At 45.9% G+C, this 71,421-nt stretch overlaps 2 protein-coding genes and 1 long non-coding RNA gene across 7 annotated transcripts in view; 2 read left to right on the top strand and 1 right to left on the bottom strand.

Annotated features, from left to right (window-relative positions):
• LOC112925543 (uncharacterized) overlaps positions 1-4,118 on the top strand; it is a 15,349-nt gene extending 11,231 nt beyond the window's left edge. For 3 of the 4 annotated variants that reach the window (XM_026006361.2, XM_026006360.2, XM_072719417.1), the window contains 3 exons: positions 404-499; positions 951-1,033; positions 1,490-4,118. In XM_026006361.2, coding sequence (XP_025862146.1) covers positions 404-499; positions 951-1,033; positions 1,490-2,737 — 1,427 coding nt within the window. In that variant the 3' untranslated portion in view covers positions 2,738-4,118. The remainder of the gene's footprint in view (positions 1-403; positions 500-950; positions 1,034-1,489) is intronic. The other variant, XM_072719418.1, reaches the window with a different exon arrangement.
• A 9,972-nt stretch (positions 4,119-14,090) lies between these two features.
• LOC140593830 (uncharacterized) lies at positions 14,091-20,423 on the top strand. Its single transcript, XR_011994143.1, has 3 exons — positions 14,091-14,644; positions 18,187-18,241; positions 20,244-20,423. It is a non-coding gene; the product is annotated as an uncharacterized lncRNA (long non-coding RNA).
• Positions 20,424-31,524: 11,101 nt separating this feature from the next.
• On the bottom strand, positions 31,525-53,237 carry LOC112925542 (uncharacterized). Of its 2 annotated transcripts, none has more exons than XM_072719414.1 (7): positions 53,055-53,237; positions 42,760-42,848; positions 41,653-41,818; positions 40,890-41,016; positions 40,129-40,224; positions 39,499-39,593; positions 31,525-33,761 (listed from the first exon to the last, which is right to left on the bottom strand). In XM_072719414.1, the coding sequence occupies exons 3-7, from the start codon at positions 41,764-41,766 to the stop codon at positions 32,424-32,426; spliced, it is 1,770 nt and encodes a 589-aa protein (XP_072575515.1). In that variant the 5' UTR covers positions 41,767-41,818; positions 42,760-42,848; positions 53,055-53,237; the 3' UTR covers positions 31,525-32,423. The 2 variants fall into 2 exon arrangements, with proteins under 2 accessions (XP_072575515.1, XP_072575517.1); XM_072719416.1 differs by having other exon boundaries at positions 31,525-33,758.
• Positions 53,238-71,421: the final 18,184 nt, after the last annotated feature.

The following is a 71,421-nucleotide window of genomic DNA, read 5'->3' as shown; positions in this document are numbered from 1 at the left end:
GTCTCTCATGAATAAATAAATAAAATCTTTGAAAACAAAAACAAAAAACAGATAAATGGTTTTTCATATAAAACCTAGATTTTTCTGATGGAATTGTATTTATTGGGTTCATTTAAGATATAATATTCACACTGTGAATACTTGTGTCATTGTATTAAAATACTGAAGATTGTCTTTGAACTTAGTTAGGCATCAACAATGATAGCTCCTTAATGTCTTTGAGAAAATTTAAGAATTAAAATTCTGTTGGTGAAGGACTATCCATGTTGTTTTCAACATACTCTTCCCTGGAATTAAATTCTGAGGTTACCTTATTCTTTCTCATTAGTTGGCCCTATACTGATAATCATGCACTGTTATGAGCACAAAAGTCAAAATTCAATTATTTCTTTTCTATGAACAGGCAAACAGCTCTACAAATCAGATACAATTTCCCACTTGGAACCAGGAGTGAAACTTTCAAAAGAAGGGATAAGTTTGCTGCAATGCCAGAGTCTAGGTGAGCTACAGGAAGAACTTAGTGAGTAGACCCTAAGAATCATCAAATGAAATTTAGTGACTTTTTAAAAAGACAGTATGATAGGGGAAAACTTCTTCAGATACTGTATTACACTTTACAGGTGACAATTTCTATTCTGTCTTTGGGAAGGTAATAGTTAGGTACTTACTTACTTACTGGAGTTAAAATATACACAGTAGCACTTTTTGGGGTTCTCCTCTATGAAGATTTTCCCTCTTTTCCTCCCCAGCTTGCCATCTCCATCTTATTTTCCTTATATTTCAGTCCTAAAAATGTCAACTCTTGATGTCATGTTTATTCTCATGTTATATTCCTTAATTTGACACTTTCTCATGTTATTATTTGAAACACACTCAAATGACCATTTAGTGTCTTCAACATTTTAATTCCCTCAATGTCACTATGGGAATTATTTCCCCAATCATTTCAGATAAAGAAGATGGTCCTAAAAAACAAGAAATGATATTCATGCAGCATATCTGCAAGAAGGACACAGCATTAATCAGTGCAATGGTAAGCTTTAAGGGTGTGAACCTGTGCTTCCAAATGATCTGGGTATTTAATAAGTAAGGAATTGGGCAAAATTGCCCAATCATAGTTTAAGCTGGAATCCAGGGTTTTCACAGCAGGAAGTTTTGCTTAACTTAATTTTAAGGAAGAAATTAATCTGAAGTCAAAACCATAATCTGAGGTCTTATAAACAGACAGCTGCATGATTATGACTTATTATATACTTAACATTTGAAACATAGTAATGTCTTTCATCAGGTATCTCTACATTTGGGATACTACAAGAAAGAAAATCTCTATGCTTGCCAGAGACGAATACCCCATGTTTATGTAAATACATGCAAACAATTTTGTAGGAGTCTGTCACTGAATGATGACTATAGAATTCATATGCAGGTTAAGGAAGGGAGGAATAAATGTGAGCAAAGTTTTAACAGTCTCTCATTTCCTTTCAAAAAGCAGAGATCGCACACTCAAGAGGATCCTTTTGAATGCAATGATCTGGGAGAAAATTTTACTGAAATACTAACATGGACTCAATATGTGGTACCTAAAATAGGAAAGAATCCCTTTATCAGCAAAGAATGTGGAAAAGACAGCAGTTATTTGACATCTTTTAATATACATAAGCAGAGTCACACTGTAAGTAAATCATATGAATGTCATCAACGTGAGAAAGGCTTTATTCAAAGCTCTGCCCTTAGGCAACCCAGTAATACTCAAAATGGGGAGAAAACATTTGAATGTCATGAATGTGGGAAAGCCTTTGGAAAAAGTTCTAACCTTAGACGACATGAGATGATTCACACTGGAGTGAAACCACATGGTTGTCATCTATGTGGGAAAGCCTTCACTCATTGTTCCGACCTTAGAAAACATGAGAGAATACACACTGGAGAAAAATCATATGGATGTCATCTATGCGGGAAAGCCTTCAGTAAAAGTTATAACCTTAGGCGCCACGAGAGGATTCACACTAGGAAAAAGATGCATGAATGTCATCTATGTGGGAAAGCCTACACTCAATGTTCTGACCTTAACAAACATGAAAGAACTCACTTTGGAGAGAAACCATATGAATGCAATCTATGTGGGAAGACATTCAGTAAAACTTCTTACCTTAGACAACATGAGCGAACTCATAATGGAGAGAAACCATATGAGTGTCATCTCTGTGGGAAGGCATTCACTCACTGTTCTCACCTTAGAAAACATGAGAGAACTCACACTGGAGAGAAACCATACGAATGTCATCTGTGTGGGAAAGCTTTCACTGAATCTTCTGTACTTAGACGACACGAGAGAACCCACACCGGAGAGAAACCGTATGAATGTCCTCTGTGTTGGAAAGCCTTTACTGATTCTTCTGTCCTTAAACGACATGAAAGAACTCACACTGGAGAGAAACCTTATGAATGCCACCTATGTGGGAAAGCTTTCAATCACTCTTCTGTCCTTAGGCGACATGAGAGAACTCACACTGGTGAGAAACCATATGAATGCAATGTATGTGGGAAAGCCTTCAACAGAAGCTATAACTTTAGATTGCATAAGAGAATCCACACTGGAGAGAAACCATATAAATGTTATATATGTGGGAAAGCCTTCAGTAAATATTTTAACCTTAGACAACATGAGAAAACACATATAAAGGTAATAAATGTGGAAAACTCACCACCTATAGCTTCAAACTATAAACACTCTTGAGGGCTCAAATACTCAAGAAATGCTGTTTGTAATCAGTATGGGAGAGCATTTATTCATCCTTATTACTTCACTCAACTTAGATTAATCCAAAGTGGAGAGAATCCATATGTGGTCCATCTATATGATAAAACCTTCAAATAATGTACATGAAAGAATGTAAATGAAGTGAATGTGGAAGAATTTCCATACATAGTTCTCTTTTAAAAAAATGAAGTCACATGTCAGAGAAAATCTATGTAATCATTGTAGAAATACCTTCATTTATCCTTTAAATAAATTGTGCAGGAGAGATTCTAGATCTGTAATCACTGTGCACTCATTCAATTTAGCAACACATCTGGCATGCAGAAGAAATGTGCTAAAGCGATAAATAAGTGGGAAACAATCATTAGTAGGAAGACAAGAGAATGTTGTGGCCAAAGGGTTGTGTTCAACAAGAACTAGGACATGAAAAAGATTGAAGACGGAGTATCCTATTTCCAGGATGCCTAATATACTTCCACTAATTTCTGCAGTGACAAAACACTGCCTCTAGTAGTGACAACACTATTTGGCAAAACTAAAAGTAGAAGCAAAGACAACCTGACCTTGCCCCATATCCTTGTCACAACAGCTACAAATCCACAATTCACCCAACTGAGGATCCCTAGGAGTCCCAGCTCCTCCACCATGCAAATACAGAAAGCTAGAAGAGCAGTTAACGCTTCTCTTCTGCCAGGACAACAAAAGGCTGAGTTGTTCGTTGGTACTCTTTTGAACATTAATAAGTAATCGTGATTCACAAGTGGCAAAAACAAAGATGCAAATCTTTATTTTATTAAATGTCATGAGGGAATATGCAATGCCTTTTTCAATCCTTGATTTGTACTTTCATTTGAATATATGATTGATGTGTCCTCAAACTGATGTTTTCCATGTGGAACCTCTATTAAAGTCACGCACTAATGTCACTAACAGGATATAGTTTCCCAAACCTTGAACTATTGAAGTTCTCCATCTTCTCATGTTTCTTATAACTTCTTCTATTTTGTATAGTAATATAAGTTTTCCTAACTCCAATCTAAAGATACATGTGGATCTGTTCCTTGTGTCTTTTATCAGCTTTCCTGCTGCTTTGCAAAGATGTTTTTGTATTTTTTAATTTTACACATTGTCTTAAAAAAAAAAAAAAAAGGAAGAGGCTGAGTTGATGTTTTACCCAGACAAGTTTATTATTGTCTTAGTGAGAGGACATCACTTCTTCCATCCAGGAATTAAAATACACTCAGGCTAAATTGCAGCTTTGATTTCATTCATTCATTCATGCCTTTCAGGTCCTTCCTCTATTCCTCTAGATTTATTGAGAACACCTCCCAAAGTACAATAAACTGAGAAGATAAAACACTTTTTTTTCCTCTCTGTCCATCCCCACCTAAAAACTGATGGGGAAAAGGATCCCAGTATTTGAGATCTCTGTATTTCAGTCAGCCTGTGCCAGTCCACAGGTTCATAAACCCATCTACTTATTATTCCCTGGTAGTATACTTTAGCCTATGATTTTCAGTGTCTATACTAAGCAGATTCCCCCAGATGTGGAAATCAGATGGCCTCTTCATGGTTATTACAATCTTCTCTGGTTCCACAAATCTCTGAATTTAATACATTTTTATTTGAATCTTTAATTTTCTGTTGTCTGTCTTACCTCTATTCACACAACTTAACCTGGAAGAAGCCTCAAAATTTGTTTGAACGAATTTCCAACGGATTTTGTTAGGAGTCCAAAAAAGTGGCCTATTTTATCAGGACTGCCCTTTCATGGTGTTCCTTTCCAAATGCTCCAGTAGAAAGTCACTCTGAGTATGATAAGCATGTCATCGAGCTTCCCTTTTCTGATTTTATCAAGTCGTCTCAACACGCTACACTTCAGTTATTTTGAGCAGTTGCTTTGTGTGTATTAGTACAGTTTCATTGCTATCATTGGTCAATTGGTCCAATAAAGCTACTCAGGGCCAAAATGGAAATAATTCACCTGGAGACATTTTAAAGCAAAGAATGATTTATCTCTATTTTTAATACAGATATTTGTCACAATTTTGAATATACTGTTTATATAGGAAAAATTCCTCAGTTTACAACTTGGAATCACATTAAAACTTTCTCATGGGAATGTTTTAATTATCTGCACTTTCCTAATTTAATGTCTTTTTTTTTTTTAAGATTTTATTTATTCATGAGAGATACAGAGAGAGAGAGGCAGGCTCCATGCAGGAAGCCCGATGTGGGAGTTGATCTCGGGACTCTGGAATCATGACCTGAACCAAAGGCACGCTCAACTGCTGAACCACCCAGGCATCCCTACTAACTTAATTTCTTGAGAATGTTATCAAACACCTAAATATCAACACTTTGTCCTCATCTCTTTTAACATACGCCACCATACAGACCAGTTCTGCTGGTTTGTGATGGGAGGTCAGCACACATTTCATCCCTGTACCAAATACCTGGGCCTCCTCAGCCCTGTTGATGTCCAAGGGTGAAATACCCCCATTATCTAGGCAACACAGGCACAGGGTGTGTGTCAGCAGTTGTCTATGGTCAGAGAGGATTTGGTAATTATATGATCTCCACATAGTCCAGTTTCCTTGGTGCTTCTGTGACTTAGAACATCATGGTGTCAGAGTATGTGATCAACGTGGAAAGTGCATACATGATTCTAAGAACATATACATGCTTTAATCATACCTTGTGTGTGCATGCACATGCATATGTTAGGGTTTGTGTATGTTGAGGGTACTGTGTTCAAAGTACGTTAGGGATGCCTGGGTAGCTCAGCAGTTGAGCATCTGCCTTTGGCTCAGGGCATGATCCCGGGATTCAGGATCAAGTCCCACATCGGACCCCTTGCAGGGAGCCTGCTTCTCCCTCTGCCTGTGTCTCTACCTCTCTGTCTCTCATGAATAAATAATTTGTCTTTAAAAAAAAAAAATTAAAGTGAAGATAATTAAACCAGGTTCCCAGGTTCCTATGGCATGAGTGTGTGTGATGACATGCTTCAGAGGGTGCAGCAGGTGGAAAGTAAGGTCTCCCTGGTACCAGTTCACCAGTCAAGGCTCACAGAGCACTCCCATGGGGGAGACTGGGAAAAGTGAAGCCAACATGGTGGAGTCAGGCCTGGGGGACTTGCTGGGTCTCTGGAGAAGGGAAGGCCAGATCCTGACCAGTGGGAAACTATGATCCAGGGTCTGAATGACTCAGAGAAGTGGGAACTGTGGGCACCAGTGATGGGGGCTCTGAGTGGGAGAGCTGTTAAGTTTGGACAGAATGTTGGGGAGTGAGTTACAGAGCTATGTGGTGGAAAGCCTGTAGGTTGGGGGATCAAGGATCCTAAATTCTCCACCAAGGGAAAGGACCAAAGGCAGTTTGAGGCAACTCCAAAATGTGGGGTGATGCACACTGTTGGAGGAAGGAGGGCAGGTGCACAAGCACCTGGGTAGGTGAGGCATAGACTGCTCACACTGGCTACATGTCTCTCAAGGCCCAGCACATCTGAACCAAGCCTCACTGCCCCTGCCCCTTCCCAGGAAAGGCCCCTCTTTGATCACACTCTTCTTTGACCAACACTACATGCTCTATAGTCTGTTGAGCTAGAAGCAAATTTCCTGGAGTAAAGGTACCACCTAAGTGGACCAGGTGCTGCTGTCCTTGAGACTCAAATCCTACATTCATTGGTACCTCCTGCCCCACCCATTCTCCACACCTGCCCATACTGTCAGCAAAGAGACCCTCATCACCCTGAGTGGCTCAGGACACTGGTCATTCTCCTGCCACGTCTAACTTATTTTGTTTCTGGTTGGAAAGCTATCCTTGTCTAGATTTTCTGCCTTTGGGTTCTTCACTGTCTCTTGTCTCAACATCATGACAAATCATAATTAGGGAGTGGATTACTGCCCTTCGCTATCATCAACCAAGTTGGCCCTTAAGACCATCCCCCAGACACCATGCCATTCCTGGTCCTAGCATTCTGCAGACCCCAGGCCTCTCCTGAGACCGTTTCTGTTCTCCTGGGAACTGCACCTACTGTTTCTCATGCTTTTGCTTCCATCTACCTCAGGGAAGTCCTGGGAGGTGGGGTGGAGATGGGTCAACAACCTCTCCTTTTATTCCAAATTTTACCTTCCTTGCTGTGTCTGGCATGGTGTTTACATTCCCAGTGTTTTGCTGGAAAGTCAGCTCTTCCTAGGAGGACAGCACTGTTAGCACATCCATATGGATGTGGATGTTGGATGTGGGCATACAGAGGAAAGAACAATTCAGAGGAAGAAAAAGACAGACGGAATGAATCAGAGAAAGTGAGGTAGAAAGAGTACAATAAAGGATGGGGGTGGGTGGGTCCAATGGGCTCATAAAGACCAAATAGCAGCAAATTACGCGTGATCTAGACAAGATTCAGTGGAATAAATGAAAACAAGTTGGAAAAAAAATGTTGGACCATGAGAGATGAAGGACAGACAGAAGTAGGCCTTAAGAATAGCATGGGGCGGGATCCCTGGGTGGCGCAGCGGTTTAGCGCCTGTCTTTGGCCCAGGGCGCGATCCTGGAGACCCGGGATCAAATCCCACGTCGGGCTCCCGGTGCATGGAGCCTGCTTCTCCCTCTGCCTGTGTCTCTGCCTCTCTCTCTCTCTCTCTGTAACTATCATAAATAAATAAAAAATAATAATAAAAATAAAAATAAAAATAAAATAAAAATAGCATGGGGCATAAAGGAAGGGCAAATGTCATAATTATTACATTTTAAAAATTTTCTAAATTACTTCCCACTCAAAATTTGTCACAAGACCTGAAAATATTCCTCAACCTATGTTAAATAATTTTACATAATTTCAATATGTATTTTTTTAAGACTTTATTTATCTATTCATGAGAGACACAGAGAGGGGGTGGGGCAGAGACACAGGCAGAGGGAGAAGCAGGCTCCATGCAGGGGACCCGATTCGGACTCGATCCTGGGACTCCAGGATCACGCCCTGGGCCGAAGGCAGGCACTCAACCGCTGAGCCACCCAGGGATCCCCCAATATGTACTTTATAAGAATATTAGATTTTTTATATTAATAAAACCTTGTATAACCAGTTAATCTAATATCCAGCAGTATCTCTGCTTTATGTGATTTTCTGACTTATTGAGCAGTGAGCTCAACAAAATTCATAAACTGCATAGAGCCATTTCTAAAGAAGAATATCAGGCAAAAAAAAAAGAAAAAAGAAAGGAAGGAAGGGAAGGAAGGGGAGGGAGGGAGGAAGGGAGGAAGGGAGGAAGGAAAGAAAGAAAGAAAGAAAGAAAGAAAGAAAGAAAGAAAGAAAGAAAGAAAAGAGAGAGAGAAAGAAAGAAAGAAAAGAAAGAGAAAAAGGTCAGGCTTTCCTGTATCTTTTACTCATAATTTTCATGCAGTCAAACATAAAACCTTGCCTTCATGCCCTCTTTTTTGCCCTCCTGTGAAAGGACTCCCTATTTTGTTATTATAAAATATTACTGAGAAAACTGACTTCATCAACATGCCAGTAGGATTTTTTCCTGTCTTCCTCTCTAAGAACACTGATTAGACAATCATCCAGGATGAGAGGGCCTTTGTGGAAATTCAGAAATCCAGCAGAGAAGTTCCAACACACTACTGGAAAAAAAAAAAAAAATCAAAGATTTGGTGCATTAAAAGGGTAAGAGTGACAGCGTGACTTTAACTGTATCACAATTCCCCCACGATGGCACAGCTCTGTGCCAGGAGAGACCATCCTGGCCCATTTTCTCCCATGAGGAAAGGAAGAACATCCAAGTGAGTGGCCTGCTCCTCTAGCTGTGTGAGAGGCTGCCAGAGAAACCCTGTTCTTTCCTGCATGATCTACAACACTAGGGTGTGCTGCGTGATTCGGGGCTGGGAAACACCTGTGAGAAGAGCAGAAGGGTCTTACAGGGCATCAAAGAGACGTGGATCCTACTGGCTCCACTAACACCACTCCATGAGGAAGCCTGTCCACAAGCTGCCAGGAACACCGCACCTCTGAAACCCACCCCAGCTGGCCCACGGGCAGCCCCTCAATGCTCAGTGCACATCACCCACACATCTCTAAACCTTGTGGCCAACTTCCTGCATGCACTCGCAACTGTGTTCAGAGGGAACTCTGGCAGATGGATAGTGAGAATGCCAACAACACTGCCCCAACCTGTAGGACCGTGAGTCAACACAAACCAGGAACATTTAGCAGCACAAGAGGGAATGCAGGACTAAGGCTGTCAGCACCTAACTTTGCAGTAGCAAGAGAAGACATACATGCCCGCACCCAGGAGGAGACAGGAACTGCAGAACAGGACTATACACAGAAAATGTATGGGAAAAGATACAGCAAACACAAGATTTAAAAGAACATAGGGGCACCTGGGTGGCTCAATCAGTTAAGCACCCAACTCTCAATTTTGGCTCAGGTCCTGATCTCAGGGCTGTGAGATCAAGCCCAACACTGGCTCCATGCTTAGCAGACAGTCTGCTTGCAATTCTCTCTCTCTCTCTCTGCCCTTCTCCCACTCATGTTCTCTTTCAAATAAATCAAACTTAAAAAAGAAATGCTGAGGGGAGTTCTCTAAGTTGAAATGAAAGAACAAATAACCAAAAAAAAGCATATAATGTAGTAATATAGCCAAAATCAGAATACTGCAGTCCTACTGTATGGTGATTACTTCCAGCAGAAAGGTCAAAGGAAAAAAGAACAGAGAATAACTACAGCGACCATAATTTTTAAAGGACACACAATATGAAAAGAAATAAATCATGACATCAAAAACATAATGCATGAGGAGAGTAAGGTTAAGTTGCTTATCAGCTCAGACGGTTCTATCTAGATGTTTTACAGAAGTCATACAGTAGCCACAAGCCAACTGTAGATACAGAGAAGATAAAAAGGCAGGAATCAACAAGCATCAATACAAAGGCACAGACATCAGTGAAGGATCAAGACAACTGCAGAACATCCAGAAAAGAACTAATAAGATGGCATTAGTAAGTCCTCGTCTCTAATCATTATTTCAAATGTGAGTAGATTAAATTCTACAATAAAATAGACTGCATAGTGGCTGACTGAATAAAAAACAATACCCAAATATACACCACCAACACAAGATTTGCTTCAGCTTTAAGGACACATATGGACTCAAGTGGTGGGATAGGAAAACATATTCCAGGTCAGTGGAAATCCTAAGAGAGCAGAGGTAGCTCTACTAACATCAGACAAGACAGACTGTAACTCAGAAGCTATAACAAGTAACAAGACCACTATATGGACACAGAGATGAGCTCATCAAGAAGATATAACGTGTTTAAGTGTATTAAACAACGTAATACTCAGACTAAAATGAATAGAGCATTTTATACCGACAGAATAAGGAAGACTTCCAAAATAACACACAAAAGGTAACAGCAGGAAGTAAAGATTTACATTTCACTGTAGAAAAATTAGAACTAAAACAGATCAAAGTACACACATGTATGCGTATATGACTGTGTGTGTGCATGATAAAACTATGTAATATAAAATATATAAAATTACATGAAAAGTGAACCAAGTAGGAAAATTAATGCACATTTCTACAAATACAACTGTGTTAATAACATTTATTCAGTAATCAGTGAATTATAAATTTAAACAATAAGCATTTTTTATAATATACCAAAAAAAGAATGTAACATTAAAAGTCTTGTCTATAGCTGAGTGAAAAGCCCACATTTTGGGGTTGACAATATCACTGCAACTCTAGGCAGGGACTGTCTTGCCAGAATCTACTAAAATGAACGCACGCACCATACTTCAAACCAGCACTCAGACTCCAACTTGCCCAAAGCATAGGAACACACAGACATCTTCAGAGAAGCCACTGTGCTCAGAGGCAACCACTGAGACTCTTTACAAATCCAGTAATGTCAAGGTCTCTTGTATGTGCTGCAAGCTATTTTTAAAATGCTCTTAGTCATTTAGGTTGATCTCATTTTTAAAAAGCAATTGTGGAATAAAACCCACCCTATCACATGGATTAAATGCAACCTTGATCTTCATGATCAATTTCTGCATTCTCCCACTATATTCCAAGTAATGATTTTTATATATATATATTTTTTTCCAAGTAATGATTATTTTGAGGTCAGATCCACACAGGCGCACTTTGCCAAGGTCGGAATGCACTACAAAGTCAGGTAGATCAAATTTTCTATTACCAATCTTCTCTTCCAGGATTTTCCAGAGATTCCTACACACCAATCAACAACTTCCCTGTGCAGTTTCTTTTCTCTTTTTTTTCCCCCTGTTCAGTTTAACTCTTACTCATAGAGAATTGGCAGGACATCCTGATACCCTAGGAAATCCCTGCTACCTTACCCAGTTGAAACCACAGTACTTACCCCCCAGGCTCCAATCCATGTGTTAATATGACATCCTTCCAATGATTCAGCCCCAAATGGAAATACTTCACAACTCTCACATCAGTAGTTCATAGAGAGATGGATCATGGTTCAGGAAACACCATGAGTGACTGTGAACAATGTGTTAGGCAGGATACTTGAGCTGAAGATTAGTAGGCTCTAAAAAGGCATTTCAGGAGGGAGAGGACCTAACAACCAAGAGAATAACTTTTTTTCTAAGAAAAAGGCATTCCTGACTCCTGCTCACCTTCCTTCTTGTCTGAGCTTCCTTACAAGGCAAGATCACTCTTAACTCACTTGTGAGTGCTGAGACTATGCCTTTCAGGGCTGGAAATCAATATACCCCTTCTTGTGTCAAAACCATACACACTGGAAGGAATTCAACATGTGGAGATGAGTCCTCTGCGTTCTACTGAAATAGTGGGACACCTCCCACAGACTCCTACACTGGATAGTATGGATGGAAGTTTCTGTGATGCGTCCTGCATAACCCACCACCCCAACCTGCAGGGACACAGGCAGGCTAAAGCATGTTTGTGTGTAATACTCATGCTGCATGACTGACCTCGGGGGCCCGCTTAGTAGACATTAGCTGGCCTCCTGGTCAGAAGTGGTGCTTCTGGTCTGGACACTCAGGACTGTAGATCTTGTCTCACATCCCCTCCTGCTCCAGGGTGGGTTGGCCCCCCAGAATGCAATGCAGGAGGGGAGGCAAGCACACATGGCCTGGGCTCCTTGAAGATGTGAAGACATGTCAATGTGGAAATGCAGCTCATTCCATACTGCAGGAACACATGTTTAACCTCAGACCCCATCATTGGCCCCATAAATACAGCCCTGGTGGGGATGGTTGAGGGAGAGGTCTCACCTGAGGGGAGGATGTTACGCCTGGGTGTGTGTCCAGGGGGCTTCCCCAGCTGATGAGGTTGGACTCTGTAAGCACTTAATGCAACTATGTCCTATTCTCCTTTACTGCTCACTACTGCCCTCATCTAGGTGCAGATCTCCCTTCTCTTCTTTGTTTCTATTCTATTAGATTTTTGTAAGATCAAGGAAGTGGTTTCTCATCTTTGCAACAGAGTTTGGCTGCTGTGAATCTCTTCTTCAGAAGATACATGGATGATAAACTCCACCATGGACACCCAGAGTTTTGTTTTTCTGCTCATTTCTTCAGAAAGTTTTTGTATCCTAGTTAAAGCCACATGTTACTTGGCAGCAGCGGTAAAGGATCTCCGGGTGAAGATGGGCAGATACTTGTTTTTCCTGTTCTGAGCTTCCCAGGGTCCCACTCCTGATTTGTCACCACTTCACCAAGAGCCCCTGCTCTTGGGAGACACATCTGTGTTCCATCTTGTCCTCTCCTACTGCCTGCAAACCCTGCTCCCATATATTGGGCCAGGCAAGAAGGTCAGTGGAAGCCAGCAGGACGCAGCCACTGGTACCCCTGCAGGGACACTGTGATCTGAATGCCCTAGGGTCAGCCTTTCTCTTCCCTCCCCTATGTCCAAAGATGACAGACCACACTGCAGACTCCTCAGCAAGAGCAACTTATCTGTCATGGTTTTAATCATAATGATCACAAGTATTTCACGCTTCTAAAACATCACAGTGAACTATCAAAAATTAGGAAGAACTCATTACTTGCCCTGGAAATCATGAAGAACCGCCACCTATGAAAACGGCTCCTCCTGACCCACTCCTGAGCAGATAGGTTTGTTACAACACCTCACCCTTCAACCCTGGCTGCGAAGGCATAAAGGGAGCAAGTCCTTAGTGGGAAAGTGTTAGTTCACAGCCCACAACGTTTAAGTATCACCTTAAAAAAAAAAAAAAAATCTAGGGAAGCCCGGGTGGCTCAGCGGTTTAGCGCCACCTTCAGCCCAGGGTGTGATCCTGGAGTCCCAGGATCCAATCCCACGTCCGGCTCCTTGCATGGAGCCTGCTTCTCCCTCTGCCTCTGTCTCTGTCTGTGTTTCTCATGAATAAATAAGTAAAATATTAAAAAATAAATAAAAATTTTAAAAAATTAATCTATTATTAGACAAACCGGTTAAACAAAATTGTGACTGTTAATCCCAAAATAAAAAATAAAGGTCACTATCCTTAACAAATGCACATTGAAACAGTGCAAAATGGAGATCCCTGGGTGGCTCAGCGGTTTGGCGCCTGCCTTTGGCCCAGGGCTCGATCCTGGAGTCCCGGGATCGAGTCCCGCGTCGGGCGCCCTGCATGGAGCCTGCTTCTCCCTCCTCCTCTGCCTCTCTCTATCATAAATAAATATTTAAAAAAAAAAAAAAGAAAAAGAAACAGTGCAAAATGATGAACTTCCAAAGATTTCCTACAATAAGGAGCAGAAAGCTTCATAATCTAAGCACGACACAATAAACACAGAAGATTATAAAAACAAACTATGACGACTCTGATAGCTGCCCTTCGGTCACCGCCCTCCTGCTCCGCTGCGCTCCGGCCTCCGCCTCCGGGGTCTGCGTCCTTCACAGTCGGAGCGTGCTCCCCCACCCCCACCTCCTCCCCACGTGCACACGGCCCGTCACCCCCTCTTCGCCCCTCCCCACGTGCACACGGCCCGTCACCCCCTCTTCGCCCCTCCCCACGTGCACACGGCCCGTCACCCCCTCTTCGCCCCCCCACGTCCACACGGCCCGTCACCCCTTCTTCGCCCCTCCGCACGTGCACACGGCCCGTCACCGCCTCTTCGCCCCCCCCCACGTGCACACGGCCCGTCACCCCCTCTTCGCCCCCCCCACGTGCACACGGCCCGTCACCCCTTCGCCCCTCCCCCGCGTGCACACGGCCCGTCACCCCCTCTTCGCCCCTCCCCCGCGTGCACACGGCCCGTCACCCCCTCTTCGCACGCACACACCCCGACCCTTCCCCGCCCCGCGGCCACCTCCAGGTTCCCACGGACGGAATCCAGATGGTCCCGGAGGAAGTTGCCGGCGGGACCGTAGGCACACCCCGGCAGGGACAGCCAGCCGCATGGCAACCGGGACGGAGGGCAGGAGGCGTCCGGGGAAGCGCCGGTCGTCCCCTCCCAGCGCCGGGCTTATGGGGAGGACCGGGCCGCACCCCCACCGCGAGCCCCGTCCGGCGCTCCAAGACCGAAGCCCGCGCTCACAGACGGGAAGGGCGCTCCCGGAGAGCGCTTCCGGGTCACAGGTCGCGGGGAGGCGGGACCTGAGGAGGGCGGGGCCAGTGTGAGCGGACGCAGCACGTCCTTCCGCCAGGCCGCGACGCTTCCGGTCTGTCCTAGTCCTCGAAGAGTCCGCGCGGGGGGCGGGGCGGCGTGCGTTCTGCGGGTCCTTCGGAGCCTTGCGGGTTACCGCCGAGAGGAACAAGCGTCGTAAGCCCCGAGATGTTTCCTTCCCAGCCTTGGAAAGGGCTTCGGGCACAAAAAGCTTTTTCAGGGGCGCCTGGGAGCTCAGGGTGAAGCGGCTGCCTTCCGCTCAGGTCAGGATCCCGGGGTCCTGGGGTCCTGGGGTCGAGTCAGGTCGGGGTCCTGAGGTCCTGGGGTCCTGGGGTCGAGTCAGGTCGGGGTCCCGGGGTCCTGGGGTCCTGGGGTCGAGTCAGGTCGGGGTCCCGGGGTCCTGGGGTCGAGTCAGGTCGGGGTCCTGGGGTCGAGCCCCACATGGGTGGGGGGGTCCCTTGTTGGCGGGGAGCCTGCTTCTCTCTCTGCCGCCTCCCCCTACACCCCGCCTGGTGGTCACTCTCGCTGGCTCATGCTCTCTCTTAAAAAAACAACTTAAAACATTTTTTTTAAAACTTTTTCTTGGTTTCGGCTTAGGTGGGCGACGACCGCGAGGCCGGGGAGGGCGGTGGGCGCACCAGGGTCGCAGAGGCCGGGGACCAGGGCCTGGCAGTCGCCACACTAGGCCAGGGCGGGGACTCCGCAGAGCCTGACTGGCTTCTGGCCCGCGACTACGCAGGGGTTAGAGACGCCGTCCTGGGCTCTGCACCTATAGTCCTCTTTCCATTTAGTTCATTCCGTTCAGAAGGTGTAGAGATGATTAATGAATTCTGATGTCTTTGGGTTAAATGAGGGTGGCATTCCATAATTACTTTTTCAATATTTCCAGGCATATTTGTTATGGATGTCTATTATTTTACATGAACATTTGAAAAATAATAAAACTCCATTTTCGACTTTCAGAGGCCTCAGTAATACCTTTACCAGGTTTTTTTTGTTTTTTTTTTTTTAAGATTTTATTAAATAGGGCAGCCCGGGTGTCTCAGTGGTTTAGCGCCTCCTTCAGCCCAGGGCCTGATCCTGGAGACTTGGGATGGAGTCCCACATCACGCTCTCTGCATGGAGCCTGCTTCTCCCTCTACTTGTGTCTCTGTCTCTCTCTCTGTGTCTCCCATGAATAAATAAATAAAATCTTTAAAAAAAAAAGATTTTATTAATTATTTGACAGAGCTCTAGCAGCACAGAGAGAGGAGCAAAAAGAGAGGGAGAAGCAGGCTCTCCACTGAGCAGGGAGCCCATCCCAGGACCCCAGGAGCTCACAAAGACAGATGCTTCACCAATTGAGCCACCAGGTCCTCCCCTATTTACTTTAAAAATTCTTAAGTTTTTGCTGCCTGGATTTTGGCAAGATCAAATCCCAGTCATTCATGCTGCTTAATTTTTTTTTTTTTTTTTTTTTTTAAGATTTACTTACTTACTTACTTACTTACTTACTTGAGAGAGTGCAGTTGTGCAGAGGTGGGGGTCCAGAGGGAAGAGGAGGACTCAAACTCCCCACTGAGCACTAGAGCCCCACCTCATGCGCTGAAACCAAGATTGAATGCTTCACTAACTGTTCCACCCAGGTGCCCATCATGCTTCAATTTCATAGAGTGTCTCTAAATCTGAGCAGTATTCTGACATTCCCATAAGTAATATCAGTTTCTCCCAACTTTTGAGTATTTTTTATATTTTTAAATATATTGGATTTAAATTGTAGAAAATAACTCTCTTAAGCAAAGGAACAGAAACTAGTAGGACTGAAAAAGTGGAGGAGAAATCATCTCCACTGCTGCTCCAGGTGTGAGTTCCCTTCTACTCAGACTTGCAGTAAAGTAGGTGCAGATAAAGGAGTGAGTTCTGCGCATTACTTGATGGTCAAGGAATCCAGGTTTCCAAAACCTCCAATTTAAGTTTCCTTCCCACTTTTCATTGGAGTCCAGCGATAAGACTTCTGTCTGTGTAAACTCTCCAGCCTCCAACCACCTTCTCCCTCACATCTCCTGTGTTTGTATTTATACACAGTGTGTGTCTGAGGTAGAAGGGACCTCCCCTTGGCTCTGAGTGTCTGTTTACCTCACTGGAGTTAGAGCCAATAGAAACAGGCCAGTAAAAGGAAATGACAGGGCACTGAAGCATAATTTATTTGCTTTTCTTTGCTGCTATTACAATTTAAAAAGGATTTCCAGGCATTCGTTTGAAGAGCCCCCTGATAAATAAGTATTCCTATTTTCAGGAAAACTTCACCCCTACCTAAGCACAGTAGTGCTCAGATGGCCTCGATGAAGAGGTGGCCTCTCTAAAATGCAATGCAGACACAAAAATGAAAAACAATGCAGTACACAGAAGGGACCCTATGTCCACTTCATTCCCTGAGGGGTAAGAATTCCTCCTTGTTAGGATTCTGGTGTCCTCTCATCTTAGGGAACCTCTCATCTCCAGCTTGAGAGGAGAAATCTGTTGAGAACTTGCTGCACGTCAGTTCATAGGTTTGGTTAGGATGGTACAGAAAGGAAGCTCCCATTCCCCGTCGTGAGGACAGGAGCACATGGCGTAGAAGGCCCTGGGGTAGCACCCATGTTACTTTTCAGTACTAAACTCATCTCTCCAAGCTCTGTCTTGAGCACGTGCACAGGTCCTCCAAAATCACTGCATGGGAAGTGAACAAAACACAACAATCCTCGGTGAGTACGTGAGCAAAATCCATTGGCCAATGGCCCTCACATCTAGACGTAGACACACCCTTAGAGGCCCTGGCCTCACGGGTGACCTCAGTCCTATCTACAGGCAGACCTCCATGCCCCAGGCAGCACAGAGTCACCCCTGAACCCAGACGCTGTGGCTGTGCATGGGGTCCACAGCACAGCACCTGGCACACAGCACATCCTGGCAAACCTGAGAGCACACAGTACATGCCCAAGCAAGCTTGCTCCAATGAATGCACGTGTGTTTCTCAAATACTGCTTTGCTCAGACAATATTGACCTCAGTTTAATGAGAACCAGTGAAAGAGGTAACCACAGGGGGAGTCAAAGGGGATCCCGGTTGTACTGAGAACTGATGGCTGACTGTGAGGCACTAGTGTGTGCTGTGCTCACCCCCATAGAGCATCTGGGGGCGCCCACGTGAGCACCACCAGTGACTTTGAATGTGAACATTCATGGTTCCATCCCAAACAGCTTGAAACAAAATCTCGTGTCAAGCCCTGGATCTCCAAAACATCTGTAAGCGGGGAAAGGTTTAAGAGCAATATTTAGCTAAATGGTTCTCAATACTGATTTCCTACTGGGGTCACCTGGAGCATTGTAAGAAACACAGTTATCCTGGACATCATTTCAAGTGTTTGGAGTGGAGCCGTGCATCATACTGTTCTAACAATGCCTTCGTGCCTCCTAACCCTCTGATCCCTGTCTGCATTTCAAACATGTAGCTTGCTGCTCGCTTTCCACCCCAGAACTCAAATTGCTATTTATGTATGACCCTAAAAGTCTTTAACTCCTGTGGTTGCTGAAAGATTCCAGAAAGGAGAGCAATTTTCTGTACTTCTCCAGACTGTTTCAATATTACCAGAAATGAAGAGCTATGCTAGAATAATGAGGCAAGATGCAGAACAGGAGCCCAGGCCTTGTCCTACACAGAAACAGCCTGTGAGCCAAGTGACACAGAGACCAGATCATTTCATTGGCTATGGAGGATCGGAGGACTGGTCCAACTTTGGGTTTCTTTCCTTTCCCGGTGTTTGTCATGGACCTTTTCTTGCTCTACAGGAGATGCCCTGCACTTAGGGACAAAATCCTGTTGAAAGAAAGAAGCACCGATGAGGTGAGTACTAGACAGGGAGGAAGGAGACCTTATTTGCTCTTCAGAAGGAAATCCTTCCCTTATGGAGCCATACAACTTTTGTGGATGCTAGTGACAGTTTTTCCAAAGTTAGAAAATGTAGACAGCATGAGCATCCTGTGATCTCTTCACCAAGAACTCCGAGGTTCTCAAGTTCTGCTGCCCATTACCACCACCTGGACACGGTGTGGCTCAAGGCACAGGCCTCAAAACAAAGAACAGCAGGTAATTGGTATCTTTAAGGTAGGGCCTAGATAATAAAAACTGTGTAAATCTCAACAACTGATTCCAATGTGAGAAAAACAGGATCAGTCTGTTTGCAGTACTTTCCACAATTTAATATACATAAGATCCACTTAGGAACAGCGTCTATGGGCAGCCCCCGTGGCCCAGCGGTTTAGCGCCGCCTTTGGCCCAGGGTGTGCTCCTGGAGACCCGGGATCGGGTCCCATGTCAGGCTTCCAGCATGGAGCCTGCTTCTCCCTCTGCCTATGTCTTTGCCTCTCTCTCTCTCTGTATCTGTCATGAATGAATAAAATCTTTAAAAAAAAAAAAAAAAGGAACAGCATTTATATGCATATCTTGATGCGCTGGGGCTGAGTTGTGCCTAAGATTTGTGTTGTTTTTTTTTTTAAGATTTTATTTATTCATGAGAAACCCTCAGAGAGAGAGGCAGAGAAACCGCTGAGCCACCCGGGCTGCCCAAGATTCAGGTTTTTAATAAGATACGGGTCCTGGGACACCTGGCTGGCTCAGCGGTTGCGCATCTGCCTTTGGCTCAGGGCATGATCCTGGAGTCCTGGGATCAAGTCCCTTATCAGGCTTCCCTGGAGGGAGCCTGCTTCTCCCTCTGCCTGTATCTCTGCCTCTCTCTGTGTGTCTCTCATGAATAAATAAATAAATTCTTTTTTAAAAAATTAAATAAATAAGGTACAGATCATACCAACCTCCTTTTTATTCCCAGATAAACTTTGATGAATAAAAATAATTTACAAAATGTCTTCAATGCTTAAAAGTTAAGATACCTGCATAATAAGTCAAATTTGGAAGAATTTTATTAATAATGAAATAATTTTTTAAAAAGACATACTTACAACAGCATCTGGGTGGCTCAGTTGGTGAAGCATCTGCCTTCAGCTCAGATCATGATCCCTGGGTCCTGGGATCAAGCCCCATGTGGGGCTCCCAGCTCAGTGGAGAGTCTGCTTCTCTCTCTGCCTCTCCTCCCTGCTCGAGCTCCCTCTCTCTCAAATAAATAAATAAATAAAATCTAAAAAAAAAAAAAAGCCAAAATATACAGGACAATAGACTATTCCCCATGATGATTTTCACTGAAACACTTCAACAGAGTCAAAAACTCTTATCTCTGGAGAGGACACTTTAAAAACTACACACCAGGGATGCCTGGATGGTTCAGTGGTTGAGCGTCCACCTTTGGCTCAGGGTGTGATCCCAGAGCTCCCAGGATCGAGTCCCACATCGGGCTTCCTGCGTGGAACCTGCTTCTTCCTCTGCCTGTGTCCCTGACTCTCTATCTCTCTGTCTCTCATGAATAAATAAATTAATAAAATCTTTTTTTAATAAATTAAATAAATTAAAAATAAAACTAAATAAAAACCACACCACATAGGTGGGTCCTTTCACGGATTTTATCAAAATTTAATCATTTGCAGACCAAATGCAGATTAATAGTATTCTATTTAGATTATAGTTTAAAACCTACTCACACAACTTGACTCATTTTTTAACAAAACTAATTAAAAATAGTTCATATTCCAGTTTAATAAGTTCCTTTCTTTTTTAAGATTTTATTTATTTAGGGATCCCTGGGTGGCGCAGCGGTTTGGCGCCTGCCTTTGGCCCAGGGCGCGATCCTGGAGACCCAGGATCGAATCCCACATCGGGCTCCCGGTGCATGGAGCCTGCTTCTTCCGCTGCGCCACCCAGGGATCCCCAATAAGTTCCATTTTAAATACAATTTCAGGAGCACCTGGGTGGCTTGGTGGTTGAGCGTCTGCCTTCGGCTCAGGTCGTGATCTGGGGACCTGTGATCCAGTTCCACATGGACTCCCTGCAGGGAGCCTGCTTCTCCATCTGCCTGTGTCTCTGCCTCTCTCTGTGTGTGTGTCATTCATGAATAAATAAAATCTTTTTTAAAATACAATTTCAGTTTATATAACTAAATATGTGGTGTCTGCATGTGTCCCCGAAGTGCTGTCTGGATTCCAGCATCTGCACACATGCCAAGCTGGAGAAGTACTGCAGAACCAGAAACAGCTGCCTCCTACATCTTTGTCCTTGTCGATGCAGCCATAACCTCCAAGTCACATAAGACAAGGATGCATTCACATCCTGCAAGGGGTCTCCCTCCCAGTCATTCTTCTCAGGGAAGGAGACCAGAGGTCTTCACAGAGGACACTAAAGGGGACATAGGGACAGCGTCTGGAAAAACTGAGGCGTCTGAAATTGAGGTGTATGCTTCTCAGGTGGATGGAATGACAGCTGCTATGAATCTGGAGCTTCATCAACCGCCGTCTACTGTGCTGAAGACCATTCTGAAGGATTGGCCTAGAACATGGCTGGATGGTGAAGGATGAGAACCAGTGCAGGTGTAGACGGCATTCAGATGAGGTCTGTGCTCAGAACCTCAGCTGCCATCTTCCTGGTCATGTGGGGTTTTCCTTTGGTCCAAGTCCAGTTGTAATGGACAGAAAGTGGAGAGTTGGAACAGTGTCCAAATCAGGTCTCTGAGGCTCTCCTGGGTGATCTAGAAGGGAAGGAGTCTCAGTTTACTTGGGGGCTTATGGGGAGTCCAGATGGACATCTGGTCAGATCTTTTGCCCGATACCTTGAGGCTGAGCTTAGAATCCTGGCCCAGCGTCCACGCAGCAGGCCATGAGTTCAGGTTTGAGTTTACATCATGACACTAGATTTGTGCCTGATGGATTAGGACATGGCCCAGTCCACGTGTTTTAGAGGCAGCCCAGGGAACATCATGGGAACAGACTTCAGGCCCGTTGTCTGCCAAGGTGATAATGAGGGCAGGGTCTGGGCCACAGTGCCTGGACAGTGTCATTGTGTCAGTGACAGCCATTTCCTATCTTCTCTCCAGTCCATGAAGTGAGGTAAAGCTCACTTCAGGTCTTTCAATGGGAGACCCTATAGGGCAGATGGTTCTCATAGGTTTCTTTCCCAGCAGCTGACTTGTGAGAATAGGGTTCAGGGTAGATGTCTTCTTGGTTCTGTAGATAAGCATAGGTTTGTCTGGATGCTGTGGGAGGGCACACCACACACACACCATACACACCTATGTATATACACATATAGTTGACCCTTGAACAACACAACTTTAAATTGTGTGTGCCCACTTCTGCATGCCTTTTTTTCAATACAGTAGGATACAGGAAAATTTTAAGATTTTATTTATTCATGGAAGATATAGAGAAAGAGGCAGAGACACAAGCAAAGGGAGAAGCGGGCTCCCTGCAGGGAGCCCCATACAGCAGGACTTAATCCCAGGACCATGGGATCAGGACCTGAGGTGAAGGCATATACTCAACCACTGAGCTACCCAGGCAGTCCTTCCCCCTTATGTTTTCTTAATATCAACTCTTTTCTCTAGCTTATTTCATTGTAAAAATACAGTACAAATATGTGATATTGATTATGTTATCAGTAAGGTTTCCAAGCAACACAAGGCCATTAGTAGTTCAGTTTTGGGGGGAGTCAAAAGTTATACTTGGATTTCCAGCTGGTGATATAAGTGTTAATTAACTTGACTGTGAGAATTCACCACAATGTATATGTACATATATGTACATCAAATCATCATGTATGGGGATGCCTGGGTGGCTAGTGGTTGAGCGTCTGCCTTCAGCTCAGGGTGTGATCCAGGTCCAGGGATCAAGTCCCGAAAACAGGCTCCTTGGGAGGAGCCTGCTTCTCCCTCCACCTACGTCTCTCCCTCTCTCTTTGTGTCTCTCATGAATAAATAAATAGAATCTTAAAAAAAAAATCATTATAATTTAAATATATTCCACTGCAATTTATTAATTATAACACAACAAAGCTGAAAAAAGTAAAAAGTTTATTTAAAGTGTTAAAATATATATGAATATTATGTATACATAAATACATTACATATACATGTATACCCACAGACCTACAAGCAACATTAAGACAATGCAGAGATCATCTTAGGAGTGAAAGGCTAAATCAGTACTTCTTTTTTGAATCAATACTTTTTAAGTGAATATAATTCACCATATTATCACAACAGTGAAAACTCTCAAGAGATGCAGGGAAACAACAAATTTCAATATCCAGTCATTGTGCACACTCCAAAGATACCAGTAAGGGAAGGGAATTCCTTTAATCTGATAAAATGCATCTACAAAAAACAAACAAAAACCCTAGAGCTAACAGGATACTTAGTGGTGAAAAGGGAAAAAAAAAAAAAAAAATGCTTTCCATCCAAGATCTGGAACTTGTCAAGGATGTACCTTCTCACCACACATTTCAGGGCACCCTGGGCTCAGGCCTGGGAAGAAGCAGCAGGCTATGAGTGGGGGGCCATGAGCAGAGGCTGTGAGAAGGCGGGGGGCTGGTTATGGGCCGACTGTGTCCCTCACGGTTCCAAAGCCCTTGCAGCATCTGATCAGTGTCTGCAGGCTCACAGAGCATCTCCAACGTCACTGCTTTGGTCTGCTCTCCATTTCTGTTCCTCAGCTTGTTCATTGCTGGTATTACTATCAACTTTTACCCTTCTTTATTTTTATATTGTTTTTTTCTACGTCATTCTCTTATACTTTTGTCTTTGCTATTTCCTTACTTCTATATGCTTCCTGAAGGAAACAAAGGTGACGGATTTCATCTTTCTTCTATTCTAATGTGTCCACAGAAGTCTATAATTTTACGTAAGACATTGATTTAGTTGGGTCCGATGGTTCTCTCTTGTCTTCTCAAACCCTGTGCCCCCCAGCCATGTCTGTTCCAGCATCACCATGCCATGTTTTCCTCTGTGTATTTCCAACGCCTGTGCCCACAACCCATGTCTGTCGTCACATGTTTCCAATCACTCTGCCAGTTCTCACCGGTTCTCAGAAGTCTATGTTCTTTCTGCCTACATCCTATGCCAGCACAGGGCTCATCATCCCTTCCGACAACCACATCATGGACCTCATTTCGCCATCTCCCCATGTGCACACCCCATAGCAGTTCGTGGGTTTCTGCTGCCAGGAGCTCACTGGCCTTGGGGAGAGAGACTCAGGTGCCAGGTGTCAGAGCAGCAGACAAAGCATCAAATCAAAAATGAAAGCTTTGATCCTATAATCACTCATATGATGGCACAAGCAAGAGCCTTTGCCACAGAAGTCCTGGCTCCCCCTGTTCAACTCCCCATCCCAGGCAGTGTCGTACAGATCACAGATCAGGTGAACACAAGCATAGCGTTGGTCTCACTGTTTAGGAAACCCCAAACAAAGGTTATGGCTTCATTTATTTATTCATAGGAGATAGAAAGTGGCAGAGACACAGGCAAAGGGAGAAGCATTTTCAGAGATCCCTGGGCTGGAGAGAGACTGAGAAGTGCTAGGGGCACAGTACTCAGTACCATGTCAGAGTTGGAAAAGTGTCTTCCAGGTTTTCCCTTCTCTTCCTATAAGGGGGTCTCAGCAGAAGCATCTGCGGAGGACCTCATCTCAAGATTCAGATGAAGATAAGCGTGTGTTTCAGGAAATGTTGTCCTTCCCTGAGGTTTCTTATGCTGAAATCCAATTGCCTGCTAAGCCTCCAATTCCTGAGTGGCACCATCATTTTATTATGAATGGAGAAATGGGATTCCACAGGAATGTTAGGAGCATTTGTCAACAGTTCAGAATGGACACAAGAACGTAATGTCAAATATTGGCATCAGAAATAGAGACCAAAAAAAAAAAAAAAAAGAGAGAGAGAGAGAGAGAGAGAAATAGAGACAAATCTTTGCAATTCAGTGTTAATTAATATATAAATGTAGAATATATGTGTGTCTGTGTGTATCCATAGTAGGGATAAATATCTATACTTGATACAGGTATACATATAGCTTATCACTTACCTCCACAGAGATGAGATTCTAAATTGAACAATGTAAGAGAAACAAGTAAAAGAGAGGCTCGACAGCCAAGTCTTTCAGAGTCTACCTTAATTGGAGTGATCCACGTGGAAACCATCAGCCATGGAACAAGAAAGCACAGCATCACTTCATCACTTCTACATTATTACTGATGAGGAAATAGGGCAGCCTGGGTGGATCAGAGGTTTAAGCGCCACCTTCAGTCCGGGGCCTGATCCTGGAGACCCGGGTTCGAGTCCCATGTTGGGCTCCCTGCATGGAGACTGCTTCTCTCTCTGCCTGCGTCTCTGTGTGTGTGTGTGTGTGTGTGTGTGTGTGTGTGTGTGTGTGTCTCATGAATAAATAAATAAAATCTTTGTAAAAAAATAAACACTGGACAAATTTATAATGCAGAACAATCTAGAAAGTGACTGGCCTGCAATCTTCACAACTGCTGAGGTTGTGAAAGTCAAGAAAAGGCTGTGGACCTATTTCAAGTTAAAGATGTCGGAGGAGACTTGACCCTTAGGATCAGATTCTGTGACTGTGCAGAACAAGACTGGGACGGCTGACCACACCTGAAGAGGGCCTGAGGAGTAGAAGGTGCTAACCCAGTACAGGGAATGCGCTGAGTTTGATGCTTATACCCATTTACACAGAAGAACATCCTAGTTTTTACTAATGATACATCCTAATTCCTTGAAGCTGAGTATGTTACCTGACCTGACTGAAGAGATTACAGATGTGATTAATATTTTGAGATGGGAGACTGTAGGAAATTTTATTCAGGTAGATCCTTACACAGGAAAGAGGGAAGCAGGAGAGTCACAGGCACAGAAGATGTGATGATGGAGGCAGAGGTTGGAGTGGTGTGACTCCTGGAAGGGTTATGTGAGCCAGAGATGTAGGCAACCTCCAGAAGCCAGGAAAGAAAACAGATCCTCTCCTGGAGCCTTCAGAAAGAACGCAGCCCCACTGACACTGTGATTTTAGTCCATTAACATTCATGTTGGTCTTACCGTTCTTATTCCAGAACAGAAAGAGGATGAATCTGTGTTCTTGTAAGCCAAATATATGTAAAGGGGGCGGAGGAATTAACAAAAGGAAACACACACACAAAAGCTAGGTTCATACAGTCCAAGAGAGAAGCTCCATTAATGAATTATTTCATAGTATTGCTTTAGTCAATCTTTTCCAGTGGTTTTATAAACACTGAATATAAGGCTGATAATAGATCTTCCCATAGATTGGCCCATATAATACCTGTCAGACAAATTGGACATATGCAAAGAAATGTTAAGGTATTGCACAAAATATAAGTAAATATTCATCAACTTAAGAAATATTATACCATGATCAAGTGACATTTATGTCAGGATGCAAGTGTGATTCAGATTGAGGATATCCATTAAGACAATCATATCAATAGAAATGCGAAAATTATGTGTTCATGTTTAATGTAGGGTAACTGCTAAAACAGGAAATAAGTGAAAAAAATCACCAGGAAGATAAAAATCTATGAAAATAAGAGAATTCACAATGGAGAAGCTATTTTATGAAAAATCATCAGAAATTCTTAATAGATCAAGTAAGGTCTGCTGGTATGTCAATTGTCCTCCTTTAAAAGGACATGAATTGCTACCAAAATTTCAAAAGTAGTAAGGGACACCTGGGTGGCTGTCAGTGAAGCATCTGCTTTCAGCTCAGACCATGATCTCAGGGTCCTGGGATTGAGCCCCACATATGGCTCCCTGCTCAGCAGGGCATTTGCTTCTCCTCTCCTGCTGCTCCCCACTTGTGCACGCTCGCTCTCTCGCTCTCTCTCTCTCCAATAAATAAAATCTTTTAAAAAGTTCGTTCTCAGGTTTCAGCACCAAAAAAAGAAAAAGAAAAAAAATCTTAAAAAAAAAAAAAAAAAAGTCACTGCAGATGTCTTCCTGCAGTTGGAAGTAATCCTCCCAAACCATGGGACTGTATTATAACAGCTTTCTTGCCTGTAAAAAAAAAAAAGCAGCCAAGTTTGGGAATTCTGTCGGCCAACACCCCATCAACTTGTTTTTACTCCCTAGTGGTGTCTCTCCCCAAGATCATCAGTGTCCACACTAAACAGGTGCTTCAGGTGTGGAAATGCCTGGGGACCTCACCATTCACAGTAAGGGCTTTTACCCATGTGGAATCCTAGTGCTTATATTCCCTTCTGGTCCCGCAACCCCCTAAACTTTCACAAATACACCTTTGAAGTGAATATTTATTTCCTACTATTATCTCACCTCTACTCACCATGACTTACCAGGAAGCAAAGCCCCAATATTTTGCTTGCACAAAGTTCCATCTTATTTCTCCTAAGCCCAGAAAGGCTTCACTTTTCTGGGTCTCAATCTCCCTCCCTACTAATGTTCAATTGCCCCAGGAGAAAATCTAGTGTGGATGAGGCAATCATATTCCTGTGGACTCCCCTAGACCCATCCATTGTGCCTTAAAAATTCCTGTTTAAGGGATCCCTGGGTGGCGCAGTGGTTTAGGCTGCCTTTGGCCCAGGGCGTGATCCTGGAGACCAGGGGATCAAATCCCACGTCGGGCTCCCGGTGCATGGAGCCTGCTTCTCCCTCTGCCTATGTCTCTGCTTCTCTCTCTCTCTGTGTGTGTGACTATCATAAATAAACAAAAAATTTTAAAAAATTCCTGTTTAAACAGCCTACAGGGACGCCTGAGTGCTCAGTAATTGAGCATCTGCCTTCAGCTCAGGGTGTGATCCTGAGCTCCTGGGATCAAGTCCCCCCCACCACCCTGCGTTGAGCTCCCCGCAGGGAGCCTGCTTCTCCCTCTGCCTATGTCTCTGCCGCTGGTTCTGCTCTTTGGGTTGCTCATGAATAAATAAAATCTTAAAATATATATATATATATATATATATATATATATATATTTTTTTTTTTTTTTTTTAAATAGCCTACATACTGATGTCTTCAAAGGCATCCTTTACTTCAAAGATTTGTGTACTTAACCAGGTTTTGCTGTTGCTTTTTAATGGGTTGGATCAACAAAATCTACTCACTCATGGCAGGAACTTCAATTCTTTTACTTCACATATCTTCAAGCAAAGAATGCTTTAATATTTTTAAGTATGAAACATTTATATCCAAGTTTTAAGAGAAACAGGACTGCTCTGAGGACAAATCCTCCTGACAATTTGGAGTCATACTGAATCCTTAGTGCATTCTCAGGGGACCCTGGTTATAATCCGGATTTTTTCTATGAATCTTTTTGCTGATATGTTTGTATCAAACACCTAGTGTGCAGATCCTTAGCTCCCTGTATCCTACACCATCTGCCAAGAATAAGCACTGCCAAGCACTGATGGGAGGTCCACGCACATCCTATCCCTGTGCCACAAGCCTCTCCCCTCCATGCATGGAGTTTTCATGTTGATGTCAAACTGGGAAATGCCTCATGATCCAAACACACATGCACAGCCAGAGTCCCTCTATACAAGGACCACATGTCTGCATCACCAATTCTGTGTGGCTGCAGAGTATACAGTAATATGATCTGCATAGTTTTTTCCCTGGTTTTTCTGGGTTCTTTTGTATAATTTTTTTTTACTGCAGTTTGATTTGCCAACATATAGTCTAACACCCAGTGCTCATCCCATCAAGTGCCCCCCTCAGTGCCCATCACCCAGTCACCTTTCCCTGGTTTTTCTGACTTTGAGGGTGTTGGCCATTATATGGTCAGGGCAGAAGCTCAACATGTGATCATCAGAACTCGTATGTCACCCGAGAGAATGCATGTTCAGTGTGCCGTGTTTGCTGTGGATGAGTGTGTGTGATGACATGTTTCAGAGGGTGCAGCAGGTGAAAAGCAAGTCATCCCTGGCACCACTGCACCACTGTAGTCAAGGTCCACAGAGCACTCCCGCTGGGGAGCCTAGAAATAGTGAAGCCAACATGGTGGAGTCAGCCCTTTGAGACTTGCAGGGACTCTGGAGAAGGGAAGGCCAGATCCTGACCAGCGAGAAACTATGATCCAGGGTCTAAACAGCCCAGAGAGGTGGGAGCTGTGGGCACCAGTTTGGAGAGAACACTGTGGGGCTGAGATACTGAAATATGCAGTGGAAATCCTGTAAGTTTGGGGGTTATGTCTTGAGGGTCTTCTAAGGTAAATGATCATGGGGACAGCAGTTTGAATGCCTCTAAGGGATCAGCAATGGGTGTCCCTCAAGGTCAGTCACCAAACAGGTAAGGGATAAAAACAAACATCCTTACGTGGTTTGGTTTCAGGAGCACCGTTTACCCCAGTGAACACCACATTCCGCCGATGGGAGAGTGCCGTGCACTCAACAGTCACTGCTCATAGAGAGCACCAGGCAAATTCCCTGCAGGAATCAAAATTTGCTATAGGAGTGTGTGGGTGCCACTATCAGTTAAATGTCTGGTTCTTGGTTTTGGCTCAGGTCATCATCTCAGGGTCCTGGGACTCAGCCCCTGCATCGGACTCTGCACTCAGTGGTAAGTCCGCCTGTGCCTCTCCCTGCCCCTCCCCCTGGTCGGTCACATGATCCCTCTCTAAAATCAGTAAAATCTTAAAAAGAAAAAAAAAAAAGTAATAATCTCCCCCAATTTAAAAGACCCGTCGTCACTGCCAGCCTAAGAGACCTGACCAACAACTCCTAAGGACATGAATTTTAGAAAATCGTCACTTAGGAAATACATGAGAAAACGTTCCATTTACATCATAGATCCTATTGGAAAACAATTTTCCAGGCAGCCCCGGTGGCACAGCGGTTTAGCACTGCCTGCAGCCCAGGGTGTGATCCTGGAGGCCTGGGATGGAGTCCCACGTCAGGCTCCATGCAGGGAGCCTGCTTCTCCCTCTGCCCGTGTCTCTGCCTCCCGTGCTCTTTCTCTGTCTCTCATGAATAAATAAAATCTTAAAAAACAAAACAAAAACAGCTTTCCAAGTTTGATCAGGGCCAGAACAAGTGTCTACTCTCCCTAGGACCCTTCTTGCCATTTGGAATGGTCTGCTCTATGTCTACAAACATATAGTGGAGTAGCTACACTCTGCAATGACTCTAAAAGATAAAACGATTAGAAAAATTGGGAAATATGACTGTTTGTAAATGAAGGGACTATGTATGCAGAAAGCCCAACTATATTTAAACAAATATAGAGGGATGCTTAGAGGAATGTCTGGGTGGCTCAGGTTGTGATCCTGGGGTCCTGGGATTGAGTCCCACATCAGACTCCCTGCAAGGAACCTGCTTCTCTCAGCTTGGGTCTCTGCCTCTCTCATGAATAAAATCTTTTAAAAATAAACAGAAAAAAAAAAAAAGCTGATAAATAGCTATTAAATGTATCGCAGAGAATTCAAGGTCATGTAACTCAATTATACTTGTTAGCAATTAGCCAATGTAATTAAAATATAAGCATTTACAAAAGCATAAAGGTGTAAAATCTGAAGAGGACTGTAATTGTTTGAGCTTCTATGGACTTGGGCCACTTTCTCCTCTACTGAGCGCTAGCACCTCAGAAATGTGAGATCATGGGTCTTGTTGCTGCTCAACTATACTATAATGGACCCCAAAGTCCTTGTTGCCTCTTCACAAAACAGCCTCTGGCCTAAACTCTCATCTAGGGAAGTCCTCTCCTTTCTGCTCACATCACTCCTCCCCAACCTGGCACCCAAGGAGGTGGATCTGGTGACTTTTCTGCCTCTCAGAATCTTACTGTTGAGGTTTCCTGGGAGTGTGCTCTTCCTGGTTTACTTGCCTCAAACTGCCTTGGCCCTTTTCTCTTGGCCCCTTTATTTCCATGCTCTCACCTTCATTTCCTCAACTGGTCCTGCTGGGAACAAACATCAGCTTTCCTTCACCCATCCCCACCCCTCCACTCTCCCCTGAACTCAACACCAGCACTTGTTCTCTGCAGGGCAGCAGTTCCTGATATCCTTCCTCCCCCCAACCATCAGGTCCCAGTACCCATGAGGTCTGCACTTGGTCCCTAGAGCCCCCTTTCAGCTGTTATTGTCCGGGGATCCTCTCCTTCCCCGCCTCAAATCCCTGACCATTTTGTCCCTCTGTGGCCTTGACCCCATGGGCGGGGGAAGAGGGGTGGTGGTGGTGGTGGTGGTGGTGGTGGTGGTCAGAGCCAAGAATCTAGAAGGGTAGAGAGATGATCTCCACGTTTCGTGGGTGGTATGTTGATGGGCCTTCTGTGGCAGGCACAGCATGAGCAGACTCTCTGGAGCTACAAACAAGTCCCTGAAACTGCTGGAGATTCCAGCACCCAGGTCAGCTCCTCCAGAACGCACACTGTAGTGCCTGGTCAAGAGAGGAAGGCAAATATTCTTGTCCACTCTGCCACCCTGAAAACAAGCACTGCAATGAGAGGCAGACAGATGCGCATTTATTTGGGATTAATGAATTACAGTTTGGGGAGCACAGACTCAAGCAATAAGCAGAAGTGTCCCACCTAAAGAGTGAAAGCCATGGGTTTTTATGAGAAATAGGAGGGCAGCTACGTGGCTTGGTTAAGAGAGAAAGCAACTGTCCAATGGTCCTGACAGGTCCTAACATATGCTCAATCCCGGAGAATGTCTCATGTGCACCTGACAAAAGGATGCATTCCGCTGCTGTTGGAGTCTTGAGGATCCATCAAGTCTGTGAAGTCCATCTGATCTAATGTGTCACTGAAATCTGTTTTCTTACAGATTTTCTGCCTAAATGATTTATCCATTGATGAAAATGTGTATTAAAGTCTCCCTTCTAAAAAAATAAAGTCCCCCTTCTATCACTGTATTGCTGTTTCTCTCTTTAGCTGTTTATATATTTCATATATATAGGTGTTCCTTTTTTATATATTTAAGATCTTGAGAAAAGGTGAGAGCAAGAGTGCGGGAGGGTCAGAGAGAGAGGGAGGAGGCTCCCCACTGAGCAGGAAGCCTAATACAGGGCTCGATCCCAGGACCCCAAGACCATGACCAAAGCCAAAGCCAGACGCTTAACTCACTAGGTCACCCAGGTGCTACTATATATTGGTGTTCCTATGTTGGATGCAAATATTTACAGATGTTATGTCCTGCTGTTGAACTGGCCCTCCTTATTGTCCTGTTATACCCTTCATCCCAATAATAGCATTTTAAAATGAAAATTTAAGCGAAAATCAGTCACAAACTATCCATGTATCAATATTTAATTCATCAAGCTCTACATACAGGGTTAACAATATGTTGTAATGACACATCATCCTGTGTTTACAGTTAATATTCAAAGTTATTTCTAGTTGAACCCAATCATAATTATTGCTGTATGGAAAATAGGACCTGACCAATGTAATGGATTTTCTAGCAACAACTTTGCTTCATATGCATTTCTAAGTACTAGTTAAAAAAAAAAAATATTGTCACAAAATCCTGCATTTAGAATTCCCAGATGTCATAATCCCACGTTTCTTACACTTTTATTATAAGCCATTAGGCAAAACTATAATGTCTAAACTGTTGTTTATGTTGTTTATCCTTGATATGTTTTTCCTAGTTGGGAATTTCTGATGCAAACTCTAACCTTTCATCTGATTTTAGCAATGGCATATATACAGTGAGAAAATTGCATGTTGACTAAAGAATTAAAAATCACTGAAGACTTCCATTCATTCTCTATTCTACAGTGTGAAACTTCACATGCCTACAAGTTTTTCTACTAATAAAGATTTTTTCCATGCATATTACAATGAATAAGCTCTCCAGCATTAATTTTTGCTATTCTACTAGAGTGACCTCCATCTGTAATTGTGTAATTTCCCATTTTAGGGAGGTTAGATTATTCATAGTGAATTTTCTTCTGCATCCTACATCCGGAGATCATCTAATGTCTCTTCCTCCTTTATTATAAATATAAGGTTCCTCCAAATGGAGTTCACTCATGTTCTGTAATGATAAATTAGAAATGAAAGCACTTCCATAATGAATATGGCCATAGAATTTCCCCCATTTAGGAGTTCTGGGATTGGTTTGAGCTGTGGCTAAAGGCTCTTCTGTGTTCATTTACTGCATTTAGAGTTGAGTTCTTTCATGTCTTCAAAGGCAAGAGCTTGTAACAAAGGCTTTTCCACATAGAGGACATTTATATGGGTTCTCTCCAGCATGAGTTCTCTCAAGTTCTCTAAGATTAGGGCTCTCAACAAAGGCTTTTCCACATAGAGGACATTTATATGGGTTCTCTCCAGTATGAGTTCTCTCATGTTCTCTAAGGTTAGAACTTGTAACAAAGGCTTTCCCACATAGAGGACATTTATATGGTTTCTCTCCAGTGTGGGTTCTCTCATGTTTTCTAAGACAAGAGCTTGTAACAAAGCCTTTTCCACATAAAGGACATTTATATGGTTTCTCTCCAGTGTGAGTTCTCTCATGTTCTCGAAGACAAGAGCTTGTAACAAAGGCTTTTCCACATAGATGACATTTATATGGTTTCTCTCCAGTGTGGGTTCTCTCATGTTCTCGAAGATTAGAACTTGTAACAAAAGCTTTTTCACATAGAGGACATTTATATGGTTTCTCTCCAGTGTGGGTTCTCTCATGTTCTCTAAGATTGGAGCTTGTAACAAAGGCTTTTCCACATAGGAGACATTTATATGGTTTCTCTCCAGTGTGGGTTCTCTCGTGTTTTTTAAGACAAGAGCTTGTAATAAAGGCTTTCCCACACAGATGACATTTATATGGTTTCTCTCCAGTGTGGGTTCTCTCATGTTGTCTAAAACAAGAGCTTTGAACAAAGGCTTTCCCACATAGATGACATTTATATGGTTTCTCTCCCGTATGGGTTCTCTCATGTTCTCTAAGATTGGAGCTTGTAACAAAGGCTTTTCCACATAGGAGACATTTATATGGTTTCTCTCCAGTGTGAGTTCTCTCGTGTTGTTTAAGATAAGAGCTTTGAACAAAGGCTTTTCCACACAGATGACATTCATAAGGCTTCTCTCCAGAATGAATATGCTTATGTCTAGTTAAAGATGAAAAATACCTGAAATGACTCCCACACTGATTACAGACAAATGGATTCTCCCCCGTGTGAGTTATTTTATGGGAACGAAGGTGGGAGTTTCGACTGAAGTGTTTTCCACATTCATCACATTTATAGGGTTTCTCTCCCGTGTGAATTCTCTGGTGTATGCAAAGCTTTCTTCTATTATGGAAATATTTCTCACATTCGTTACATTTATAAAGTTTGCCTTCCATATAAGGTTTCTGGTGTCTATATAGGTCATTTCTATGACTGAAAGGTTTTCCACATTCACTCCATTTATAGGGTCTTTGTCCAGTGTGAGTTAAAACATGCTGAGTCAATGTGTAGGGGTGAGTGAAAACTCCATCATACCCAATATGTGCAAAGGGGTCTTCTCCTGAGTGACATTTCTGCTGTTGGGAAAGAGATGACAGACTGTTACAGGACTTCTCGCAAACATTCATCCATTCAACACTCTACATATGAATTTCAAGCTGACCATTCAGTCATCATCTCTAATTAAAACCTTCACCAGGTTACATATATGCACATGGAATATTCACCTCCTGCATTCACAAACATTTTTGCCTTTGTGTATTTTATGGATGGAGGTTTCTGTGATGTGTTCTGCATAACCCACCAGCCCCACCTGCATGGATACAGGCAGGCTAAAGCGGGTTGTGAGACTTGTGCTACATGACTGACCTCGGGAGCCTGCTTAGTGGACATCAGCTGGCTTCCGGTTAAAACTGGCCCTGCTGGTCTGGACACCCAGGACTATAAATATGTCTTGCATTCCCTCCTGCTCCACGCTGGGCTGGCCCCCCAGAATGGAATCTGGGAAGGGAGGCAAGCACACATGATCCAGGTTCCTTGAAGATGTGAAGACATGACAACATGGAAATGCAGCTCATTCCATACTGCAGGAACACATGTTTAACCTCAGACCCCATCATTGGCCCCATAAATACGGCCCTCGTGGGGATGGTCAAGGGGTAAAGTTTCACCCGAAAGGAGGACATTCCACCCAGGCCTCTCCAGCTCATAGATGCTTTGTGGACGGTAACTGGGAAACATGATATGTCATTCCTAGCACACTGGGGATGCTGTTTAACAGTCTACAGGAGAATAATACTAAAACCCTGTGCTCAGTGCAGGAGGAAAAACTACAGTTAGAAATGAAAATATCTGATTTATAATCTCGGATGGCCATCCTTCAATGTCAGACTTATGTTCATCCTGACCAAGTTCACACCCACCAGTACATGGCACAAAAAGCAGCCACAGAGGTGGCCAAGTCTAAGTAAAGGAGGAGAGGGAAGATGGAACACTACACAAGTGCACGTAGTTACTGCTTCTGCTGGGCCTAAAGTGGGACACTGACACGTGGATGGCAACATCTAGGATGATGAGACCAGTATAGACTGGAGCAATGATGGCAAAGAAACTTGCCCCAGAGAGCCTCAGCCTCTCTGATGATGCCACCTACAGCATCACCAGGCAGAATATAAGAGTTTTTCTGAGAACTTTGAGAAAAGAATTCCTCATGAAGAAATGTCACAAATACAAGATATTGTGCTAAATGAAGTTTAAGAAAAAGGTGGAATACATTGGAATACATCTAAATACACTGCTATACTCTGTGGCAGTTTCTTTTTTTTTTTCTTAAGATTTTATTTATTTACTCATGAGAGACACACAGAGAGAGAAGCAGAGACACAGGCAGAGGGGAGAAGCAGGTTCCATCAGGGAGCCTGATTCAGGACTCGATCCCAGATCCCAGGATCATGCTTGAGCCAAAGGCAGATGCTCAACTGCTGAGCCACCCAGGTGTCCCTCTCTGGCAATTTCAAAAGAGATTTTACCCAAAGCTCACAAAACATTACAGACCTTAAGATTGGTAGAAATAACAAAAATGATTCTGTATGTAGAAAAGTAGGGGATAGGGGATACCTGGGTGGCGCAGCGGTTTAGCACCTGCCTTTGGCCCAGGGCGCGATCCTGGAGACCTGGGATCGAATCCCACGTCGGGCTCCTGGTGCATGGAGCCTGCTTTTCCCTCTGCCTATGTCTCTGCCTCTCTCTCTCTCTGTGTGTGACTATCATAATAAATTTAAAAAAAGAAAAGAAAAAAGAAAAGTAGGGGATATATAAAATCGACATAAGGAATGGGAATGTATTTTTGTTGAAGGTAAAAGATGGTAATTTTGTCCTGGATGAGACTAGTTGCTTGGGGAGAAATGGCTTGGGAGAAACTCTGAATGCTAAGTAAATTTGTAGATGGTTTGTGAAGGGAAATCCTTGGAAATGAATTTATGTGTGGTAGGACAGATTAAGATTGAAATGAATGGATTTTAAAAGTATAAAATTAAAATTCTGTGTTTCCCTCTGTTCAAAAAACAAAGTTTTGTGAATTATTGGTCTGCACTTTATAAACAGATGTCTTCTCTGTCTGCTCAGAAAAACCAGTTTCTATGTTTTGGCTTTATCAGGTCTTTAAAGATCTGTAATCCAACTTAGACATGTGCTTTTAAAACTTTGTAGGGTTTTAAGAAACTTTCCAAGATTTCAATTGTAAATGAAGTCTTTTTAACCAAGGACGCCTTTTATTTGGTATGTTAAGTTACTTGGAAAACATGGTCAAACAAAAAATAAGCCTCAGGTCATGCTGTCTGGGTAAATGCTCTAACTATTCTAAAGATCTTTTGTAATAAAGTTTTAACAAAGGACAAATAAGCCCATGTTATCTCTGTTGCAATTTGTTGGCAAAGAGGACTTAAAATAATGGCTAATTTTCTGTCCCAAAGTTTTCATGGATAATTGTTAAGATAGCTTTCAAAGTCTCTGATAACCTGAAACTTCCAGGTTTTGCTTGGATGATAAACTGGGATTGAATTCGTTGGAAATCTAGGTCTTTTCCAAACAGGATAAAGTGCTAAAGTATTGATTACTGAACATAAAGGTTGCACTTTTAACTTCTTGTTGCAGAGAAACTAAGAATAGTTGACTCTTTTTTAAAATATGCTTTGTGGTTAATTGACTCATAAATTTGCCATCCCAAGAATTCTGGTATGAGAGTCCACAATTTAGTTACTAGTTTTTACTGAAGACTCCTATGGGAAGATATCTGGACCCCAAATACTAAAATTACTGTTTTCAAAATAAATAAATAAATAAAATTACTGTTTTCCATGTAGATCCTCAGTGTGCTCACCTCCACAGAGCAGATCTCCAACAAAGTAGCTGACCCAGTAGCCCAAATCACAGCAAATAGAACTGAACCTGTGACTGACACCAGATTGGCACAATGGACGCAGGAGAAAAGCAGACACTTGGGTAAAGCAGACACTTGGGTATTTACAGGTGGGTCCAGGACTCTGGCATACTCATCACTCGGGATGCCATAAAAGAAACCATAGTAAAACATCCAACTTGTCAGATTTGGCCAAGCAAGAAATTCCGCAACGGTGGGATGGATGCCTGGGTGGCTTAGCAGCTGAGGATCTGCCTTTGGTTCAGGGCATGACCCCAGGGTCCTGGGATCGAGTCCCACATCGGGCTTCCTGCATGGAGCCTGCTTCTCCCTCTGCCTATGTCTCTGCCTCTCTCTGTGTCTCATGAAATAAAATCTTTAAGAAGAAAAAAAATTTTTTCCACAACAGTAAAAAGGACAGATACAGAAAGGAAGACTCCCTGTCCAAATTTGGCAAATAGGGATCCCTGGGTGGCGCAGCGGTTTAGCGCTTGCCTTTGGCTCAGGGCGCGATCCTGGAGACCCAGGATCGAATCCCACATCGGGCTCCCAGTGCATGGAGCCTGCTTCTCCCTCTGCCTGTGTCTCTGCCTCTCTCTCTCTCTCTGTGACTCTCGTAAATAAATAAAAATTAAAAAAAAAAAAAATTTGGCAAATAGATCATATGGGGCCAGTACCCCCTTCCGAGGTTGTCAATATATTTATTTGTATGGCAGTGAACACTTTCTCGGGTATTTAATAGCTTGCCCATTTGACCCACATCCCCCAACAAAATACTATCAAAATCTTAGAGACTATTATATTATGATGTCCATATTCAGATCCAGAATGATAATAGCTCCCACTTGATAGGTAGTTTAAAAGCTTTTGCTGCCTCCTCTAATACTGAATGGACTTATCATATTCCCTATTGACCCCAGGTGGCTGAATTGATGAAACAGATAAGTGGACTGCTTATATAATAATTTAAAAAATTAGAAGATGTCTCTTCATCAAAATGGAAATTATTTAACTGAGGCTAAAATGTTACACAAGAGACATATTGGTCAAAATGAAACTCCATTAGGGTAGATGAAGACCCTTAATTTCCAAGTAAGCAATATGCAAAACCCTTCCAGCACCATTAATATGCTAGAATATTCATTCAGGTGCTTGACGACCTTACAAAGCCACATAACTACATACCCTCTCCTGCTAAGGTAACTGTTCAAGGATGAGATGCTACAATAACAGTACTGTATTCCTTTAATAGGTTTCCCTCTATGACTCATGTATATAAATTTGGATCCCATGCTTTCCCATTGCCTGGACGCGCTATCCCTTGGACCCTGAAGACTCAACCCGAGGCTTCTCTACTGAAGCAGGATAACCACTGATCCTGTCCTGTTGGACCAATTGTTCTTTACATGTAGTACCAATATGCTGGTATCATGATGAACATGAGATTTATACTTCCAAAACACATATCAGACATTTTCATAACCACAATGACCAAATTCGTCGAGGTAACTGTAATTTCACTGTAGGATTAATGGCCATCACCTTGAATGATGACAGTGAACATATGTGTGTAAAACTGAGAAAACAAACTCCCATTGATGTCAGTTTTAAACAAGAATTTCTGCTTGCGGGCAGCCCAGATGGCTCAGCAGTTCAGCACCGCCTTCAGCCCAGGGCGTGATCCTGGAGACCCAGGATCGAGTCCCACGTCAGGCTCCCTGCACAGAGCCCGTTTCTCCCTCTGCCTGTGTCTCTGCCTCTCTCTCGGTGTCTCTCATGAGTAAATAAATAAAATCTTAAAAAAAAAAAATGCTTAAAAAAAAAGGAATCTCTGCTTGTGTCAATGCCAATTTTCACTACCAACTGTGAATTAATCAGATCAATACTTCCCATAGTTTATTTGACTAGTTACCCCATTAGGGAGGAATCTAAAGGATGCTTTACTTATAACGAACTTCATCGTACTCATAATACGTTGTTGGATTTGCAGATGTGTAAAAAGTGCCTTGTGGGTACATTTGCATTACAACTCAAAGAACAAATGGATCATATCAACGGAGGTTTCTGTGATGTGTCCTGCATAACCCACCATCCCGACCTCCACGGACACAGGCAGGCTAAAGCATGTTATGTGTGAGACTCATGCTACATAAGTGACCTTGGGGACCCGCTTAGTGGCCATCAGCTGGCCACCCGGTCAGAACTGGCCCTTCTGGTCTGGACGCCCAGAGTGGAATCCAGGAGGGGAGGCAATGGGCTTCTTGAAGATGTGAAGACATGACAACACAGAAATGCAGCTCACTAAGCACTGCAGGAACACATGTTTAACCTCAGACCCCATCACTGGCCCATAAATATGGCCACAGTGGGGATGTTCAGGGGTAAAGTCTCACCTGAGGAGGAGGATGCTCCACCCAGGCCTCTCCATGGAGACTCCAGCCCAGGTGTGTGCAGGAGGCTGCCCCAGCTCATGGGATTGGATGCTGTAAGCACCCCATCTGACCGAACTCTATCCTATTCTCCTTTATTGCTCACTACTGCCCTTGTCTATGCACAGATTTCCCCTTCTTTCTGTTTCTATCAGATTTTTATAGTATCAAGGAAGTGTTTTTTCCCTTTGAAACAGGCTGCCATGAATCTTTTGTTTAGAACACCTTGGCAGCATCTTTATCAGAGAGCTAAGTATTTTAAAGATATCGTGAATGCAAATAAACCAAAGTTATACAATTATTCTTTTAGCAGAGCCACTTGAAGTTCAAATCCAAGCTAATTTTGTCCCCAGATTTAAATTTGAAACCACATTCTATGACAATATGTAACTATTCTGAATTGTTAACTTATCTCACCCCCAAGCCTTTAACATATAGACAGGAGAAGAGTGTCCTTGTGAAACTTACTATTATTGTCTTGTAGTTAGATGCATCCTCCCTGCAGATGTCTTCCATAGATATTATTTCTTGCTTTTGATAGCTGTTTTCCAAGCCTGAAATAACTGAAGATAATAAATAAAACTAAGAAATCTCTTAAGTAGATTAGGGGAATTAAAGTGTTGAAAAGCACACAAGACCCATATAAATGTGTTCCAAACACTGACCACTACATGACCAAATAATGTCAAATGAGGAATATACTGGTGAATAGACATACATCTTAGAATAATATCAATTAGAGAAAAAAAATCAATGTTTAATTTAAAGAAAAAAAAATAATGATGGGCTATTGTAGAGAATATGAATATAAAGCATTAGAAAAAGAGAGACCAGAAATCATGACAAAGACCACAATGTGAAATTTTACTTCCATTAAGGACAGGATCATTGCTTCCCTGAAGTCAAATGTAAGTGCAGATACATGAAAAGAAACTGACATGGGACACATAATGACACAATCTGAGGAATGCAATCCCACTGGCCACTCGGTTTTCTGAAGCTACCACTCACTCAGGGACCCGTGCACTGACATCCATGAGATCCCACTCACACATTCACGAGCCATCTTGCACTGAGCACCGAGTGTCCAAAGCTCACCTGGACCCCAGCCTTGGGCCAGTCCTCTCTCTTCCTTCCACAGCTCCCCTCCTTGCTCCCACTGGGCAATCATATCTGACTGGAAGAACTGACAGCCTGAATCAGTGGGAGAACAGTACGTGAGTTTGTACTTCTGCGCGGAGAACAGTGCACAGCATTCAACGGTACAAGCTACTGTGGACAAACACCAGGAGCACGTACAAGTGCTGTGGAAGCATCAGTCAGGTCACATCAGCAAAGGCCTCTGGCGGCTCATACTCCCACCCAAGCCAGAAGGCAGCAGAAGGCTCGGAGTGTGCCTCCAGAAGGAAACGTCCTCATAAGGGGGTTAACAGTATTTTCAAAGGAATACAATAAACATAAGCTCCACGAGAATATTCTGTAGTTTTACATGGAAGGTGATACAAGATGTTAGATTTTCTCCTGTGCTCAAGCTTCACAATTCCCAGAGCGGAAAATATTTCAGATATTTATTTATTCATTCAAAAAATATTCATTGTATTCCCAAGACTGTTCTGGGTCTTGGATAAAGTACAGTAAAAAGATACACAATTATAGCCAAGAAGCCTAAATTCATATTATTAACATACTTGATGAATTAAAAAAAAAACATACTGGATGAAAATGAAGAAAATGACATATTCCATCTAGTCAGAAGTACTACAGAAGAACAAGTTAGAGTAGAGAGCCGTTCGAATGTAGGGAAGCTGTCCTGGACACAGGGTTGATAAACTAAGAAACAGACACGGTGACAGACTCACCTACGGAGACCAGATGAGTGATATTCTCCAGCATTACATCAATGTACAGCTTTCTCTGGGACCTATCCATCAGGGTCCACTCTTCCTGGGTTAAGTCTACAGCTACATCTTTGAAGGTCACAGAGTCCTAAAATATCACAGATATTGTGTTTCAACAGGGCCATATTTAGTAATCCCTGGGGGAGAACTGTCACCATGATAGTCATTATGGCAAGGGGGGTGCTATGTATAGAAAGTTCAAACTCCATTTGTCGTTCAAAGTCCAATGCTGATCTGCCCTGTGTCTTTCAGACACATTCAAAAAGAAATACACAATACACAGTAAGCACACAATTACTTCATTATACAGGAATCTCAATGTGAAAGAACCTGGCAATTTCCCAATAAACTGGGAATTTTGAATTCCTGGTTAGTGGTTAGTGATTATAACCTAGATTAAACAGTAGCAATGGGCACCTAGCTAGCTCAGTTGGAAGAGCATGTGACTCCTGATCTCAGGGTCAGGAGTTTGAGCCCCACATTTGTAGAAGTTAATGGGGAAAAAAACAACTTAAAAAAATTTATCAATAGTGATGTTGAGAATTCCAACGAACTAATGTGCAGACACTTCTTTTACAGCAAACACTGAACACCTACTCGTGATAGGTCCATTCATATAACAGGTAGAGAATCATGAAGCATTGCCCAGCACTCTCCAGGATGACAACAATGACACAGAACCTGCGGTCAGCAGGGTGAGGATCTGTCATCTTACAGAACTCACTTGTTCTTTAGAGTCTATGAAGGCAGACAGGTCCTGCAGAAGAGCGTGGGACTCCTGAGATGGCTCTTCTGAAGGACAGCCCCAGAGTGATCCCTCTGGCAGCGAGCTCTCCATTCTTAACACCAATTCTCGTGGTAGCAGTTCTCTGGATGTTAATCCTGTTTTTCTATTCAAAGGCAGTAAAATCATCTTGATTAGTTCTGACCTCTCTTGGTCCTTCAAAAATCGTTTCAGGATTCTAAATTTTACCACAATTTCTACACACATTCTGCCAAACGCGCAGTTAATTTTTAAAAATTATGAACGCCTGGGTGGCTCAGCGGTTGAGCGTCTGCCTTCAGCTCAGGGCATGGTCCCACAGTCCCGGGATCGAGTCCCATATCGGGCTCCCTGACATGGAGCCTGCTTCCCCCTCTGCTTATGTCTCTGTCTGCCTCTCAGTGTCTCTCATGAATAAATAAATAAAATTTAAAAAAAATTACTCCCTGGGCACTGTTCTTGGGTTTCTAATTTTAACAAAGTTTAATCACAAAGAGGGAACATAGGTAAGAGGGATAAGGTAGTAGAGAGGATCATAGTCATCTCTGTTAGTTTCCAAACTAATTCAAATATGTATTATTAAAACTTTAGTTAAGTATTGAGAGGAAATAATGATTTCTTCTATCTTCTCTTTCGCAGATGTTTCTCAAGTTCTCTGGGACACGGCACAGCTCCCCTGCAGGTACAGCTGTCCCCTCATGGGCGGACCATAAACCCCTGCCCCTGCTCATCTGTCACCCCACCACCACATGCCTATGTGTGACGAGGATGAATGAGTAAACCATTTCTCAACTAAGTCTATACAATGGAGAGAAAAACCTATGCAAATTTCTTTTCTGCGAGGACACTCTTAATAGAGAATGAGATATATTAGTGTCACTGTTGGAAGGGAGAGGATTTCCTGATCAATCCCGGACTACACAGAAGTATCCCTGAGTCCTGAGAACTAAGTAGAGCCCAGATCCTAACACTGCCTGGATACACGGAGAAGTCTCAGGCCAAGAAAAGGCTTCCCACCCACTGGCAACAGAGGTATTATATCCACAGAAAGACCACATCTCTACTCACCTGCAGTTGCATTCTCAGGAATTCAGCCACCACCTCACCTCCTCTGGATCTCCCCACTCACGGACAGTCCAAGAAGTAAGGAGGAAAAGCTGGGCAAGGAGAGAGAAGCCAAGAGACTCCAGTCTTACCAGAGACCCTGACGACCACAAAACCCCGATGCACCTGCATGCAATCCCCCAACCCCCTTTCAGGAACACGCCATGGCCCTCAGACAAGTGGGAGAACTCTCACATCAGCGTGGATCTCAAGTGAGAAGGCTGTGACTACCAATGCTAGTAAATAAAATACGAACATTCCTTTCTATTTTCACACAAGGAAATGAAAATCATTCAATTTATAAGTTACCCAGAAAATTTTTTGTAGGGTTATTTAATTCCTTCCCTGAACTGCAAACCTAAAAGTCCTGCTTAGAAAATGTAGAATGCAGGGGACTTACAGGGAAATATATTTGTTCAATCTAACATTTAGTAAACTTATAACTGGAATACCATCCTACATTAATCATCAGCACAAACAACACCCCAGCATTTCATAAATCTGTATTTTAAAGTTCTGGTAAACTTTACGGGGGTGCCTGGGTGGCTCAGTCCGTGAAGTTTCTGATTTTGGCTCAGGTCATGATCTCCTGCATCCAGCCCTGCGTGGGGTTCAGCAGAGTCTGCTTCTCTCTTTTCCTCTTCCTCACCCACCTCCATCTGCGCTCTCTTTCAAAAAAATATAATCTTTAAAATAAATAAAGGGATCCCTGGGTGGCGCAGTGGTTTGGCGCTTGCCTTTGGCCCGGGGCGCGATCCTGGAGACCCGGGATCGAATCCCACATCAGGCTCCCGCTGCATGGAGCCTGTTTCTCCCTCTGCCTGTGTCTCTGCCTCTCTCTCTGTCTCTCTGTGACTATCATAAATAAATAAAAATTAAAAAATAAAATAAAAAAAATAAAATAAAATAAAATAAAATAAAATAAAATAAAATAAAATAAAATAAAATAAAATAAAATAAATAAATAAGGATGCCTGTGTGGCTCAGCGGTTAAGCGTCTGCCTTTGGCTCAGGGCATGATCCTGGGGTCCTGGGATAAAATAGTCCCTTTATTAATTTCACTGCAGGTCACCCACTTGGAAGGCCATCTGTTTGCTAATGAAGCCCTGGCCCATCGGCACCCTCAGGAGGCAGACACGTTTGGGTTCTTCACAGATGGTCACTGTCATTTACTACAGGGGGACCCTGGACAAGTGATTTAGTCTCTTTAAAACAGTTTCTTGGGGGGCACCTGGTGGGTCAGTGGTTAAGCATCTGCCTTTGGCTCAGGTTGTGATCCAGCGGGGGTCCTAGGATCGAGTCCTGCATGGGGCTCCCCACGGGGAGCCTGCTTCTCCCTCTACCTATGTCTCTGCCTCTCTCGGTCTCTCATGAATAAATAAGTAAAACTTTTTAAAAAATAGAAAAAGGGCAGCCCTGGTGGCGCAGCGGTTTGGCGCCGCCTGCAGCCTGGGGTGTGATCCTGCAGACCCCGGATCGAGTCCCACATTGGGCTCCTTGCATGGAGCCTGCTTCTCCCTCTGCCTGTGTCTCTGCCTCTCTCTCTGTGTGTCTATGAATAAGTGGGTAAAATCTTTAAAAAAATAAAATAAAATAAAGTTTGGCAAACTTAAATTCTTACCAAATTTGCTAGTACTTAATTGTATAAAAATGGAAAAATGACATTATATCACAAACAAAAGTAGATTTAACTCCCCTCTTTATACCTAGAGTCCAGGAAATTAGTAAGACAAAATTAAAGTTTAAGAAATAGGACTCTCTGCTTGGAAATTTAAGCACATTCACTTACTTAATACTTAGACCCTGCTCATTTTGGTATATTTACTGTTATGGACTAAACCCCCTTGTCCCCTCCAGCCCCAAGCAAATCCATCTGTCAAAGCCCTAATTCTCGGGCTGATGGTAGGTGGAGATGAGGCCTTTGGGAGCTAATTTGGTTTAGATGAGGTCATGGAGCAGGGCTCCTATGAAGAAACTAGTGTCGCTATCAGGGCAACAGAGCACAGCTCTTTCTCTGCCACACTGGCACTGAGGGCCAGGCTTCTGCAAGCCCAGAAATGGCCCATCCCCAAGTCTTCCATCTGCTCACACCTAGGTCTGGGGACTTTCCAGGATTCAGAACTGTGAAAATTTAATGTGTTGTCTAAGCCACCAAGTAAGTCTGTGGTATTTTGTTACAGAAGCCCAGGATAACTAAAACATTTACTTATTTAACAAATGGCATTAAATGCAGTTTCAGAAAGCTTCAGTAATATGATGAAATTACATGGCTAAAGAATGATACAGCTAGTGCTTGATTTTTGGTCTGCTTCCCAAGCTCCGATCTGTAAACATGGTCCTCTTCAGGGGTATAAACTACTCCTAGGTAGAACAGGAGTGCCCCTGTCACATCAAGACACACAGACCATCTAGCAGTACCTGCCTTCCCTCCTCTCAGCCTGAGTTCAGAGTCACTCCTCCCACCAGAGTCACTCCTCCCACGGCTTAGTCCACTTGCAGTCTTCCACCCCCAATGCCATCACTGTTACTGTCCATTCCAATCCCCATTTACTCCTTTTCCCATGTATCTAGGACAAGAAAAATGCAGTTGTGTCCCAACTGTCCTAATGCCTGGTTATATGGCTTATACTCAAAGATATCTGAGGTCAGGGGTGCCTGGGTGGCTACATCGATGAAGTGTCTGCCTCTGTTTCAGGTCATGACCCTGGGGTCCTGGAATCAAGCCCCACATCAGACTCCTTGCTCAGCAGGGAGCCTGCTTCTCTCTCTGCCCCACCTCTGCACTCATGTTCTCTTTCTCTCTCAAATAAATAAATAAATAAAATCTTAAAAAAAAAAATCAGGTAACAAAGATCCTATTTTGTTAGTTTTGCCTTATCTCCCTAATACATCCATTTCTTCCACCCATTTAATGATCAATACCCTGTAACAGACAGCAGTCAGTTCTCAAAATCCAAAATTCAAATAAGTAGTCCTTTTTCTTTCACACCAGTAACTAATTCTCTGACAGCAACTGGGTGTCCTAGGGTTGCATCCAACTCTGATAGTGTCTTCCTGGAGTCAGCAACAGATCCCACAAGCTTTCCTCTATTTCAGAGGCCAGCCACAAAGGTTTAATGCCCCAGCTACTCACACTTCTGCTGAGCACACTCTAAGTCCAGGGCTTCCCATAACCCCTCACATTAGGTTTGGTAATTTTCTAGAATGGCTCACAGAATTTAGGAAAAGCTTTCCTTAGGTTTACTAGTTCAGTATAAAGGACAAAAATGGGGACGGACGCCTGGGTGGCTCAGTAGTTAAGCGTCTGCCTTTGCGTCAGAGTGTGATCCTGGGGACATAGGACAGAGCCCGGCATCGGGCTTCCTGCGTTAAGCCTGCTTCTCCCTCTGCCTACGTCTCTGCCTTTCTCTCTCTCTGTGTCTCTCATGAATAAATAAATAAAATCTTAAAAAAAAAAAAGGACAAAAATGAACAGTCAGATGAAGAGATACGTGGGGTAAGGTCCAGTAGGGTCCCCTTGGAGGTGGGGTGCATGACCCTCTAAAACTGGTTGTTGAAAAGTTTACAGAGCTCTACCTGCAGCAACCTCTCCCATCCCCAGTGGGGCTGGGTGGGACTGATTTCACTTACAAACACAAATTGATTCCAACACTCTCCAGCTCTAATTTCTTCCATGCTTTCTCAGTGACCTTGAAGTAGGACCTTGAGACCTGCCACAATCTTCAGGCCCTGAAATCCTCTAGATGCTGCCCTAGCTTGTCCATGTAGCTTACCTGACTGTGCTCTGCTCCTAGCTCCTGGGCCACAGAAGGTTTTGCTTGCCTCAGCAATTTACACAAGTTGTTACCAGGGGGGGAAAAAATCTCCAAACTTATTCATACCTTCATGGGTATGTATTCTTTTTTGGGGGGCGGGGGATTTTATTTATATATTCATGAGAGAGACAGAGAGAGAGAGGGAGAAGCAGGCTCCATACAGGGAGCCTGATGTGGGACTCCATCCCAGGGCTCCAGGATCACACCCTGGGCTTAAGGGAGGCACTCAACCGCTGAGCCACCCAAGCATCCCTCCATGAGTATATATTAAGACTTTGCTCAAATAAATTTTCAAAAAATTAACTAAAATATCTGTATTTTACACAAGAGTTCTCCTAAAGAATAGAATGGATATCCTTTAGGATTATATACACAGGTTTTTCTTTTTAATTTCTTTAAATTGTATCTGCTAAATTAGCCTTTAAACAACACAGAGCTTGACAATTTACCCTTTTTTTCCTCTAGCATAACTATGTCTGTGTCTGGCACAAGCCTTGTTCAGAGTCTCCCACAACACACACGCCTCTCTGACGAAGAGAGGTCACTGTTGCCTCAAGAACACTGCAGAGTGAGCAGGTTGGCCAAGACAGGAGGATATGAGAGAACCATGGAAACTGAGTAGTCCTCCATTACCTTAAATGCTTGTTATAAAAGCAATACTCACAGTTGAGTTATTATAGGCTTGCTTTTATATTCAATATAAATACACTGGAAAAAAAAAAAAAAAAGACAAACTTCTTTCTGGAATCAACTGCTTCTGCCTATAATGAAAACATTGCCTGATCATTTTCTTCAGAAGTAATTTGTTCTTTTATTTATTGAGATAGGTCCTGAGACTTATAAACATTTTTGTATTATTAAAAGATAGTTGAAACATTCTATTTATGGGAAAAATAACACTAACAATATAATTTACACTTGGAACGTGTAGTATTTTGATGCATGTCAAGTATTAGTCATTAGGATTTCAATCAATCTGACCTGAAGACATCTGTGCTGGATGGGCTTTCTCTTTGCCCAGGGCTAATGGAAGAAGAGAAGAGTCTGCATATAAGTTTCATCTGCCTGGAGATGAGCAGGAGGGCATACTGAGGGCAATGTCCTGGGCCTGGAAGGACAGAGAACTCCTTCCCCTCCAGGTCCTAACTACAGGCACACCTCAACTTAGTGCACTTTGCACACAGTATTTTTACGTAGGTGTGTGGCAGTGCCATGTTGACAGCTGCCATTTTCCAATACCATTAACTCACTTTGTCATCTATGTGTCACATGCTGGTAATTCTCACAAGATTTCAAATGTTTTTATTATTATTACATTTGTTATCATGATCCTTGATGTTACTACTGCCATTGTTTTGGGGTGCCATGAGCTGTGCCCATATAAGATGGCTAACTTGACCAATAAATGTGTTCTGACCACTCCAGTACCTGCTGCTCTCCCATCTCTCACCCTCTCCTTGGGCCTCTATTCCAGGAGACACAACAATATTGACATCAGTCTAATTAATAACCCTACACTGGCCTCTTAAGTGTTCAAGTGAAGAGTCCTATGTGTCTCACTTTAAAGCAAAAGCTAGAAATGATTAAATTTAGTGGAGAAGGGCAGCCCCGGTGGCACAGTAGTTTAGCGCCGCCTGCAGCCCAGGGTGTGATCCTGCAGCCCCGGGATCCAGTCCCACATTGGGCTCCCTGCATGGAGCCTGCTTCTCCCTCAGCCTGCTTCTCCCTCTGTCTGCGTCTCTGCCTCTCTCTCTGAATAAATAAATAAAATCTTTTAAAAAAAATAGTGGAGAAGATCTATCAAAAGGCAGGCTAAAAGCTAGGCCTCTTGTGCCAAACAGCTGGCCAGGCTATGAATTCAAAGGAAGAGTTTTTAAAGGAAATTAGAAGCGCTAGTCCAGTGAACAGATGGATGCTAAGAAAGGGAAACAGATTTATTGTTGATATGGAGAAAGTCTGAAGAGTCTGGATGGAACACAACATTCCCCAAGTCAAAACCTCACCCAGAGCAAAGCCCCATCTGAATTCAGTTCTGTGAAGGCTGACAGAGGTGAGGAGGCTATAGAAGAAAAGTCTGAAGCCAGCAGAGGGTGACTGGTGAGGACTGAGGAAAGAAGCCACCTCCATCACATGAAAGCACAAGGTAGGGCAGCCCTGGTGTCACAGCGGTTTAGCACTGCCTTCAGCCCAGGGCCTGAACCTGAAGACTCAGGATCAAGTCCCATGTCAGGCTCCCTGCAGGGAGCCTGCTTCTCCCTCTGCCTATGTCTCTGCCTCACTCTCTCTGTCTTTCATGAATAAATAAATAAAATCTTAAAAAAAAAAAAAAAAGAAAGCACAAGGTGAAGCAGCAGATGCTGATGGAGAAGCTGCAGCAGGTCCTCCAGAAGATCTAGCTCAGAAAATTCAGGAAGGTAGCTACACTCAACTAACAGATCATTAGTGTAGACCAAACAAAGAAGATGCCATCTAGGACTTTCAGATACATCAATGCCTACCTTCAAAGCTTCAAAGGACAGGCTGACTCTCCTGTTAGGAGCCAATGCAGCTGGTGACTCTTAAGTGGAAGCCAATGCCCACCTACCATTCTGAAAATCCTAAGGCCCTTCAGAAGAATGCTAAATCTACTCTGCCTGCGCCCTATATATATAAATGGAACAATACAGCCTGTGTGACAGTACATCTGCCTACGACATGGTTTACTGAATATTTTAAGCTCAGTGTTGAGACCTTTTGTTCAAAAGAAGATTCATTTCAAAATATTACTACTCCTTGACAATGTGCCTGGTCACCCAAGAGCTCTGATGGAGATGGGACAATGAGATGAATGTTGTTTTCATGCCTGCTAATATGGCATCCACTCTGTAGAATGGCAGGGGCAATAGGCCACAGACATATGGATTAAAGACTCAGAACTTGGGAGGCCTGGGTGGCTCAGCAGCTGAGCATCTGCCTCTGGCTCAGGGTGTGATCCTGGAGTTCTGGGATTGAGTCCAGCATCGGGCTCCCTGCATGGAGCCTGCTTCTCCCTCTGTTTGTGTCTCTGCCTCCCTCTTTGTGTCTCTCATGAATAAATAAATAGAATCTTAAAAAAAAAAAAAAAAAAAAAAAGACCCAGAACTTGGGTAATTATTACAGGAATAAATGCTTACAAGGATCTCTATAGGAAAAAAAAAATCCAAAGACAGAAGCACCCCCCCCTTAAATTGTAGGCACAGGGCAGCCTGGGTGGCTTAGCGGTTTAGCGCTGCTTTCAGCGCAGCGCAGGATCCTGGAGACCCGGTATCCAGTCCCACATCCGGCTCCCTTCATGGAGCCTGCTTCTCCCTCTGCCTGTGTCTCTGCCTCTTTCTCAATCTGTCTCTCATGAATAAATAAGTAAAATCTTTAAAAATATAGATTTAAAAAATAAGTTGTAGGCACAATTGTAAATACAAAGAGCTGAATAAATATTTGTTTTTAGGGAAGAAAAAGTGTTTTAAAAACGTGTTCCGAGGGATGGCTGGGTGGCTCAGCGGTTGAGAGTCCGCCTTTGGCTCAGAGCGTGATCCTAGAGTACCACATCCCACCTGGGGCTCCCCACAGGGAGCCTGCTTCTCTGTCTGCCTATGTCTCTATCCGTTTGTCTCTTATGAATGGATAAATAAAAATCTTTAAATAAAAAAAAATAAATAATAAAAATTTCTTTAAAAAGTGTTCAGAGAATGCAGAGCTGATAAAGCAACATTTGTGTAGATTGAAAAGTGCTGCTGGCAGTTATTCATGAAGAGGCCTGGGGAGACCAGTGCAAATGCCCTGGGGTGAGGCAAGCCTGTCAGGAATTAGCAGGTGGTCTGTGTACTGCAGCAGTGAGAGTCCCAGTTAACATCCCTCTAGCGACAATTAACCACCAGGTTTTAATATTTATTAAATCTCATTTTTGTTCATTGTTCAGCTCTGGCAAACAAGTATTAAAATCCGTTTGTATTTTTTTGGCAAACAAAAGACCATAGGGAAGTTTCTTTGTGAAAGGAAAATGGATGGAAGTGTTAAGATAAAACTGCTGAGACTGGGCTCCTTATATTTACCCCTCTCAGTTATTAAAGGAAAAAAATTAAAGATATTTAAATTGAGTGTGAGACAGTTGGCTTCCTACTGCTGGTTCCTTCTGTCCTTAATGTTAGCAGTCCAGGGAAAGTGGGTGTTTATCTGATAGAACATAAGCAGCGTTCATTTCATAAAACAGTAAGAGAGTAACAAGTCCCTACACTGTCCCCTGTTGACACCCACGAGAAAGCCCATGCATAAGGCAAAATTCCCATGATTATATGAAGTAATTTATAACCTCAAAGAGTAATTTCTACATAACAAACACTGCTTACGTAGGGATGGATTTTCTCTTGAAAAAAGGATCCGAGGAAACAGACTCAGAGACATGGTACACAGAGTGTGGTTTACTCAGACACCCACCTCATGGGCTCAGTTTGTCACAGGGAGATAGGCACCCAATACAGACCCAAGAGGTCTCACTCCATGTGATGGAGACTCCCCTGTACATATTATTTTTTTTTTAAGTTTTTTTTAAAGATTGTATTTATTTATTCACGAGAGACACAGAGAGAGAGCAAGAGAGGCAGAGACACAGGCAGAGGGAGAAGCAGGCTCCATGCAAGGAGCCTGATGTGGGACTCGATCCCGGGACTCCAGGATCATGCCCCAGGCCGAAGGCAGGTGCTAAACCCGCTGAGCCACTCAGGGATCCCACCCCTGTCCATATTCTATATAAAACTCAAAGTGGAGGGGCAGCCTGGGTGGCTCAGAAGTTTAGGACCACCTTTGGCCCAGGCGGTGATCCTGGGGAATCCGAGTCCCACGACGGGCTCCCTGCATGGAGCCTGCTTCTCCCTCTGCCTATGTCTCTGCCTCTGTGTGTGTGTGTGTGTGTGTGTGTGTGTGACTATCATAAATAAAAATTTAAAAAAGAAAATCAAAGCCTTATTTAAAAAAAAAAACTCAAAGTGGAGTAAGTGGCTGGATGGGTTACACAGACTTCTATCACGTCACTGCTGTGTAAGCAGAGACAGGATGAAGAAGAAGTAAAACGGAGACTGCAAACGTCAGGACCACCTGACCCCCAACGGCTCCTCCCAGGGAGTCCCCGTCCCTGCAGGTCTGAGAGCAAGGAAGATCCGGAGACTGGGAGGCGCACCCGCTCCCTTCTGCACAGGCACTCGAGTGGTGGCCGTTCCACTGCCTAACAAGTATCTTCCAAATTCTCCATTGATCTCAGTCCAAACATCAACGTTAAATTAACTTAGAAATTTTGAGGGCAGCCCGGGTGGCTCAGCGGTTTAGCGCCTGCCTTTGGGCGGGGCGTGATCCTAGAGACCCGCGATCGAGTCCCGCGTCGGGCTCCCGGTGCATGGAGCCTGCTTCTCCCTCTGCCAACGTCTCTCGTGAATAAATAAATAAAATCTTAAATAAAAATGACTTAAAAATTCTGAGAAAGCCAGAAGGGTATATCCTTGCCATCAACAGTTGCAGTTCTGGCATTGACAGATTCCAACCGGCATAAACGTCACACTTTCCAAAGGAAACAGAAAAGAAAATATGAACTTTCGTCTTCATGTAGAAAAACTTTATTAAGGGCATAGACGAAGCTCCTAAAATTTGAACACCCAATCTGGTTATTGTTTCTCACGCTCAGGGTGCGGACAAGGTCCCAGCCAGGCCCCCACGCGGGCGGGACCCCGGCCCCGCAGCCCGAGCAGGCTCCCGCTCCCCTGCCCCTTCCCCTGCATCCCCGCCCCGCGCCCCCGGGCCCCGCAGGTCCCTCTCCCAACCACCCCCACCCCGCTCCGGGACCGCAGCTCCGCCAATGAGGCGCCGGCACACTTCAAACGCCCCGTTTCCTCCAATGGACTGGAAGTTCACAGAACCCTTCCCAACTTAGCCCTTTTCTCCTTAAAAAACACGCCGGTCCTTTGTTCCCCTCCTCGCCCGTCCGTCCCGGGCCACACTGGTCTCCGTCCACGCAGCCCGGTCACCTCACCCGCTGCACTGCTCTTACTTTTAAGGTCAACAATGGGAAACAATAAACACCCGTATCGCATGTCCCCGGAGACTGAAAAATTAATTTTTCATTAACTAAAACCGAAACCCACACATTCCCCAAACAGGATCCGCTCTGCAAGCCTCCTCGCCCTAACTCGACAAGAAACACCGAGAAACAAAACAAAACCACTGGCTGGAACCCCGCACACTTCTCGGACGGCCCCGGCCGCGGCCGCGCCACGCGCCAACTTGCCACCACCCGAGACTTCGCGACCCGACCCGCCCGGTGCGGTGCCCAAGCCCCGGCCGACCCCGGCCGACCCCGGCCGACCCCGCCGGCCCGACGCGGCCGGATCCCCGGCGGGTGGACCGCGGCGCGCGCGCGGGAGGCCGCGGGGCTCCACGTCTCACCTGCAACTGCCCGGCGCAGCCCCCCGCTGGCAGGCGGCAGCTGCCGGCTCCCCTGGACGCCCGGTCCCGGCGGACCGACGCGAGCCGCCAGCCTGCCGACGCGGGACGCACCGAGGGGCCGACCCGGAAAGTCTGCGGCCGCCTCTTCCTGCCTCCGTCCGCACTCTGCCCACGCCCCGCCCCGCGCCGGCCGCGCCCGGCCCCGGCCCCGCCCCTCGGCCGACGTCCCGGCCCGGCGGCGGCGCACGCACTCGGCCCGGCCCGGCCCCGCCCCGCCCCGCGCCGGCCGCGCCCCGGCCCCGCCCCTCGCCGACCGCGCCCCGGCCCCGCCCTGCCCCTCCGCCGACGTCCCGGCGCGGCTGCGCGCGCACTCGGCCAGGCCCCGCCCCTCCGCCGACGTCCCGGCCCGGCTCAGGCTCGCCCTCCCCAGGCCCCGCCCCCCGCCGACCGCGCCCCAGACCCACCCCCCCCTGCTGACATCCCAGTCCCCGCTCCGAGGTCGCCTCCCCGGGCCCCGCCCCTCCGCCGACATCCCGTCAGGACTCCGAGTTCCCCTCCTCACGCCCCGCCCCTCTGCTGACGGCCTATCCCCGGCTTCTGCTCACTCCCCCTCCCCCGACCGCGCCCCACGCTGGCTGCACTGGCCCCGCCCCGGCCTGACCGCGCCCGCGCACTGGCCCAACTCCACCCCGCGCCGAGCGCGCTCCCGCTCTGGCCCCGCCCCGCGCCGACTGCGCCGCGCTCTGGCTCCGCCCCAAGGCGGCCGCACCGCCCCTCCGGCCCCGCCCTCCGCCCCACGCTGAAAGCGCCGGCGCCCTGGCCCCGCCCCGCGCCGACTGCGCCGCGCTCTGGCCCCGCCCCACGCCGCGCCCTGGCCCCGCCCCGACTGCGCCGCACACTGGCCCCGCCCCACGCCGACCGCGCCGCGCTCTGGCCCCGCCCCACGCCGACCGCGGCGGCTCCGGCGCGGCCCCGGCTGCTGCAGGCCCCGCCCCCGGCGGCTCCGCCCCCACGCGTAATTTCCTGGCGCCAGAACTTCTGTTGGCGCGAAGGTCCCCCTGCGGTGGCGGGTGGGCGTTGGTGTCTGTGGTTCCAGGCCGCCCTCCGCAGCCCGGTCCCCGCCCGTCCCGCCCGCGTGGGGCTCCGCGTCGCCCTTACACGCCCGAGGCCGCGCGCTGGGCCCGAACCAGCGTCCGTCCGCTCGGAGCGGCTCCGGGCCTGCACGCTCGGCCGCCTGCGTTCCGCCTTCCCCGTGTCCTCATTCGGGACGGGGGTCCTGGCCCCGCACGCACAGCCCCCCCGGCGCCCCATCCCCGGCGCCCCCCCCGCCCTCCCCGGGGCTCTGCCGGCCCCGGCCGCCGCCGGCTCCCCGGCTGCCCCGTCCCGGCCTCCCGCGCCCCGTAGCGGCTCCCGGGCCTCCCCGCCGCCGCCCCCGCGGGTCCCGGACACGTCGCGCTCCCCTGTCCGCGCCCCGGCGCCCGCGGCCGTACCTGCGATGGCGGGGAGGCTCCGCGGTCTCTGGGCAGCTCTGCAGGCAGCCGGCATCTGCGCTCGTCTGCGAGCGGAGTGGGCGGGGAGAGGGGAGCGGAGCCCGGGAGGGAGTGAGAGGAGCAGCTCGGAGGACGCGAAGTGGGAGGTCCTACGGAGTGGGCTCGGCGGCGGCGGGGTCAGCGGAGCGCCCGGGCTGGGCCGACCGCGGGAGGCGGCGGGGGTGGGGGGGCAGCTCCCCAGGCGGGGGGGGGCAGAGGGGGGCAGCTCCCCAGGCGGCGGGGGCTGGGGGGGCGGAGGGGGGCAGCTCCCCAGGCGGCGGGGGCTGGGGGGGCGGAGGGGGGCAGCTCCCCGGGCGGCAGGGGCTGGGAGGGCGGAGGGGGGCAGCTCCCCGGGCGGCGGGGGCTGGGGGGCGGAGGGGGGCAGCTCCCCAGGCGGGGGCGGGGGGGGCAGCTCCCCAGGCACTGTCCCCGTGAGCGCTGTGCCGAGGCCCGCCGTGCTGGAAGCCCTGTACTACTCCGCAGCCGCGTGCTGGTGGAAGGGGCACCCCGAGGCCCTGTCAGCTCCCCTGCTTGGCCCCTGTGACCTGCGGGCGTTGAGTGGGCCGCACTGCTCAGCCGTCGGGTTTCCTGCCTGGTGTCCCTCCCGAGGACTTGGGGAAGGGGTGGTTTGTCGGTGTGTACCTCACCCAGATGGGCATCCCAGGCCGGCCCAGAAGCCTTTCCAGAAGATTCCCGTTGGGGCAGGGGCGTCCCCCAGGTTCCTGGGCGAACCTAGGAGATGCTGCACAGGGACGGAGTCGCACAGACCCCTCCAGCCTCCCGGGAGCACGCTCGTGGCCCTGGGGCCCTCCGAGTGTGAGTGTCCGAGCTCGGATGGAGTTCACTGGTGGTCCGTGGTAACCAAAGTGCTTCCTGCTCGATTTAAACTTTTTTTTTTCTTGGCTCCGATGGGCCGAAATGCCCGGCTCTTGTTTTCACACGTTTCCCATTTCCCACTAGGAAGAGGAGCTAAAATAGAGGATGCAGGTGCTCTAATGGGCCTGGAAAGACAAAATGAGAGTGAAGGGCAGTGAGCAAGTGTCGTATTTTGGTATTCAGTCTTTACTATAGTACCTACAGCACAATATCCATGTTTCCTCTCCAAATATTCCTTCACAGGGATCCCTGGGTGGCGCAGCGGTTTGGCGCCTGCCTTTGGCCCAGGGCGCGATCCTGGAGACCCGGGATCGAATCCCACGTCGGGCTCCCGGTGCATGGAGCCTGCTTCTCCCTCTGCCTATGTCTCTGCCTCTCTCTCTGTCTCTCTGTGACTATCATAAATAAATAAAAAAATTAAAAAAACAAACAAATATTCCTTCACAGAGTGCAACTTCAGTGAGCTTCTTTCAGTATTTTTAGAATGGAAATAAAAAGATGAAATAGATAAGGCTTCTTTTCAAGAAATAACCTGTGAAGTGATTCATTGTATCGTAATGATATATGGTATATGATACATGAAAGACCAACGGGACAAAGGTTTTTTGTTGTTTTTGTTTTTAAAGATTTTATTTATTCATGAGAGGCAGAGACACAGGCAGAGGGAGAAGCAGGCTCCTCACAGGGAGCTGGATGTGGAAGTTGATCCCAGCACCCAGAGATCACGCCCTGAGCCGAAGGTAGACACTCAACTGCTGAGCGTCCCAACAGGACAAAGTTTTCATGTTCATAATGTGTAATGAGTCATGGAAACATTCATATCTTATGTAGCATCATGCATCAGAAACATTCAGGGGAGCAGGAACTCACTTTGATAGGGCTCATGATTTTTGTCAAGGAGGTCAAGTGAGGCATGGAAAGAATCAAATTTAACATTAAAAACTACTTGCATGGATTTTTGTTTACCTGAGATATGGTTTCCAGGTGACACATTATATGTTTAGTACACATCTTGTTTACATCAAGAAGGACATCCTAAAAAATAATAATAAAAAAAAGAAGGACATCCTAGAATACATGTTCATATGTATTTCTTGTATAATCCAACTCCTGTCCTAGAAGCAATATTTTGTTATTATTTATATGTATCTATTGTTCCAAAATGCTGAAAATAGAAATTAGCATAATATGAGAGGGCACTCATCTGGAAAACAACCTGTCAGCCAGTTCTTCCTTTGGTTCCTATAGGGGTGTGTTGTGTGTGTGTGTGTGTGTGTGTGTGTGTTTCCCAGGGAAGCTGGACTTGGGATCCATCTTTGCCTCTGTCCAGAGCCCTGCCTACAGCAAACAGGAGGCCACAGTCCTGTCTCGGTGCCGACTTGCCTTGCACTTTCTGCTAGCCACCCTCATGATTGGGGCTGTTGACGGACCATGAGACCAGTGCCTAGGCGTCCTCCTCAGTGTCCACAGCCACGAGGCGGGTGACTTGGGGTGGCGTGAACGGCTCCCAGGTTCTGAGATGTACTTGGGAAATTCTGCACAGGTGCCAGTAGGTGGATACTTCTCTCAAGACCCCAACCTGCCCCCGTGGATTTTGTGCCCCAAGGGTCTTAGGAAATCTGAAGTGACCGGAGGTCTGAGGATGCCCTCCCAGTACCTTTAGGCAGCCATGAGCCCCCACTGGACCCCAAGTACCTTAGAGTATTTTCCAGGAGCTCAGACAGGACAAGATTCCCCCTTTTAAGTCTGGGCATCTGATCAGGGCATTGAAAATTTCCAGGCACTCCCCTGGAGAAATGACATCCAGTGAGGGAGCACCTGTGTGTTTGTGTTGGGAGTACTTGGTCACCCTATCCAGTAAATCAGATCCTGATTGGCTGGAGAAACATGATTTAATGTTTTATGACAACAGCAGTGTTTGATAAACGCAGCAATAATTACAATAATGCTGATGAGGGACGCCTGGGTGGCTCAGTGGTTGAGCGTCTGCCTTCTGCCCAGGGCATGATCCTGGAGTCCCTCCCGCATCAGGCTTCTTCCCTGGAGCCTGCTTCTCCCTTTGCCCGTGGCTCTGCCTCTCTCTGTGTGTCTCTCATGAATAAATAAATAAAATCTTAAAAAATAAAATGCTGATGAACATCAGTAATATTGAGGACACTCTTTATGATGATGATAATAATAAAAACCATCAGAAGGGTCCTCAGAAGATGGGAGAGTAAAATACAGGCCTCCCAGAGCAAATGACAAAGTGCCTACATCAGGATGTCTTGAGTTGGAATATGCTCCTGGAGAGGACACCATGAAGGTTGTGAGATGACTACAAAGGATTTAGACCTTCATATAAAAATTCAGCATGGGATCCCTGGGTGGCGCAGCGGTTTGGCGCCTGCCTTTGGCCCAGGGCGCGATCCTGGAGACCCGGGATCGAATCCCACGTCGGGCTCCCGGTGCATGGAGCCTGCTTCTTCCTCCGCCTGTGTCTCTGCCTCTCTCTCTCTCTCTCTGTGACTATCATAAATAAATAAAAATTAAAAAAAAAATTTTTTTTAAAAATTCAGCAGCCCTGGGGTTTGAGAGGATTGGCTCAGATTCTGAAAGAAGTTCTACTGTGGGTGAAGTGTTCTCAAACAGCATCAGAGAAAATCTTGAAGAGTCCATGGATGTGGCAAACTTTACCGTTGTCTTATTTTAAAGATTTATTGATTTATTTTGAAGAGAGAGAGAGTGAGCTGGCAGGGGAGGGATCAGGAGTTGAGTGCAGAGTCCATCGCGGGGCTCCATCTCAAGACCCTGAGATCACTAAAAAAATAATTAAAAAATAATTAAAAATAAATAAAAAATAAAATAAAATAAAGGGATCCCTGGGTGGCGCAGTGGTTTGGCGCCTGCCTTTGGCCCAGGGCGCGATCCTGGAGACCCGGGATCGAATCCCACGTCGGGCTCCCGGTGCATGGAGCCTGCTTCTCCCTCTGCCTGTGTCTCTGCCTCACTCTCTCTCTCTCTCTCTCTGTGTGACTATCATAAATAAATAAAAATTTTTAAAAAAAGACCCTGAGATCACAACCTGAGGGGAGCCCCGAAACCTAGTCAGATGCTTCACTGACTGAGCCACGCAGACCCCCTATTGTCTTAAGAAACTGCCTCAATCACCGCACCTTTAGCAACCACCACTCTGCTTGGTTGGTGGCCGTCAGCATGGAGGCAAGACCCTCCACCAGCAAAGGGGCTAATCAAAGGCTCACATGAGGGTGAGCATTTTTTAGTAATGAAGTATTTTTTTAAAGATCTTATTTATTTATTCATGAGAGAGAGAGAGAGAAGCAGAGACACAGGCAGAGGAAGAACCAGGCTCCATGCAGGGAGCCTGAAGCAGGACTTGATCTTGGGATTCCAGGATCACACCCCGGGCCGAAGGCAGCGCTAAACCACTGAGCCACCCAGGGATCCCCTGAAGTATTTTTTAATGAAAGGCAGTCACATTGGTTTTTTTAGACATAATGCTATTGTCCACTTAATAGGCTACAGTATGGTATGAATATAACTCATACATGTCAGAAAACAAAACAAAAAAAAAACTATATTAGAGTCACTTTACTGCAGTATTTGCTTTGTTGCAGTGGTCTGGGGCCCAACTGCAGTATCTCTGAGGAATCCCTGGTGATGTGGGAAATAAGGCAGAAGAGAAGTTATTAAATGTCCTCACTTCCTACAGCCCACCGACAAAGCCATGAGACAAGCAGTGACTTCTCTGGGAGCTCAGCTGCCTAGGTGGGGATACTCTGCTGAGGGCAACAGGCAATCCTAGCCAGACCCCAGGCTCTTGTGCGTCTATTTTAACGTATAAAAATCCCTTTGGAAACTTCCTTTATCTCTACCCTCCAAGATACGAGTTGGCAATCATCGCCCAAGGATATAGCCCACTGATGTACATCCAAAGAGTCTCATGACTCAGGTTTTATTAGATGGTAACAAATGACCTTCCCCAACAATAGCTAGCCCCCTCAAGGTCCTGGAAACATTGCTTCCAAAATTCCTTAGAGACTCATGCTCTCCCTGACCCCCCACCCAGCTTAACGACACATAATCACCAGCCCTCACAACCCCAGGGCAGGTCTTTCTACCCACAGTTTCTGTCCCTGTGCTTTAATAAAACCACCTTTTTGGGACACCTGGATGGCTCAGTGGTTGAGCATCTGCCTTCCGCCAAGGATCCAGGATCGAGTTCCGCTTCGGGTCCTGACAGGGAGCCTGCTTCTCCCTTTGCCTGTGTCTCTGCCTCTCTCTGTGTGTCTCTCATGAATAAATAAATAAAATCGTTAAAAAACAAAAACAAAAGCACCTTTTTGGGATGCCTGGCTGGCTCAGAGGTTGAGCACCTGCCTTTGGCTCAGGGCGTGATCCCAGATTCCCAGGATAGAGTCCTGTATCGGGCTCTCTGCATGGAGCCTGCTTCTCCTCCCTCTTCCTATGTCTCTGCCTCTGTGTGTGTGTCTCTTGTGAATAAAGAAGTTATTTAAAATAATAATAATAATAATAATAATAATAATAAAACCACCTTTTTGAACCAAAGGCATCTTTCTTGGCTTTCAACTTTGAACCCTTAGTACCTCCAAAGTGAAGGAAAAGGAGCAGAAAGGGAAAGCAAATCAGGAGTATAGCAAGTGTGCAGCTGAGGGTTCCTGGGAAGATACTGGCTGAGAGCATGCTGGGAACCCAGCTGCTGTCCAGCTGGCAATAGGGCAGCAGCCACCCTGCTGGGCTCAGGACTCCTGACCCACACCCACATCCCTGCAGTGCAGCAGCTAGTCTGCCATGAACTTTAAACCCCCAGCAGTATGTCATCCCTCAATACCATGCTACCCAATCTGCTCATCTCAGGCCCAGGAGGTCCTGATCCCTGCTTGCAAATGCCCACCCAGAGACACTGGGGAGGGCACTGACCTCAGTGATCCAAAGCCAGAGGGGGAACACGGGCCAATCTTTGTCCAGGAGCAACCTCTGCTCTTCACATCTTCCTTCACCAGCACCTACCCACCACCCTGTACGTCCCTACTCACCTTGCATCAGTTTGCTGTGGGGAAATCTGTATTATCTGTCCCTGAAACCCATACAGAATATTACAGTGTGATACCATAGCTTGAAGCTTCCATCCAACAAATGGCCATCCCAAAACCCACATGGAGGTCATCCACTAATTCCACACCAACATGGCATCTTGGTACAGATTACAGTGTGAAAAACAGACCAAGTCCCTCCCGCCTTCTTGGAGCTTACACAAACAAACGTGGCTACATTCCGGCACACAGGGATATCAGAAAAGGATGTCAGATTTTTATATATAATTTTTATACATCCAAAATAGACTTCTTCTGGCATTTTTCAAAATTGAAGAACATAAGACATCCAGAAGGCAAGATTTGGCACACTAGGATGCTGACTTGCATCATTATTTCCAGAGCCAACTCTTTCATTACTAAGAGCATTATTGTAGGTAGCCTCCACCCAGCTTCTACCTCCACTCACTCAACACGTTTTTCAAGTCTTTTATTGATGTATTCATTTTGACATCATGTGTCTTATGCTCAGAACAGAGCTGACTTCAGAAGGAAGACCTCAGCAGTTTTAGAAACTTTTGCCTAGCAGTATTCTGTATTTGATTTTCATTGGGTTAAGAATTCCTGTGCACCTCTTAGCTATGTCCCCTCACAACTAAGACTTCTCTGATTTACATCAGTGGAACAGCACTTGAGTGACTGTGCCACATCCACCCACGTTTGTTGTACAAGGTGCATGAATTTTTTTTTTTTTTTTGAGAGAGAGAGAGAGATTGAGAGAGAGTGAGCAAGTGTGCTTGCAGACAGGGTGCAATAGGGAGGGGCAGAGAGGGAAGGAGGGAGGGGCAGAGAGGGAAGGAGAGAATCTTTTTTTTTTTGGAAGGAGAGAATCTTAACCAGGCTCCTCACTTAGTGCTCAGCACAGAGCCTGCCACAGAGCTTGAACTCAGGACCCTGAGATTGTGACCTGAGCTGCAATCGAGTCAGAGGCATACCTGACTGAGCCACCCAGCTGCCTTTCTGTCTTGATGATTTTTGTCTTTTTTTCCCCCGAAAGATGTATGTATGTATGTATTCATGAGAGACACAGAGACACACACAGAGGGAGAAGCAGGCTCCCTGCGAGGGAGCCCAATGCGGGACTTGATCCCCAGACCGAGATCATGACCTGACCCTAACGCAGACACTCAACCACTGAGCCACCCAGGCGTCCTGATTTTTGTCTTTGATTCACTGGGGAAATCATATGACCTGGCTTTTTTTTTTTTTTTTTTTGACCTGGCTTATCAAAAGTGTTGATTCAGCAGATAGCCAACTCTGGATAAGCATTCAAAGATCCTTCCTGGTTATTGAAAGGAATGTATCTTAGGGCAAAGACTTTGTCTTTACTTAGTTTGCACACTACCAATACTATTACTGATGATAACTGTAAATCTAAGGAGATGTGAGATTCGACGAACAGACTTCTTGAAGTGTAGTTACTAATGTCTGGGCTCAGGGTGTATTTTAGATTTAGGCTCCTAGGGTTACACAAAGAAAATTGTCCCCTAGGCAAAAATGACAGACTGGATGGAATAGAAACCCAAACAAGAGGAGGGCATGAATGAGCTTGGCAAGTGCACAGAGCCCTAGAGGACAGGCCTGACGGGTGGAGGCAGATGCTCCAACCCTGGTCCCAGACTGCCCATCATGTGACGACCAGCAGATTGCAGAGCTTTGGCTGATGGAGGGGCTGGGTGCCCTTCGAGAAAGGCAGGAGTCAGATCTGCACGGCATGCAGAAGCCCTGCCTGGGACGTACGTTAAGAAAGAAGCACACTCCCCTCTTAGCATCCTGCTGCCCTTCTTCTTCTTTTTTTTAAATTTAAATTCCATTTGGTTAACATATACTGTATTATTAGTGCTAGGGGTAGAGGTCTGTGATTCATCAGTTGCCTATAACACCCAGTGCTCATCCCATTATGTGCCCTCCTTCATGGCCATCCCCCAGTTATCCCCCCCACACCCGGCAGCGACCCTCAGTTTGTTTCTAAAGTTCAGCGTTGGGATTCCTGGGTGGCTCAGCGGTTTAGCACCTGCCTCCAGCCCCGGGCATGATCCTGGAGTCCCAGGATCGAGTTCCATGTCGGGCTCCCTGCATGGAGTCAGCTTCTCCCTCTGCCTGTGTCTCTCATGAATAAATAAATAAAATCTTTAAAAAAAAATAAAGTTCAGCATCTCTCATGGTTTGTCACCCTCTCTGTTTCCGTCTAATGTTTCCTTCCATTCTGCTTGCCCTTCTGCCATCTATTCGACTCAGACTCCTGGAGCCCAGAGGTCTCTATTTACATATCAAGGCCCAAGGCCCAGGAGTGTGGGAATGAGAACTTCCCTGAGCTCCAGGGGACCTGACGCAGTGGAGGATGACAATGGCCTGCAGACCCCTCTCAAGGCGCCTAGAAGGACTTAGAAAACTAGGGGCGGGCTAGCTGCCCTCACCTTCCAGCACAGCTGCAGCCTTTCTTGGGTCAAGAGGACTCAATGTTTCCAGAAGCTCAAATGGGCTGATGATCCCGTTTTGTGCCTCAATTTTTTTTTTAAAGATTTTATTTATTTATTCATAGACACACACACACACACACACACAGAGGGGCAGAGGCACAGGCAGAGGGAGAAGCAGGCGCCATGCAGGGAGCCTGACAGGGGACTCCATCCAGGGAGCCCTGGGCTCCAGGCGGCGCTAAACCGCTGCGGGTTTAGCCGCAGGGGCTGCCCTTGTGCCTCAATTTTTTACAGTGATAGTTGCTGGGCTTTGAGCACACCCAGAAAATTTTAAGGACACTCGTGCAGGCACTACAGTTTCCTCCAGCCTTTCCATGAAGTCATGATGTTTTCTGAGCCCCCTAGTTGACTTAGATAGATATTTGGTGACTTTCTGGCTAAGGGTAGTCTCTGGGTATTCCAGGTCAGCAGAAGAGGGTGCAGGGCCCTCAAGGGAACAGGTGAATTTTTCTAGAGTCACAGGCAAGCCAAAGGCATCCTTCTTGAGTCTTGCCTGCCAGCACCAGGGGTGGCATGCCTCCTGATGGCACCTCCCAATATTTGCGGAGCCATCCTACCAGACAGGCCTGAGCAGTTGTATATGGGTGTATACAGGTCATTTGAGGAAACTTCTGCTGTGACAGCATTGATAAAATACTTGGCCTTAAAAAAAAAAAAAAAAACTTGGCCTTTCTCGTATTTTGTTACATTGAGATATAATGCACATACCAAATACTCTTTTATTTTTATTTATTTATCTTTTAATATTTTATTTATTTATTCATGAGAGGCACAGAAAGAGAGGCAGAGATATAGGCAGAGGGAGAAGCAGACTCCTCGCAGGGAGTCCGATGCGGGACTTGATCCCTGAACTGGGATCACGCCTTGGCAGAAGGCAGGTGCTCAACCACTGAGCCACCCAGGTGTCCCCCAAATGCCCCTTTAAAGTATACATTTTGGGGATTCCAGCGTGGCTCAGTGTATTTAGCACCTGCCTTCAGTCCAGGGCATGATACTGGAGTCCTGGGATCAGGTCCCACATCAGGCTCCTTGCATGGGGCCTGCTCCTCCCTCTGCCTATGTCTCTGCCTCTGTGTGTGTGTGTGTCTCATGAATAGATAAATAAAATCTTTAAAAAAAAAAGTGTACATTTCAGTTGTTTTAGTTTACTCACAAGGTCATGCAATTGTTACCACCACCCAATTCCAGAATGTTCTCATTACCTTCAAAAGGAGTCCCCTTACCCATTAGTGGTCACTCTCAATTGACCCATAACATTTTCTTCCTCCGTACATTTGTCCACTCTGGACAGTTCATAGGAATGAACCATACAATATTGGCCTTTTGTGACGGGCTTCTTTCACATCGCATAATGTATTCAAGGCTTACCCATGTGGTAGCTTGTATCTGTACATCAAGCCATTTTATTGCCAAACAACATTCCAGTTTATGGGTTGACCACATTTAGCCTTTGTGCTCATCAGTGGAAAGACCCTTGAGCTATTTCCACTTTTCTACCATCAGGAAGAATGCAGCTGTAAACATTTGTTTGTACGTGTTTGTGTGGACATATGTTTTTTTTTTTTTGGTTTTTTTTTGGACATATGTTTTCATTCGTTCTGGGTGTGCACCTCGGGGTGGAATTGCTGGGCCCCACGGTAGCTCCATGGTTAAGTTTTTGAGGAACTGTCAAACTTATTTCCCGATCAGCTGCACCATTTTGCGTTCCCACTAGACTGTACAGATTCCAGTTTCTTTTTTTTTTTTTTTTAATTTTTATTTATTTATGATAGTCACACAGAGAGAGAGAGAGGCAGAGACACAGGCAGAGGGAGAAGCAGGCTCCGTGCACCGGGAGCCCGACGTGGGATTCGATCCCGGGTCTCCAGGATCGCGCCCTGGGCCAAAGGCAGGGGCTAAACCGCTGCGCCACCCAGGGATCCCCAGATTCCAGTTTCTCCACATCCTCACCAACGCTTGTTATTGTCTGTCTTTAAAAAAAAAAAAAGTCACCTAGCATTTGTGTTGTGTCCCCCAGTTGTTGAATAACTGCTTGATTGGGACAGAATTCACAGAGTATCTACTTGGAGTGCTCAGTGGCATTGAGATGCTATCCCTGGTGCCCATCTGGGAGAGGACACACCCAGACTTAACAACAAATCCAGGTCGGGCCCCAGGGAGGTGACACTTAGAAGAAGATACAACCGGTCTAAGTGGAGCATTGGTGAAGTTACCCACAGGCTTCCACCCGCCCTGACATTGATCTTGCCAATCCTCCAGTTTGTACTCATCTGATTTCTTTACTTCTGTATTCTTGCCTTCAGACTCAGATTTAGATAATGAATCAGTTGTGCAACACAATTAGTCAAAACCTAGGAAAGGAAGCGCAAACCCTAGAGTGTTTCCAAATTTAGTTGAACTTCTATGTCATTATAATGTCGATACTGCTAAGATTGTAGCTAATGATAAAAGGGGACCTGTGTTTTATTTGTGCAATAAAATCCAAAAGGAATTTTTATTTTTATTTATTATTCTTTAAAGATTTTTATTTTTTTTGTTTTTTTTAAAATTTTTTTTAAGATTTTTAAAATTTATTTGAGACAGAGAGATAGCAAGAGAGAGCGCGAGCAGAGGGGACAGGTTGAAGCAGACTACCCCCCTGAGCAGGATCCTAACTTGAGATTCATCTCAGGACCCTGGAATCAAATCCAAATCCAAGACAGATGCCAGCTGAGCCGCCTAGGCTCCCCTTTATCAGTTTTTGTTATAAAGTGGCCCATTGCCTCTTGTATTTTCCCATAGAATTGCAAATATATTTTTATTGTAGAAATTATCACTGGTACTATAATTTTTTGTGTGTCCCCACTAATCTTTGAAGTCTTTGAAGGAGGATAGATGTGTTTTTTGTATTTTTGTTTTTGTTTTATAAATGTCTTGTTCCACATCTCCAGGAGCACACGCAGCTACTAGTACAAAGGATATTTTCACTGAATGTTTCTTTTTTGGTTGGTTAAATGAATAAGACAGATACAGGAGCTAGTTCAAGAAGACCTCATATTTAAGGACTCACATATTTGAATGTGAACATTATTTGCAAAGTTGCATCCCTCTTTCAGCTCCTGGAGAAGAGTGGGAACTGAAAGGGTTGCATATAAACATTCGAGTTATTTTGAGTAGATTAAAACTATCAATAAATTGGAAATAATATCTGTTGTGTTTTAATAAATGAGAATTTGTTTTTGTTTTTTTAAAGATCTTATTTATTCATCCATGACAGACACACACAGAGAGAGAGAGAGAGAGAGAGGAGAGAGAAAGAGGCAGAGACAGAGGCAGAGGGAGAAGCAGGCTCCATGCGGACAGCCCAAAGGGGGACTTGATCCCAGCAACTTGGGATCATGCCCTGAGACAAAGGCAGATGCCCAACCACTGAGCCACCCAGGGGTCCCAATAAATGAAAAATTGAATGTTAATGCAATTCATTAGGGTTGATTATTTTCTCAATCTCAGGACTGTATAAGTGAATTAAATATACATACATTTTGCGTTGACTGAGGAAGAACATTGTTGTAAAAACATTAGGAATCTTGGGACGCCTCTCTCTCTGCCTCTCTGTGTCTCTCATGAATAAATAAATAAATGAAATTTTTAAAAGTAAATCACAATTATGATCTGCAATTCCATTTCGTTGCCCAAACTCCATTATTCTTTCTAAATGTAATTAGCACATATTAATAAAGAGGTTTGATGTGGGATCGTGGAGCGCTATGGTCAAGAAAGACTTCTTGAGACGTCTTTGGTGCAAAGAGGTGGTTTTATGAAAGCACAGGGACAGGACCTGAGGGCAAAGAGCTTCATTCGAACCTGTGAGGAGTGACTGATTATATAGGGTCTTTTGTCCTATGGAGATGAAGGTGATGTTAGGGCTGCAGGAAATTGAGTCTATAGGTTCTTGGAGGTCTGGTTATGATTAGGATTGTGTTTTTCTTGTAAACCATTAGACAGTTTCAAAGTACTGTGGAGTTTCATGTCCTGCTCTACAATTGATGTGATTTGATGTGGGATCCAGGAGCGAGGGGTCAAGAAAGAATGGAGATGATTTCAGTGCCAAAAAGGTGGTTTTCATGAAGGAGAAGGCAGGCTGAGGACAGAGTATAAGCTGACACCCTCAACCCTCCCTCCCTCCAGGGGGGATGCGTGCGACATTCCTCAGGCATTCCTGGCTGCCCTAAAATTAAGGGAAGGAAAAACAAATGGCTGAGTGATTAGAGATCACTGTCCTGCAGGACAGGAATCTCCTCTACTGTACCAGTCTTAGTGATTTACAAGGAGTAAGTGTTCTTATCAATAGCCTGACTTCCAGAGACCCATAGATTCAATGTCCTGGAGCCCTAACACCACAGAAGACGTGGGAGACAGAAGCAGAAGGAAATGCAAATAAAATTAAAAGTCCTTAAAACCTGCAGCTCCTTCCTTGACAAAGAACCTTCCTCCAGGAAGCTCCCAACTGTCCTCACTTAGATGCTTCGCTGGAGGGACAAACAGCCTCAGCCAGACAATAAGCAGGCCTCTGAGGTCTCCTAGGTCCTCCTTAACATATGAAAGCCTTCTGGAAACCTCCCTTTGTCCTCACCCGCCCCCCCACCCTCCAGCTCCCACGGAGATCATCAGCCACCCTCACAACCTCGGGCCAGCAGCTCTTCCTGCCCACGGGTCCTGCTCCCCCACCCCCCAGGCTTTCATAAAACCACCTTTTTGCACCAAAGACCTTTGAAGAACTTCCTTGGCTGTCAGCTCCAGACCCCAACACCCCCAAACCACATCAGTTTTATTAAAAACCATGGAGTGTGGGGGGGGGGGGAGGCAAACACAGGGGAAGTTTCCCAAAGGGCTTTTGTATGCAAAAGACGACTCCCAGGGTCCTGGGGGCCTGGTTATTGTCTGTCTGAGGCTGTTGGTCCCGCCAGCACTGCATTAAGGTTAAGACAGCTGGGAGCTTCCTGGAGGAGGATCTTCTCAGCCCACCTCTCAGACTTGGCCGCGGGCTGCAGGTTGTAAGGACTTTGATCCACCTTCCTTCTGCTTTGTGCTATGCATCACCACCAGAAGAGTTTTCACAGAAATTAAACGTACTAATGTACCGAATCTCAAAAAAGGAAGTGCACACTGCCGAAATCAAAACCATTTTGGCGTTTTTAAAAAACGCAAATTACCAGTGTGGTATGTTATTTTGAACAAAGAGGAAATAGTTACTACAACTCTCCAGGGAGAAATTCTGGTAATATATGAAGTTCTGTGCTGTTTAGGCCTGTCCCTCTCCTTACAACAAAGGAGAGAAAGTGACTTCTGAAAACAGGCTTAGAGGTACCTGAAACTGTTAGCAAAACTTAAGAATATTCTTTCTGAATCTGAAACAACAAAGATAAGATACTGGAAATACTTCTGTTTTGGGTACAAATTAAATTTTGGAATTTCAAATGTTAGTACATGTTTTTTCAGCTACTTCAGGAGCTGTAAGACCATGAATCCGTAAGAACCAGGAGAAGCAAATACATAGACGCCCCATTTCTCTTTCATATGTTGAAAAAGCCTTCGATCCAGCAAATTCGAGGATGAATTGGCTTTATTAACGGGTTTGTGGATTGGCGCAGGGTCCAGCCCAGCAAGAAGAGGGGAGCTCTCCCGAGCTGAACCAGGGAAAGGTTTTAGAAGGCAGAGCCCAGGGATTAAAGAGACAAGGAATTCATTAGCAAGGAATGCATTGTTAGGCACAGCTGCCCCAGGGGAGGCTGGGGTCCGTCGAACCTCCTAGGACCGGCCCGGAAATTCCACCTTCACGGGTAAAGGTTACATTCCTGAGCGCCGGCGGACTCGGACGGCGCCGTCCTCTCCTCGGGCGCGGGGGCAGGGCGGCCTGGCCTCCCGCCGCGGCGGGGTCCCGCTCCGCCCGCCGCCTCCCTCCTCCCTCCCCCCCGCCCCGCTCCCTCCCCCGCTCCGCCTGCCCCTCCCCCGGCCCCCGCCCCGTAACCCTCCCGCCCCGGGCCCTCCTCCCGGTCACCGCAGGGATCCCCCCGCCCCCAGCCCCTAACCCTTCCCGCCAGACCCTCCTCTCGGTCCCTGCAGGGATCCCCCCTATCCCGATCCCTTCTATCCCCCACCCCCTGCACAGACCCCTAACCCTCCTGCCACTGACCGCAGGGATCCCCCCTATCCCCCCTCCTTGCACCCCCGGTCCCCCCACCCCCTGCACAGACACCTAACCCCGCAGCCACAGACCCTCCCCCTGGTCCCCGCCCCCCTTCCCGCCAGACCCTCCTCCCAGTCCCTGCAGGGAGCCCCCCTCCTCGCACCCCCGGTCCCCGGACCCCCCACCCCCGGCCCGAACCTCTAACCCTCCTGCCACAGAACGCAGGGATTCCCCCCTCTCCCTAGTCCCCGCCTCCCTCACCCCCGGTCCCTGTCCCCCCACCCCCTGCACAGACCCCTAACCCTCCTACCACAGACCGCAGGGATCCCCCCACCCCTAACCCTTCCCGCCAGACCCTCCTCCCAGTGCCTGCAGGGAGCCCCCCTCCCTGCACCCCCGGTCCCCCCACCCCCTGCACAGACCCCTAACCCGCCCCCGCCCCCCCGCGCCCTAACCCTCCCCGCCCGGGGTGTCCTCCCGCCCCCAGCCCCGGGACCCCTAACCCTCCGGCCGCGGACCTCCCTCCCCTCCCCGCCCAGCACCTCCTCGGTCCCCGCCCCGCCCCCTAACCCTTCCCGCCAGACCCTCCTCCCAGCCCCCGCGGGGTCGCCCCGCCCCGCGCCTCCGGCCCCCGAGCGGTGGGCGGGAGGGGCCCCTACAGCGGCCCGCGGGAGCGCAGACGGTGACCCACCGGGGACGCCCCCGAGCGAGGCTGCACGCTCCCCGCCCGAGCACGGCCCCCGGGGACCCGCCCGCCGCCGCGGAAGGCGCATGCGCTGCCCTCGGCCCCGGAGGGTGGGGGTGGGAGCGCCGCCCGCCGGGCGCGGGGCGCAGCGCAGGAGCTCGGCGCCCCCCGCTCAGGGTTGCCTGGCGCCCCCTCCTGGCCGCCGGGAGCGTGAAGGGCCGCCCGCGCCCCGTGCTCCCACCGCCGCGCTTGGGGACACCGAGAATCAAAGTATAAAGTCGATTTCTAGGGGCCAGCTGCTTTCCCACACGCTAGTACTTGGCGATTGAATTTGAACGTTGAAAAACGCCATTTTTAATGTCCACTTGACCTCCCCCAAATTGAAGTCCTTAGTTACGAACCTAAAAACATCTGTAAAAATATGCATTCAGAAGCCTCATAAACCTGCTGAAAGATCGCAAACAAAATCTGAATTAACACGGACAAGTAGGGGGACCCCTGGGTGGCCCAATGGTTTGCGCTGCCTTCGGCCCAGGGTGTGCTCCTGGGGACACGGGGTCGAGTCCCACGTCGGGCTCCCTGCATGGAGCCTGCTTCTCCCTCTGCCTGTGCCTCTGCCTCTCTCTCTGTCTCTCTCTCTCTCTCTGTGTGTGTGTGTGTGTGTGTGTCTCACATGAATAAAATAAAACCTTAAAAAATATATAAGATAAAATAGATGTTTGTTTTTCATGACCCACAGACTCCATATTCTTAAATTGACAATTCTTCCTAATTTGATGTGCAGATTCAGCTTAACCCCAACCAACATGCAAGCAAAGCTAGTTGCTAAACCTAGAATACACAACATATGAGTGAGGAATAAAGCTAGAAAACTTGGGGATCCCCGGGTGACTCAGTGGTTTAGTGCCTGCCTTCAGCCCAGGGCCTGATCCTGGAGTCCTGGGATCGAATCCCGCATCGCGCTCCTTGCATGGAGCCTGCTTCTCCCTCTGCCTGTGTCTCTGCCTCTCTCTGTGTGTCTCTCATGAATAAATAAATAAAATCTTAAAAAAAAAAAAAAGCTAGAAAACTCACACACCCACATTGCAAGGCTTACATAAATACAGTGAATAAAGTAAAATTACAGCAATGGAGTGAGTGATCTGCAACAAGGTGAGTCTCCCACCTCTCCTCACTGTCTCTGCCTCTCTCTCTGTGTCTCTCATGAATAAATAAATAAAATCTTTAAAAAAAAAAGGTTATCTAGTCCTTACTCAATGGAGATATCAATAGATAGTTAAAATACTTAGTTTCCTTGCTTGGCTTTCAATAAAGGACCAAGCGTACAAGTCCCCAGTGGCAACCCAGTAGGGACCCCTCTCACTTCTGAGAGCTTTCTCTGTATCCTCGCTTAATAAACTTCTATCTCTTTACTCTCCTTTGTTTGCGAGATTCATTCTTCGACTCCATGAGACGAAAAGCTCTCCCATATAAAAATGAAAAATGTGTGCTCAGTACATGTCAATATAAATTTGTTG

Source organism: Vulpes vulpes, chromosome 9 (assembly GCF_048418805.1).
Source record: "Vulpes vulpes isolate BD-2025 chromosome 9, VulVul3, whole genome shotgun sequence".
Lineage (NCBI taxonomy): Eukaryota > Metazoa > Chordata > Mammalia > Carnivora > Canidae > Vulpes > Vulpes vulpes.
The sequence above is the reverse complement of the archived record's forward strand: the minus strand, read 5'-3'. Positions and strand labels throughout refer to the sequence as shown.

What these genes read in the sequence shown, in the direction of transcription:
- LOC112925542 (XM_072719414.1), bottom strand. Translation starts at nt 41,766, where the DNA reads ATGGAGAGCTCGCTGCCAGAGGGATCACTCTGGGGCTGTCCTTCAGAA. An exon ending in CACTCATCTGGTCTCCGTAG is followed by an intron (nt 40,225 to 40,889) that starts GTGAGTCTGTCA and finishes CCACTGATTCAG; the next exon opens with GCTGTCAGTTCTTCCAGTCA. An exon ending in GGCCCAAGGCTGGGGTCCAG is followed by an intron (nt 39,594 to 40,128) that starts GTGAGCTTTGGA and finishes TATTATCTTCAG; the next exon opens with TTATTTCAGGCTTGGAAAAC.